This window comes from Falco cherrug, chromosome 3 (assembly GCF_023634085.1).
Source record: "Falco cherrug isolate bFalChe1 chromosome 3, bFalChe1.pri, whole genome shotgun sequence".
Taxonomy (NCBI): Eukaryota; Metazoa; Chordata; class Aves; order Falconiformes; family Falconidae; genus Falco; species Falco cherrug.
Window position 1 is genome coordinate 68,890,626 of NC_073699.1, and position 72,089 is coordinate 68,962,714.

General features: G+C 41.0%; 2 protein-coding genes across 2 annotated transcripts; one reads left to right on the top strand and one right to left on the bottom strand.

Moving 5' to 3' along the window:
• The first annotated feature begins 592 nt into the window (after positions 1-592).
• On the top strand, positions 593-16,714 carry C3H18orf63 (chromosome 3 C18orf63 homolog). The gene is made up of 13 exons (XM_027798197.2): positions 593-753; positions 1,393-1,471; positions 2,881-2,937; positions 4,346-4,457; positions 5,662-5,703; positions 6,650-6,726; positions 8,132-8,241; positions 8,890-8,986; positions 9,089-9,174; positions 9,739-9,916; positions 11,005-12,072; positions 13,006-13,122; positions 16,315-16,714. The coding sequence occupies exons 1-13, from the start codon at positions 620-622 to the stop codon at positions 16,369-16,371; spliced, it is 2,214 nt and encodes a 737-aa protein (XP_027653998.2). The 5' UTR covers positions 593-619; the 3' UTR covers positions 16,372-16,714.
• Positions 16,715-42,560: 25,846 nt separating this feature from the next.
• Positions 42,561-59,545, bottom strand: DIPK1C (divergent protein kinase domain 1C). The gene is made up of 4 exons (XM_005431988.3): positions 59,254-59,545; positions 53,259-53,936; positions 49,293-49,457; positions 42,561-48,557 (listed from the first exon to the last, which is right to left on the bottom strand). The coding sequence occupies exons 1-4, from the start codon at positions 59,434-59,436 to the stop codon at positions 48,342-48,344; spliced, it is 1,242 nt and encodes a 413-aa protein (XP_005432045.1). The 5' UTR covers positions 59,437-59,545; the 3' UTR covers positions 42,561-48,341.
• Between the last annotated feature and the right edge of the window lie 12,544 nt (positions 59,546-72,089).

Below are 72,089 nucleotides of genomic sequence, written 5' to 3' on the forward strand. Positions count from 1 at the left end.
ACTGTAAGACTCAGTTCTTCATAGGTTAGAATACAGTGTTCACCTGTGGCTTGAGAAGAGAGATGGATTTAAGCAGGGAGCACCCAAGTTCCCTGTGTCACTAGGAAGGGAGCCTGCTGTGGGGAAAAAGGAAAAGATTTCCAGTGTGCCTCCATGTTTCTGTGGTTTTCATTCTCTCTCACAAGCCAGCCACAGTTTTTTGTATGACTCTAGTGAGATCTCTGTTGAGCTCCTGGGCATTAAACTTTCTTGCCACACAGGAGGTGACTAACATCACAGTCTTGGATCCTAGATAGATTCCAGCCCCACCGTAGCCTGAGAAGAAGATGGAAAGAATGCTTTTGTCCCTGTCTTTACTCTGAATATTTTGACTCTTGTAAATAGTATTTTTTTCAAGTTTAATGCATTATCTATAGCAAAAGTATATTGAGCTGTCTGTTTCAGTTGACCAAGTTATGGTATATTGCCTACCTAATCTTAATCAGAAGGTAGTTGATTATTCATTTACTCGATACCATATACTTACAAAGTTCTGTAAACAAATATCTGCCTTATGAAAATGAAATATTTTTTTCATTTTAAGACCCAGGTGCCACTTTGGAGCAATCAACAATATATCATGAATGACACCAGGCACCAGTCTTTGTTCTTTGTCAGTCTGCCAGATCTACAAAATCTCTGTGCCTCTACAGTAACACTGAGTTCTCATATACCAGAAGCTGAGACAAGGAGTACACAGATAAAGATTTGCAGGTAAAGAATTTTGAGGGTTATTATTTTCAGAAGCTTTTGGTGGTTGTTATTGAAATATTTTATTAGCAGTAATAGAATTAAGCTTAATAAAATCAGCAAAATTCTGATCAGCAGCAAACAGTACAAAATTGTTCAAAATTGAAGGGTTATTTTGAGGGGGACTTGCTGGCTGCTGGGGAGAACCCCCACATTTCTATTATGTTTTAAATGTCATCAGCTGAAACTAACAAGGCTGCCTACTCCAAATCAATAAAAAGTTAAAATTAATTTGTGTTCACTTGCAAAGTTGAAATGCTTTCTGTGGGTTGAGACTGAGTGAAAAGAATATTCGGAAAGCGTATGTACACTCCTTAGTGCTCACCAAGTATTATGTCATTCCCTTTAATAGGAAAGGGGAGAAATGAGGAATTCTGCCAAAAGGAAAACTTTTGGAGAGTTCTGTCTGTGTGCCAAAGGCCTTTGTCTTTGTCTTAGACCACTGTGGGTGGGTTGAGAGCAAGTAACTTAAACTTGTCCAATATATTATACTGAACCACTGGGAACAAAGTGAAAGTGGAATGTATTATGTTTGCAGAAGCTGAGGAAAATAAATTTCAGCTGAGAAAATGAAGTACAAAAATAATTTATTTTTTTTTATAGACGGTTATTATTCCTGCATCAAGACATCCTTTCTGCACCTGTTATTGGGACACTAAATCAAATTTCAGTTGTAATGGCGGTCAGTATCGCTGTGTAAATAAGTATATGTAGTTACATACTGTTGCAGATGAGCATAGTGCACCTCACTCAAAAGACAGAAGTAGCAATATATTTTATTGAGGTAAAATATTACTTTGAGAGTGTTCAGTAAGTTTAATGGAATTTAACAAAGTTTTAACAGTGGTTTGAAAAGGTTTAATAAGTTTGATGGCAAGGTTCACCTATAAGGCATGGAAGAAGCATACAAGGGAAAATTAAATAAGAGTAACTCATATAGAGAGCAGAGGTGTAAAGAGTAAAGAGGATCCTTCTGCTGAGTCATGAGGTTCAGAATGGACGCCCTTTCTTTCTAAACTCCTTGTTGGAGCCTAGATGTGACTGGATCCAGTCTTAGTCTTGGACTTGGTCAATGGTTCATGTCTAATGGAATTATCCATATAAAGTTTGTAATATTTGTGTAGCTACATAGATTGGTAATGCTTCATAGTGTTAATTCAGCTGATTTCAGTCACCAAGGTTCTGTTATGGGTAAGGGACCTCTCCGCCTTGAGTAAGGAAGGCTCACTTAATCTCAGGTAAGGAATTTCTAACCTTGAGAAGTGTCCCTGCTCAAGGGGAGAGTCACCTGGTGTGCCGGCCAGCTGCCATTCAGGGAGAGCCCAAATTAAGCCTATCCCAAGTTTAATATTTACAGGGTGAAGTAGTTGGCTGCTACTCAGTAGTATAGACAAGACAGGTGTCTTCGGTTTAGCTCTGATGTCTTGTTCTGTACTTTGGTTATCTTGTAATTTTGGGTTCAAAACAACCTTTCAAAATATATTTCAGGACACCTTCACTCCCTTGCACATGAGCCAGGGGCTTTCCAGCTCACAAGTTCACCCCAAGGACATAAGGCCTGTTGCTTCTTGCTCAGCCTGAGCTAAAGTATGGCTAGGAGTCAAGTGTATCTGTCCCACATACATGCATGCTTCTTTGAGGATCAAGGATAGGTAAAATATCTCATTTAAAGCAAACTTCTACTTTTGTGCATTAGTAATATCAATTACAGCTTATGTCTTCTAATGTTTTGATGAAATGGCCTTTTCAGATAGTGAACCTTTGCGGAACAGAATGGACTCAATTGGTAAGATGCCATCCAATTTACAATGAGAGCAGCCAGGGCATAGTTCTCCAGTTTCGTTTTGGGCGATCTTTTGCTTGCTTGTTAATGTATCTTTCGCTGGAAGTAAGATTACACTATGACAAATCCCTGAACTAATTTTAGTTATCGTTCTCCTTTAAAATACAGGATATGTTGTTTGCTTTATCTATTCCTTAGCATGTTTTTCTTAGGCAAAGTCACTGATGGACCAGAATTTAATTTATCATTTGATAAAACACCCTTTAATTTCAGACACTTGAATTTTTATTTATTTTTTTTATTTTTAGATACCATTTTACAAATCAGGAATATGTCAAGCCTACATAGAGAAACAAGGAGCTACTGTAAGTGCTGAAGGATGTCACAGTTCTTAAGATTGTTATGCTTGTCTGCAGTTCCTGTTGCCAGAGATGAGTATTTTTCATAAGGCATACAATTTGCACTACAGAAGCCAAGTTCCAGGGTAAAAAAGTCTGTCCCATAGACAAAATGTCTCTTACAAATCTGGGTATAGTAAGTATACTTTCTCAGAGTCAAAAGTTTTAAGAAGTTCCTGAGCAATTTCACTAGTTTTCTTTGCTGCAGTGAGATCCTGGTGCTGCTCGGGGCACTGGGGTTTGACCTCAAGGCAATGACAGACTCAGCCTTTGGGCCAAAGACCTGCAGCTCTCTGCTGGTGTCACCCCCTCTGTGCGTGCACTGTAGATTCCACCAGTGGGGATGTTTAGACAGCTGAAATGTCTCCCCAGTCAAGTTCTAGGTTTATCCAGCCTGTACAGGACAATCTCAGAGAAACAAAACAAAAAGAAGAAATGGAACCCACAAACATAACAACCGATACATTTTTAGACCATTATGCCATGTGCTTTATTATCTTCTAGTATGAAAAGTCTGTGGGTTTTATGAATATATATGTGGACACACTGAAATTGCTGAGTCAAAAGGCTGTAATCCAAGCCAGTAGCTCTCGTGACTCATTTGCACAGCCTGTTGGGTGAATTTTTCTTTGTTCCAAGAAGTGTAAATGCGTGTCTGGATTAGTAAGACAAATACTGTTCAAATATGCTTACCTTACAAAACTGCTTTATGGTGATGTGTGTAACTGACCTGTCATGGTTAGATTTTCTAACATCAGCAGATGAGCAGTACAAAGTGTACTTAATCACCATGAGCTGAAGGCAGATCCTTGCAGGATCTCAATAGAAACATCCTCCTGGAGGTATATTAGTTAAGTCTTTTTAACCCACTGTAATTAGTTTCTGTTTCTTGACTAATGCTAACTGTCAACAGAAGGCTATGCAGGACAGGCAAGTAGTACTGCTGGGTGAATAAAGCTACTTTTATCTATTATTTTCTGATTGTAGGGAAATGTCTCTGGTCTTGAGCTTGACAGTAGAGTTAATACATGTAAATTTTGGATGTTGAGCCTATTGTCTGGAAAGAGATGCATATCGAGTGAAGTACTCGATACAGTTCAATTAATCTTTTCCCCAAGTCTATTATTAGCCCTGTGAAAACATTACATGACTTGTAGGGCAGCTTACTTTGATGATGCATGACATCTAAATGTCCACATCAAATATTACACTGACTTCCTCTTGTAACTCAGTAGATGAAAAGTAGAGATGTATAACAAGTACTAGGATTTGGCTCCAAGATCTTTGATTACCTTTGATTAAAATTTGACTGAAGCCTTTAAAAAATCTGTTAAATTATTAATAATGTATTTTTTTCCCTCACTGATGTTATTAGCTGGAAGCACCACAAACAGTTAGTCCAGCCATTCTCCAGACCTGTCTCTCCTACACACTTACAGCTAGACTTGCACCCAGATGGAACAAGGCTGGTCATCTCTTGGTGCAAGGTATTTGACTCACCAGGTTCAGGGAATCGAGCATTTAGATTCCAGCTCTTTATCGTTGCATTTATTTTCCATTATTTAATTCCCATTGTTATTTCAGTTGTTATATTAAATTATTTCATTCATTTATCCTATGATATTTTTTCTTTGATTGAGTTTTTATTGTTCCGTTATCTAAGTTCAATGATTCAAGTTAACAATCTGAATGGACATACCATTCACTTTTTCATCTTCCTCCTCAGCTTTGTCATAGATCAAATAATTATTTCAGCTGAATGCAGCATACCAGATTAAGAATTTCCAAACCAAGTATTGTTGGACAGTAAATGTCTTCTAAAAATTGGCCCTGTTTTTCAGATTCATGCTTTCATCAGTGGCATTTCTGCACATATTTTGCATGCTTTTCTAATACAGAAGTGGTTTTTCTGTCACACCATCTCCATCTACCAAGCTCCGTCTTTTTAGATGGTAGTTCCTTTGCCTGTCGTCTCTCTACCAACTCCTGTGTGGGATAAATGTGAATTACCAAAGTATGGAAAACCAGGTATGTTTCAGATACCGTGGTGTGCTCTTAAGTAGAGAAATTGTATAGGTCATACCAAATATACATTGAGAAAAGTGTATATGTTATTGTCTTACTTTCAGCCACAATATCAGTATCTTGTTTTCAGCATCTTCAAAACATATAGCTCTCTGAATAAAATCACCTTGTTCAGGAGTAGCAGGAAGCAGAGGGCTAGATGGTAGCTGATATAAAACTGATTTCAGTGAAAGACATTGACAAACAGCAATGTGGCGCTGGTACATGCAGCTTGTCTAATCACATATGTTGCTAAAGCTGTGCAAAACAGATGATATATGGTAAAATATGTAGTAATACTCTACAGATTTGCTTCTGAACCTAAGAATTTTATTAACTGTTAGTCAATTAAAAATAGTTCTATGTATAAATCCCTTACTGGGAGGAAAAGTTGATGTATAAATTGCTGTCCACTTCAATGCTTTCATAGATCTTTTGGTTTTGATGCAAGATGTTAATGAATCAATGAAAAGTTCATTGATAGAGGGGTTTGTCTCTCCTTAAAAGGAACAAACCTTTCAGCATTCATGACACATAAATGAAACTGTGTGATTTCTTCCTTTTGTTTGCATTATGACATTAGACACATGGTTTAGAAAATAATGTCTATCTATTTTATTTATTAAGGAAAAGATTTTTTGTCTCATTCAGGAAGGCAAAATGCTGTTGGTAAGTACAATGTTCTGTTAATGACAAACTTGTTAGAGTTTTCTTATGTGCTTTCATACTGCCCTGATCTTGCTATTACCAACAGTCTCTTCAGTTTTCGTTGTGAAATAACCTCTGCCAAAATACACTTGATGGCAGATGGTGCTCTGTATGCAATAGTTGCCAGTTCAACTGCACCTTTGATAAATTACCCACAAAAAAGGTAATTTTTCTGCTGTTAATCTACAGCCATAGATTGAAATTTGCATTTAAAAGTTACGATTATTACAATTAAATGCACTTGCCTCAAATTACGAGTCTTGCAACTGATATGAAAGTTCCATAATAATAGATAGGAAAATGAGCTAAAGCAGCTGTCCTGTATGTACTGTGTTTGCTGTTCACATAAGTTGTCACAAAGCTTGCTGCTTAACTATTGCAAAAGTCACAAAAGAATATTTTTATTCCAGTATGAAAGTTAAAGTTTACATTTGGAGATACTGGAGCCTAAATGTGTAACAGGGTCGTATGTTGGGGAACATAATGCACCCAGTTCCTGTGCTACAGCTTGCTTAGAGCTGGGTGAATGTTCTGGAGATGTGCCAATAGATGCTTGCCTTGCTCATACAGTCTTTCCTATTGACCACTTTGGGGTGCATAATACTGGGCTAGATGACTCAGTACAGCCAATGGTTATAAGAACTATGTCTGCTTTGAAAATAGGTGTTTGTGTATCAGGTATATCAGTATCAAGCATCCAGTTGCATGGGCAGCCATGAGTTCCTAGGGAGGTGTACTGTACGGATAGTAATTCATAACTTTTTCACAGTTGATTTTAATTTCCATGCTGAGAATGTCTCACAGCATTTTGACTAACAATTACTTTAAATAAGCATTTGGTTTAGCTTTCTATCTAACAGATAAACTGTAGTTCAAAATAGGGCTTGGTGCTTTGTTTTTATTTTAGTTATAGACCTCAGTGTATCAGAGAGACAGCTTTGCATCAGTGTGGAGCCTTGCTCAATTCGGTTGCCACCCCCTCAGGTATAAAACGGTTGTATTTTCTATGACTGTGTTTGTCTCATTAATCTTCATCTTCTTTTCTTTTAGGTGGCTTGTAATTAACAAGATGGGAATAGAAGTGCTTATTTCTAATTGCATTAAGACAGTAATCATATTCATTGCTATCTGCATCTGTTGCATGTGCACAACATCCATATTACATCTATATTGATGCATACTAGCAAGCATTGTAAAGTTGAGATCCTAGACTATTTAAGAGACCTTTCCAAAAATGCTGACAGAATGCAGTAAAGTGTCTTTATGACTCTAGGTTTCCTTCTAGCAGTGTTTTCTAGAAGGCATTCACTGTGTCACTGTAACACATTGACAGTTTTAAGTAGCATCTTAAAAGTGAAGCTATAGGTAAGTTGTCAATGCTATGTTTAAAGTCCCTGTATATAATTATTCTGGAATCTGCTTCTATTTTCAATGCAGCTTCCAAAATACTAGAGCAGCCTGTACTATGCTACTTGTAAGCATAATTAATAAATTGTTTAAGAAATCATGACTGAGGTTAAAAAACTACCATTCTTTGTGACAGCCATGACACCTTTGTTGAATGTGTCCATACATACAGGGGCATATTTGTCAGGCTTGCTGGTTTCTTCTAAAGTAAGTGTTTCTGTTCCAAACTCTTCTTTCTTAGAATAGAATAGGATTTCTTCTGTGACCTCGTTGGACAGCATAACATTAAAGCTATCTATAGGAATCCAGTTCCAAAGTGACACAAAGCAATGATGGAAGTGATCATGATGTGGCTTCATTGTCAGTTTGATCATTGTAATACATTTCTAAAACAGAAATAGCTAAATTTTCTTGTCAGTGAATAAACACAAACCCTGGTAGACCATAGAGAAACAAAATGTTTCTCTCATCTCAGTGTTTGATTGGCCCCTACTGTCAAATATTTTCACATTGTGAAAATGTGTGATGTTTTTTGACTTCTTACAGGGTGAAACTATATGTCCCATTAATTCTGTTGCTTGGATCTTTGCACTTGATTAGGCAAGGTGGCATATACCGTTAGTAGACTATCAAACATGGGTTTCTGATTTAACTTCTAAAAATGTGCATGGAAGTGAGACAGTTCTTAGTTTGAAAAATATCTTCTGTATTCTTCCTTACTAAAACACTGCAAATAAAGTTTAAATCTCACTGATTTAAATAATTTAAACCTTGTACATGCATAACTTCTGGAAGCATAGGCTCTAACATAAGATAGTGTGCAATTTTATAATGGAACTATCTTCTGAAATAATCAGTCTGTGAGAACTGATGAAAGGATATAATTTATAAGCTTCATTGTATTGTGATACATAATTATTTTTGAAAATTTTAATTTTGTGCTGCTGTAGAAATATTTGCAATTTTTTTTTTCTGTTTTAAGCTGGAAGATTTTGATATTTCAACAAACACCTTAAAGCTATTTGACAGCAATGAAAATATAGTTATTCACCAACATTCCATATTAAGTAACTGGTGCTATGTTTTGCCAAGGTAGGAGTCTGTTTACATTTCAACAGAAACAAATATTTCCTCAAATGTTTGCCCTACAAATGGTGAATTTCCTACTAGTGATAAGGATGCTTCTGTTTTATAGTCTTGTTTTACATCTAGGAATCTTTCTTTTTTACTTTTATGGTCTTGATGTTATAGAATATGAGAAAAATTAATCACCGAGTCATAAATTACACATTTAAATTTTTCAGTTGGAGTAATCTTTCTGCTACTTCTGTGATATCCAAAAGCATTAATTTTTCTCAAATACAATTTTAGCAGGAAGTGTCTATTTAAAGAAAAAAACAATTTCAACCTCTGTCACAAAATATCTCTATTTTCACCTATGCTTTTCATAAAAAAAAAATGAGAAGCAATGGTATATTTGCTTTTGTTCTACGTTCACTAGTAAGTGAATATTACAAGATGAGAAATTGGATTTGTAGGTGCCAAGCTCTTTTCCACACTTCAGGAAAGTTCTGGCATAAACTTATAAGCTAAAGGTGTTAGTCCTCAAAACATAAAAATAATCCATAAATACTTCCAATGACAAAAATAAGTTTTACATTTTTTCCCCAAAAGTCCATTATGTTTTCAGCTGAGCTTTATGACACCCTTTCCAAGCACCCTTTTTTTACCTATGCACAGCATGAAAATGGGTCAGATCATAAACATCAGCCACATAATTCCTCCAGAATCTCCTTTCCATTCATATAAAGAATTTCAGATGCATTGGAAGAATCTGGTAAGAAACAATATACACTGCTTTCATTTTTCCCTCCCTTTCTTGTACCTATTGAGTTTGTGTTTATAATACACTTCTGCGGTTTGGTTTTTTTTTTTCAAGTATGGATATATTCTTCCAGAGGATATTGAAAAGACCAAAATATACTTCAGTGTTTACTTCAGACCAATAGGGGAAAGGTTCTTTACGTATCCTTTCAGAATATTTTTGTTACATTTCCTCTACTACACTTCTAGCAAAGATCTAAATTTTCATTTTTGAATGTGCCACGTTTTCTTCTTCCATAATTTCACAGAAGTCAGTGGAGAATCGTTTCACTAGATAAATTGGAACAAAATATTGAGTCAAATCTCTTTGTCCTAGTATTGAATAATAGTAAGTTGAATAGAACAGTTTGCTTCACAGCTACTGTAAACATTATAATGCTGCTTTAAATGGAGATGTAAAAGGAAGAGTTAAATTCCTGTTAAAACACAGCCAACAAAGATTTGTGTTAAAGAGAATTTTCCTGCAAGGAAAGACTAGGCTAATGATTACTGACGTTGAGTAATCTTTACTGTGGTAGTTTAGTGTGATGTAATCATGTTGAAGTCCTGTAAATTTATAAACTTCAGTTCCTTAAGAAAGTAAGTGCTTTTGTTCACCTTTTTCAAAAAGCTTTAGGCATGTCCATGTTTTTTTTCTCAACAAAGATGATTCATGATTATGGAAATGTAAAGAAACTTGTTATATATCCCTGAATACTTACTCAGGTACCCTTTAAGTTGTATTCGAAGTCAGCCAGTGCAGTATTTCCCTAGAACGGATTCAGAAAGTGTGTTGAACTCTTTTCTTTCTGACATCAAGTGTAATCTTTCACATCTATGTGGATTTCCAGTAAAGATGACAAGTAAAGCACTTTATGCTACAGAGGGACTCTCCAGGGCTCTGGTGCGTGTAAGATTGTTTTATAAACATATTAACGACAGGTATTTTGTTCATGGTACGAATTTATCGTATTCACAAATAAAAGCATAAAATTATGCTTTTCACAATAAACAACAATCAATGATGTAACTTTTAATTAAATGTGTAACTAAATATTATATTGCTATTTGCCATTGTTATATTTTTGTTCACATCACAAATACATAAACAAATTGGACTTAGTGTTAATTAGTTGCTATCAATATTTGCAGTTCTATAGACCTTATTTTACAGTTGGATATCCAGAACTTTCTCACACCTCTTCCATAACAATAATAACAAAAATACCTATTATTATTATTCTTAATTTTATTTTTGAAAAGATAAACCAAGGAAAATATAAAGTTCTATGAACTTACACATTTAAAAACACTCAAGCTGTAAGATTTACTCCATGGCTGATGATTGAAAGGAGGCAAGCAATTAAAACTCCTGTAATTTGAGGTTGTGACAAAGACTGACTCAAATTTCTTTAGTAGTAGTGTGTGAAATAAGAAATGAAGTAATTAATTCTGAACAAAGAATAGTGACAGAAGTTGCAGAGACTCTAAAATACTATAATCCTCTTTCAGAAAGCAGTTGCTGTTTATGTCTCTTCAGTGATCAAAGCTAAAATGGCTCCTCTTCGTCATCTGCAGTTTTCCTAGACATCCAAACTGTCTTTTGCTCAGAATACAGATGCCCTTAGAAGTCTTAAGAGACCAGGAGCCCTGTCAATCAAACTCTCTGCAGACCCCCTCAAAAGGGGTAGGCATTACCCAGTTGGAAACACTAAAGCAAGATAATGACTGTAATTTAAGTCTTTCCTTCTGAGAAATATGATATTCCAGCATAGTTTATAGACATAGACCTGAGGGGAGAAGAAAACAAATCTTCATTTATAGTGACAACAAACTATTGTTTAGGAATATAGTTCATTCTAGTTTACAATAGGAAAATGTATGGTTATATATTGTGATTTATATTAGGTTGATATCATATAATGATGCATTAGGTGGCACTATCAGACTTTTAAATCCAGTTCATTCAATTTAGCAGCTCTTGTATTGCAGGAAATGAAATCGAAGCATATGAAATTGGCGGGTGAGATGGTTTGTGTGGTATCCCTAACGCAGTCTCCTCTAAGGAAAGAGACTTTGCCTGGAATTTCTTCACCTTGCAGTATGGAAAACAGCCACTGGATGGAGCGTTTGATCAAAGAGCCAGAAAGCCAGACTTCTTCGAGTAGCAGTAAGGGTACAGGAAAGATTAGCATTGAAGCAACAGAGAATTCAATGAGGAATCGGCAAATACCTGGAGTACCAGAGTTACCAGCTATGAAATCTTTAGGAATGCCTGTAAATTCAGCCTTTGAACTTCCCCCCAGAAATGTCAGCAGAGTTATACCAATTTTCAAAGGAAAGTTGATGCAAATGAATGGAAAGACTGCAAACCGAACAGATGGGAAGAAAAGAGGAAGTGCTGAAAGACATTCACCAGTAAAAATCATGAGTGTTTCATCTTCTATGCTGACTGTGCACAAGTCCAGCATAACTCAGGTTTGCAAACCTGTTCAAAATATGCCAGTCAAAAATTCTAATCATAGCAATGTACTTCAAGCTATGAACACGAAAAGATACACAAAACCTCTATTTCAATGGAAAACGAAGTCTGGTGGACAAATGACTAATTCTGATTTTTCTAGTAACCCAGCTTCAGGTGAGAATTCAAGTGAAGGCAATTACAAAATGGCAAATTCTCCTTCCTTTCTTAAGAATGTTGGGTTAGTGCTTCAGAAATCAAACATTTGTCTGAGTCTGGATACATCTACATCTCCTATTTCCAGTGCAAGAAGGGGAAAGAAGTTTGCAAGTCAAGATACCATGCAAGTTCTTGAAGAACAACAGCAGTCAAAGAAAGTACATTTGCAGATTTGTAAATTAGACAATGCAATGACAAATTCCAGTTTATCTCGGCAACAAACAAAGAGATCAAATGGAGGAACAGGGTTAAATATTCATGAATCTGTCTTAAATGATACAGCGCATATCGCCAAAAATGAAGAAAATAAAGCAGCATGCTATTCTAAGGACTATGTCACTAAGACAGCCAGTCATCTTTGCAAATCTAACTTTGAACAGGTATGGTAGATAACAGGGCTCATTCTTACTGGTTCTCACAAATTCACTATATTCTAAAACAATGTTAAGCAATAAAGAGCATGACTTTCATCATGTTCTACCATCATTCTCAGTATAGTTTTCTAAAATCTCTACCATATAAGTTGCTGTTTTCAGCCACTGCTGCCTTTTTTCTGAAAGGGAAGATGATTTACTATGTTGTCTGAGATACATACTATTTTTTTATTTGGGACTTTTAGAGTGGGATAATTAATTTTCCTTTCTTTAAGACAGTTTATCAAGATTTTTGTGAGATTAACATGTCTTCATATGGGACCATATTAATGAACAGCTCCTGGAAGGAATCCCAAACCTCATCAATTGTGTAGTGCTGACTGCCGTGTGTGTAGGGCATTGTACTGTTAGACAAACATGGAAGTTTTGCAAATACAAGTTTAATTACAGTTTCACTAAAAGCACAAGTTTCAACATGAAAAATTCCTACTGGGCATAAGGAAAAAAAATCTTCAGAGAGAGAGTGGTTAAGTACTGGCAGAAGTTGCACAGACAGGTTGTTATCCTTTCAGATTCTCAGAACTTGACTGGATGGGGCCTAAAGCAATGTGATCTAACTTTGAAGTTAGTTCTGTTATGAGTAGATGACCAGTAGAGGTACTTTACAACCAAATTTTTCTATGATTCTGCCTGTATTTCCATAAAATAAATGGCAGAGCTGATTTCAGTGCAATCTTTGTGAGGATGACATCCCTCAGATTTGGCACATGGATGAAATGTGCTTATCATGTTTTTCACCTATAGCATGTAATATGGTAGGTTATTTCAACTTTGTGTTAATGAGGGCACCTTTTGAAAAAGTAGGTCATTTTAACAAGTAGAAAAATACTGGGTGGGGTTTTTTTTGCTAATGAAGGTATAAACTTCTATACTTTTAAGATGATTACAGGGAACGAATATCTGACATGCGAAACACTGACCTCAAAACTAACTTCCTCTATCAAGGAGAACAACATGGAAGCATCTGTAAAGAAAGGTTGTGCAAGAAGAAGACAGGTAACAAGCCCCCCCCCCCCCCCCACACACACACACATATACACCCCTTAATCCAGTTTATACGGACCTGCATTAAGAGATAAAAAGGAAATTTCAATTTTTTTCATTTTATCATGTTCCAGTTAAGACAGGGAAACCAAGAAATCTTACTGAGCCTGCTCTGAATAAAATTAACCTTAACTAGGATAAAATTAACCTTAACCATTGGTTATGTTACTGTTACTTCAAGCATGCATTTAAAATGTTTGTCTCCTACAAAAAATGCTACTAAAATGAAAACCTTTATTGATGTTACTTAATGTAAATATGTTTCTGAAGCAGATTTTCTGATTCTACAGAAAACTTTTACCCTGCCCAATATAGCTATGGCATTCTCAATGGTAAATTCTCTGTAAAAAAAATCTCTGTAATTGTCTCATCTCAAGTGCTTGAATTCAGCAACATTCTGTAGAAATGCATACCAAAAGGTTAGTTGTAATTCATTCTCAGTTTCTTTATATTCTCTTAATTATTTAATGTATTTAAGTTATTATTATATTACTAGATGGGGTCAGCAGCAACAATTAGATAAGTTCCTAATATAATTTTTTAAAAAATACTTCTTCCTCTGGATGCTTCTGTAATTATAGTACTGTGTACTTTTAAATTCCTCGTCAAAATATTTTTTTATGATTCTTAAATACTGCTTTTACCTACTACTGGATTACACTTCTGTTTCTAAACATCAGTTCTTTAAAACTCAGCTGTATCTTCTACCTTCTTCTCTTGCAACCACATTCTCTATGTTTTTACTACACAGAAATTAGACCCATTAGCAGGAACAGGTCCCAGGTCTCCCGTGCTCAGTACAATTGTATTTTCTTATGTAGATATATATGTATTATTTCTATTAATAGCCAGCTGAAAATACTGTCCAATAACTCTTCAGAATAAGCCAGGAGGAAAAGTTGCATGCACTTAACTTCCTTTTCACCCAGGTTCCTGTCACAGTCCACTCAGTGGACTCATGATGGTTCGTTTACTATGATTTCAAAGTGCAAAAAAAAATATCAAGTGACCATGCCAAGGGGTTATGCTTTGATCAAACAGTGCAACTTTATTGTTTGCCTGTAAAGCAGCGTGCAATAGATAAAATGACAGGAAGGGAAGAAAAGGTAAAGTAAAAAAAAAAAAAAAAAGAGGATTATAGCTACCACCACGGGTCCGAGGCATCCCTATGGTCCAGGCAGTGTCCTGACAGTCCTTCCGATTGTCGTGATCCTTGGTGTGGAATATCTTCAAGGTTCAGTTGCTAAGGAGACATCTTTTATGCCAAGCAACGCACCTTGCTCCTCCTCTGGCCCATGGATTTTTGCGTTACCACACATATCTGAAGAGGAATGCCTGAGGTGTGGTTTGCCTTAGAGGCAGGTAGCTTCAGACCAGGAGGTGTCTTTTTGTATTATAGTGATATTATAATGAAGAAAGTTCACCTGAAGTTCAAGATTTTTGGTTTGTTGCTACGACAGTGGTTGTGATCCATCTTCTGGACAGTGGTTATGTGGCCTTTTCGTAGTTGTTCCTTTCAGTCCCAGGTTGCAGCATAGTACTCCTTGTACCATGTGGTTCTCCTTCCCAGGGTCTTTGCGTCTTGGTGTCCATGAGGATCACATTCCATCTCCAAGTCTCTGTTGGCAATGTTGAGACAATATCATTCTCTTTGGACTGACTCTTACAGTTCCCTTGCCTTTTATATTTAATTTCAAGCGTGTCCGTTTGAAGTCTTGTTACCCATGCTTGATCTGAAGTGGCTTTGCCTAGTCACATGTTGCAATATATAAACTTACCTTGTCAACATACTTACTAACTGTTGATTAAGAATTTAAAGAGTATGTATCCGTAATTCAGATTCCTCCATTTAATTTGCATTTCTTAACAAATTTTCTGTCATCTTTTTGTTTTGTTGTGCTTTTAAAGCCAAATACAAGACAATTCTGTAACTTTTAATGGTAGTTAAAAGAACAGAGTCTGTGCTATCCATGCAGTTCAGAAAGGCCCTGTAGAGCAGCCTCAGGGGCCTGCTGCAGGAACACACTCATACCTTGGAGCTCAGGCTGCAGCAGGGAAGAGTGAAGCTGGTGTGGGAAACACCAGCCCAGCTGCTCTGTGCTGGCCCCATCCAACTGCAGCTGGAAAAGGCCCTTCCACACTGTCTTACTAGCATTACTGGCCTAATATCGCAATGCTACAGCAGGAGAGTCAGGAGTCAGTTTCACAAAGAAAATAAAACCTGCAAAGAAAAATAACTGTGGTTATAAGAGTAACAACCCCAGGGGTCCAAGTACTGAAGGGAGACTTCCACCATAGTATGAATTACGTGCTGAAGTCCTTTGCCTGCCACTGGGAATAATTCAGCCACACTAGGGCTTGTGAGCATGGATCTAGCTCTACAGCTTGGGCTGACTGGGCAAGCAGAAAGCTTGTACCCGGTCTGGCAGCAGTGCTGGGATGGGGAAGGTACACTGTCCTATCCTAGTCATGACTCAGAAGTGCCCCGTGTCATTTCGTTCTCTCCAGGCAGGCTGTGAGTAACACAGGTACCAGCCTGAGCCCTGCAAGCTACTTTGGGGAAGTGGCAGGAGTCAGCAAGTTCTCGCTGCCTGCCGGCCACACTGCCAGTGCTGGAGCTGAGTGAGGGAGATGCACAGCTCTAGGGAAGCTTCAGCTGGAGTCTCAGGAATAGGAGAAGGACTTGTCTATTAACTGGGGTAGGGATGGTCTCTCCAATGTTCATTAGTCTGATTCCTCCTCTCTCCAGATTAAAATACAGTAGTGCTGACTAGGGACACTGTTAAACACTTCCCTGAAGAGTAAGCCTTTGTCATTATCTCAAGTTTGGACACCAAAAATTATCAGTTGATTTTGAAAATCTTGGCTGCTGGCATGTAAAAGGATACTTTCAAAATAGCTCTGGTTTTAGTTATTTACCCACTGTACATGTAAACATACTTTAAATTATATTTAGGTTGGAAAATAGAAACTTTTATTAATTCTCATATCATTCAACTAAGCATTTAACTCAGGAACAACTTTTTAGTTGAGCTGTTAGCTTAGTATTTCTGCTTTGTTTCCTTTACTGTTTTTTGCCTTCTTTTTGTTTGCTTTTTTTTGGTGTTTTTTTTTGTTTGGTTTGGTTTGTTTTTTTGTTAACAGAAAGAAGAAGGTTATTCCAAGTTAAAGAAAGCCAAAAGAAGTAAGCCTTCTATTTAGGATGTTCTGGAGTACTGAAAGAAAACTCTAGGTATGCACATTACAAATTTTAAATATTATTCTTTATCAAAATAATATCACTCGTTCTACACTTTTGGATCGTGACAATGATATCAGCTGTCTCCAAAGGAATCACTTTACTGAACAAATGGCTTCTACAGCAAAATAATGAGATAACAGAAGCTAATATTCATGGTTTTATTGGACACTAGCAAATAAAGCTTTGCTTTGTGTGTGTGTTTAGCAAGCAACGTTAAATACAAAGGTATCTTGTACTTAGTAAAACAGAATTTGTCTTAAATTTGTATTTTGATTGTCTCTTTTTCTTTCAGACTATTATAAATCTGGGTTTTTTGCTGCTGAGTTTGAATCTGAGCTGAAGTTAAAACCATAAAACATTAGAGTGAAGCTCTATGTATTATTTAATATCATGACATGAAATTGGGTGGCTAAATGCTTTTGTGGTGCTAAGATTAATTCAAAGACAAAATGGTCTGCCACACAAAATGAATAAATTTAGTTTTGTGACCAGATATTGCAACCCACATCATGTGTGGTTGTCGGTAATAGTCTTGCAGGATAGAACAAACTTTTCCTTTGAATATTCCTTTGAATATTAAGGATACGTATAGTATATGAAACCTTCCAGTTTTATTGTCCTAATACCTGTCACAAGTAATCAGTTGTAAAATATGCAGGAAAGAGTAATCTATACAGTTAACTTTTCCAGAGATAAATAGAAGGATATTTATGAAAAAGAAAATATTGATGCAAGCAATATGGTCACACAGACAAAATGGCACAAAAATGTGTGTTATACAAAACAAATAGAAAAACATAGCAATAGAGAAGCAAAATATACACTGTGCATCTTTTAAGCTGGCCTTTGGCTTCAACATAAATAATAGCAAGTAGCCAAATGTGCATTTTATCTCAGAGATGCGCTTTATGTCCTTCCTTTCTTTGCATGGATAAATTTCCTCCAGTGAACATATATTTCACTTGTTTGCTTTCCCTGAAAAAAAGTCTGTTGTATGGATGGAAGCTTTCTATATAGGGCCTTCATACTTCAGTGTTCAGCATATCCTGTTCCTGGGTCAAGCATTTCATTCCTCCTGCTTCAAGCCAGGCCGTTCAGGCATGGTCATTCTTCAGAGGTGATCTTTTTTAGTGATTCAGTATAGATATGTGTAGGTCCAAAGTCTGTGACTTTCACTAGGACCAATGGACAGAAATGGTGTCTCCGAGGATGGTCAGAACTTTACTTTTTTTACTTAAATTAAAAAAAAAAAAAAATCTATTTTTTTCTTATTTATTAGTTAAATGCCAAAGTATCCAGTTGCTCATGGTAGGCAGTGCTTAAACCCTGGGGAGGGAATAGTGTCTTCCACAAAGTGTTTAAAATATTATTTCGAAGAATCCCATTGGTATGGGTTCTTCATTGGTGTTGATTATTTAAAAAGAAAACGAGAGCTAAAATAATTTCTCCTATTGGATCTGTGCCTACAGTTTTGATTCTGGAAAGCTTTGCTCTTAGTTTCTTTATTACATATTGCTACAGATGCATTTAGAGTGCATGTTTTCATTTGAACACTTGAGAATTACTTGTAAGTTTTCAAATTTACTGTGTAGCAAGATTTATGAGTGAGAAGGTCTTACAATGGAATTCAATGATGTAGTCTACAGGAAGGACTTGGATCCATAATTCATGACAATAAAAACTTTTTTACAATTATCTTGCAAAAAGAGTCAGGTTTTATGACTGATGTGCCAAGTTGCACAGCCTCGTAACTTGTCCAGGAAATCACAGCATAATCCTAATTTTCTTCTGTGTTTTGCTGGTGAAAATAGTGGGTATATTAATAAAGCAACATGAGAGAAGTATTTAACATTTTAGAGAAGTTGAACATTTGATTCTACTACTAAATCATTCTCATTCATTCTGTTTTTACCGATATGTAGACAATCCCTCACTCTCTGGGGAAGGACTTCAGCTTTACTTTGGCATACAAAGAGTAGCTAGATATTAAGCGTGAGTTTAAGATACTCCCCTCCTGCCCCCATATTTAGGGGTCTGGACTACGCTGGATACATTGTTCTTTTTCAAGGCCAGGCAGATTGGGCCAGGGGAGCCTCCAAGGCTGCTGAGGTGCCCAGCCCACGGGGTATGGGCCGAATACCTGTTGCTGGGTGAGCTCTGTAGAACCTGTTGGGTATGTCTACTAGATTTCCATTGAATTTAATAGGAGGTTTGACATCTAACATACATAGACAACTAAATGTAGGTTGCATACATCTGAAGTTCAAAACCACCTCAAGAGTCAGACCTCAATAGTTGTTCAGTTTACATGAAAGTTTGGATGATTACAGAGTTTTCAGAAGAGATTTATAGATTCTTTTTAAGCTATTTTACATTTGTTTTCAAATTGAAAAGAAAATATCTCCATGCTTAGTCCTTTATTAATGAAAATCATCCTACCGTTTTTAAGGTTAAAAACTACCATGGAAGGGAAGTTTGGCTTCTAAGACCAACCAGAAAAGCAGAGCTTCTGAAGGAGAGTCCATATTAGTACAGAAAGATGTTTTGAAAGAAGGATTTGCATCATTACAAATGCTGGTGCTAGAAAAGATGTATAAAAAATAGCACCACTAAAGTTCTGAAGCCTTTTCCACTCATCTGTAAAACTCTTCCTTTTGCTCTGCTCCTGTGTTGTCATATGATACTGACCTTTGGTTTTAGTTGCTGAATTTCATTTAGCAAATGAGAAGCTACAAATTAATCACATATAGTAATAATAGTGTTATTTTACATGAAAGTAAATGCTGCCATTACTGTAAGGATATTGAATGAAGACAAGATGAAGGCAGGGGTTACACAAAAATGGAATGCAGTGAAAATTCTCAGCAGTTTTGTATGTAAGAGCTAGAGATCTATTGGACTATTTGTCCTAAAGGTGGATTATGCCAAGTCAACATTTATTAATTTCTTTTCTCATTAGAAGGAGATAGTACAGAAATTTCAACAAAGCCATCTTTCAAATGCTTTCTTGATGTGAAATATTAGTCTAAAATAATAACTTTTAAGATATCCTGTAAATATAATAGCTTGAGCTGGTTTTATGAAGAAACAGTTTTAACCTAAATTTGAAAATATTTGCATGGAAATTGTATGTAGTGAAAATATTTGGATTTTCATTGAAAAAAGATTCTGAAAATGTTTAGTCTTTCAATGAAAATGCAATTTCTTTTATGATGGGAGAAAATTAATTCCCTAATCAAATCTAGTAGCAGAAATACCCTTTGGACTTTGTACATTAGTAGGTTGTTGGCACCTAAATACTTGAGACATACTCAAAAACTAGGTGCTATCATAATAATATTGCTATTATTCTATCCATCTTTCATTGCTGCAGGATTTTTCCAGGTTAGTGGTAATCTAATTTACTGCATGGTTAACCATTTAAATATGCGAAATAATAGTTTCTGAAGATTCTCGCTCTTACTTTCTTGTAGAGTTAAGAACATGGTTTGGCTACCTGATCTCAGTTAAGAAGGTGTGAATAGACTTCTGCAATCAAAGTTCCTTCTTCCAGCACCACAACTGATTGTAATATTTTGAGGGCTTTAAATTTAAAACCCTAAGCCTAAGAGGAAGGATAAGCTGTGCATAGTACCATAGATTTATCAAAGAGAGAATTATTTCTTGTTCTGTATAAAAATGCAAATATTTAACTTGAATGTCCTAAATCTAAACTTTGCAAACAGGATGCAAATACAAATCTGGAAATACAGTACATTTTTTTTGCTTATTAACTGTATGATTTTAAGTTGTCTTTGGGTTTCTTCTGTGATCTAAACTTTTTCTGTTTTCCTCCATTCAGGTTCCCCAGAGGGCATTAACATACTTGAGGATCTCTGAGCTTTCTGAATTTATCTCTATTGCATTTATCTTCATTTATTTCCATTTTATGTCTATTTCACATCATTGGTACCTGTTTCTGGATGAAGAACTGAGGGTTAACTGCCTACAGTTAAGTGAATCAATGTATCAACAACTTCTCCAGATGGTTCAGGTTTATAAACCTCCAATGAATTTGAAAACTTAGCTAATGGGTTAGTTTTTGAATCACATCAAATCTGTCCTAGTACTTTCTTACACACTTAATCATTCTTTCAAGTTATTTTGAAGTTTCAAGTCTGTCTTTTTATTATATAATAACATTTAATTCTTTGCTACAATGTCTGGGCCTCTTTGTTTCATCAGTAAAACATTCCTAGATAACTATACCTTGTCATGTCAAATGGTTAGAAAATGAATTTCGGAAATAAAACTGCTCTGTCAAAGATTTTCTTGTCTAATTGATAATGCCATTCTTCAGCAGTTCATGCAGAATGTGTATAGTTGTCCTTTGAGTAATTTTATCAGCATAAATGTAACTTCAATGACTACTTGAAAGTGTAGTTGCAAAAATATACCTATATATGATTATGGCCCCACAATCACTGTTTTTAAGGGAATATTATTGTCTTACCTGGAAAACAAGAATCAAATGTTACTCTAGCTCATAAACTCAAACAGTATAGAACTGTAGTTTAACACTTGCTTTGGATATACATTTGCAAAATTTTTTCCTAAAGAAATTGGTATAATGGGTTTTTATGTGCTTTATGAAAACCTTTTTAGGTTTGTATTACCATAGCTGTATTTTTATTTACCTCATTTCTCAGAGCAGGATTTTGCCCTACTATGATGACAACTTTTGTTTTGTTTTGTTTTTGTCTTGAATGGTAACTGCTAACATAGTTCTAATTTGGTGGTGACAGTGTTTAAAAGGAAGTGGGCACTTCAACAACATGTAATTTTTCCCATACATAACACAAAAAATACAAAACAAGACAAATATTACAGAAATTAGAGCAATATGCTCAGCAAGAAATAAATTATATTTACATTCTGTCTGGAAATTGGTATACAAGGCTACTTGTCAAATGCTGTGGATTAGTTATTCTTTCATAGCTCTGACTATATATAATTGATCTTTTACTTGTTTTACAGTATGAAAATGCCTGTAGAGCAGTTGCATTTCTACTATGCTATATAAATTAGGGCTTCATCTGATCTGTTTCCAATTGTTGCTTTTTAAATGCTGCCAATTGCCAACGTTTTCCTTCTATTATAAAAGAAGTAATTTTTCATTATTCTTGCACTTTCAAATGTTTACATCATTTTGTGTTATCTATTATAATACTCAAAACAGAGAAAAAAATAATTATTGCATAATTTTTTTCCATTTAAAATAAAATGTTGAATTATTCATTCATGCTAAATTGCCAAATACTTCCTAGGCTATGCTGTACAGGAGGACCCTGATATTCTACCCCACCCACCCACTCCTTGTAAATATATAGGAAGGTGTTGACAGTGAGTGGAAACACACTGGTTGCAGGAGTGGTGATGGAAATGCCACTAATGGGGAGGAAGGATCAGTGCTGTGGTTGCCTTCAGAGGATTTGGCGATGCTGAAGGGACCTTCGTTGCTGCCTTACCCTTCGCTGTTTATATGGAGAGGTTGTAAGAGCCTGTCTCAGTTTCTCCTTTTAATCAGTTCTTTACTGACTGGGCAGAATAACCTCACTTCTGGCAGGCACATGAAGCTGTCAAAGCACAGGAGCCCTTGATGTCTAGGATTGCCTGGAGCCTCCATGTGTGATGTCTGCAGGCTTGATTTCTCAAGATTAAAGGAACAGACCCCTCAACCTGCCTCAAAATATAAAAATGTACATCAGGAACCAGTAGAAATGTAAAAGATTAATACAATTCCCAAGTGTGAGAAACTGGTAAGAGGTCAGCTGGAAGAAGGTATCACCTGCCCTTTGATGCCTATTGGCTTTTATACTGTTTATACCTTTTTCACCAGTTTTAAATCATCTGATTGGATCTCTAAGACGATCCAGATTTACACTTGTGAAAGCTTTCTTTGGCCATTGTATTAGCAGATTCAGAAAGTATTTGTTGAGTCGAGTTATTCATAATGAGTTCACATTTTTTAGTAAATATGCTCTTCCAGAAAGTGATCTTTTCTCACATATTTTCATAAATTGACAGCGTTCTTATCCTCCATTGTCTTCACAGATGTAAACTGGAGGGACTTTTTACATACTTTAAATTGGCATATGCTCAAGTTCTCTGTCAAATCTGAACTTAGAAGTTAAAAACTATTTTATAGGTGCTTACAACTGCAGGGAAGCTTGCTGTTTAGTTCCTTTGGTGTAAATAGTCAGATTAAGACTTCTGAAAGTACTATGTCACTACATCACAAAGTAATTTAGTAAATACAGCGATGTAAAGACTTTGGGCAACATGCTTATTTGCATCAACGTGTTCACCCTAGTTTCATGGAGAACAGTGTGTTGAAGAATTGTGGCATCTCTACTAGTTCAGGAAAACAATTTTGTCCCAGCTCTGGAGATGAGTGTTCTGTTTCTTCACAAAACTGTGTAGTTTTGCTGGCCCACAGTCAGCAAGGATGAGCAAGTATGTTTTCCCTGGGTTCTGTGCAGAACTTCATGCAACCTCTGAAGAGCTTAATCGCCCCAGAGTAGCATTAGAATCTGGGGCAAAGCAGTCTAACATTGCTGGAAAAGATGTGAAAATTGTTCCCAAAGAGTTTACAGTTCCACCAGGAACACACGTATCTTCTTGCAATGATTCTTTTATTGTTCAAAACAGTGACAACAAATTTCTTATTAAACCCAATACATAAAAAGGATTTAAGCTTGCTCCAGCAAAAGAAGTTCAAAAGTATTGAAAGATAATACCTCTGATCTTCCTGCGGGATGAAACTCCTTGTCTGGGATCAAATAATCACTTTTGGGAACAGACACAGTTTTGTTCCAGTGTGAGACCAGCCCAATATGTGTGTAAATACAGGCACACACACATATGTATGTGCGTTAGAGCACGTGTACATGTATACACATACACACACACACACGCACAGAGCTATCTTTCATTACAAATGTTTCATGCAGAGTATGTGTAATCTGAAAAATCTTCTAGTACAGGCAGTCCAGATCGGGCAGCAGTGTTTGGTAGTTCTTGTGCCAGGTACCAGGGGGTGATGTGCGAGAGAGAATTTTCATTTTGTCATTCCAGTTCCCTTGTCCACAACACAAAACTCCATTTACATCAACAGGCACAGGCTCCAAAGCTTAGCTGGTTTGGACTGTGCTGTCTATCGGTATAAGAGCTTAATTAAATACTATTAAACCATCAACTACCATTTAAATAAATCAACAGTTAGCCAAGTGTGCGGGTAGTTGCAGCTTGCACTGTGGCTATGGTATGAAATCTGTGGTGATGCCAACTTAGTAGTGAAAGTAAAACTTTCACTCTTTTCTACATGCCAGGACCTACTGGTTCCAACGCATCGGGGCTGCACGCTGTAGGCCTGCCTGGTAGCTGGCAGGGCCACCTGAGTAGATGATCCAAAGGTGAACCTTAACATAAATAAACATAAGGCATCTGGTTATGTGCTTTTTGGCTTCCGCAGTCCAGTAAAATGCTTTTCCCTTACTTATGCAAAATGTTGCAGCTCAGATTTTATGAAGAATAAATATTCATCTTACTAAGCAGCTGGCCACCTGTCTCAGTTCCACCAGTGACCAGTACCAGCAGCTAAGGCTGCTCAGTGCCGCAGTGCTTTCCAGAATAAAAATAAGAAGGGTTATTCCACTGGGAGACGCTAGCAAAAGATACCTATGCCTACATGTCCAAAATAAATGCAGATACCTATTTAACTTTTTATGCTAATTTTTTTATTATATTAAGAAGTAGAAATATTTTTATTGCAACTGGAGCTGCATGGCTCTGGGATATTTCAAAGCAGTTGAGGTAAATGAAGCAAAATTAAACTGCTGAGGAAGGAAGAAAGGGCGATAAGTCATAATTCAAAATGATAATGTGTAGTTTTCAGTCTTCAAAAGAAAAAATTGTCAGAAAGTTAACTTCATGTCTTCTTCTAGCATTCATATAATGGAAAATAATATGGAAAGAAAGAAAACGGACCCTCTGTAAAGCAGAACGCTATCTGTTTCACAGAGGGTCTGTTTTCCTTCTTTCCATATTATGGAAATGCTCCTTACTGTGCAACTTTTAACGTCTGTGACCAGCATTGTGAATAACCGAAGTCTGCATAAATTCAAACATTTGTTAGCCAGGATATTTCTGTAGTGCTCTTTCTAATGAAAGAGAGACTTAAGTAAGACTGTTCCATGAGGTTTTGTTTTCTGGGAGATCAGATGCTTTGAAGGCTGACGAAAGCATTTCATTTTGTATCGGATCTGACAGCTCCTTTAGGAATGCCCTTACTAAAATGCCACCCAGACCAAGTGAGCACTTTGTTCCATTCACCACACTTGGGTTATTATTCTTCAGTCTTAAAGTATTAATTGGACATTCTGCCTCTGCTGTTGTGGTGGTTTGGGTTTTTTTTTTGATTTAGAAAGAATAACAATAAAATCCAAATTCTACACACCAGTGAGAATAAACGCATTCCAGTAATGGAAAACGCATAGCTCCCAATACCTGGGCACCCAGCCAGCCCAGCTTGGTATTAAGCATACATCTTCATTAATTCTCATTTAGAGGTGAATCAATTGACATTAGCTGTGTAAGCTCAAGTCGTGTGAACTGCCATTCAGATGTAGAGGTAACACCAGTTTCAGGATTTCGTCTGTACTGGGAATTACTGGATGTGCATATATCCACTAGCTATCAGTGTGCATGCGTCTGCTGAGATCTGAGGCCCCAGCTGAACTGGGCTCCCTCCCATCCTGTGCTCCCTTGGCAGAGCCAAAGCTGCCGGCCCCTGGCTCAGGATGCCGGTTTTACCTACTTTCTCAGGCTTTCTCCGGGATGGAGGGAGCGACTGGTCGGGAGCGGGCAAGAAGTCGTGTTAAATCACAGACACACCTTTAGAAAGCTGGTTTACACGTTTGGCATACAACCACAGAGATTAATTACTTTTAAATGAGTCCAAATTAAAAGGCTAGAAACTACTTACTTTCTGAATTGTTAGTTGGTGATAATAAGCCAGTGGGAATTTATGATAACAGTAAATAACTGGGAGTTTCAATACTCTGAGGGCTGTATACCTTTGCATCTTTATGGAAGAAAGTTCTCATCTGCTTGAATCTTTTCAAATATTGCTAGAAAGTTTAAAATGTGCTGTAGAAGAAAGGGTTTTTTTCTGCTTCACAGCTTAAAATATTTATATTGTTCTCCAAAATTCAGTTAAAAAACCCACTCTATTCTTATGCTATCCTATGGGGGTTTTAGCCCAAGATGGAGATCTGAAGCACTGTTATTGGCAGCTGGAAAGGAGAACACAGAGTGGAAGATCTCACAGGAAGTCTCTGTAAATTAAGTAGAAAAATGAAGATACACAGAAGGAAAGCTTGTTGGTGAACTAAGCCCATTCCCCTACACGCCGAGGTCATACCCATCTAGCTGGAATCTCATCTGAACCTACTGAGTTGTGCATCAGTAATGAGCTAACATTGAAAGTATGCATCATTAATTTTTATGACAGCTACTGTTAGAAGAAAACTATCACACTTTGTGAAGAGTGTAATAGACCTGTCAGGGCTATGTTTTAACACCACAACATTTTTATTTTCATGTCTCCGAAGAGTCAGTACCTGTTTAAGTTACAGCAACACTCATTTATTGCGCAGTTTCAGACAGTACCCAGGGGAAATTTGATGCAAAGTTTAGCTCCTTCAAATCAACTGTACATGCCTACTACTGCATAATCAGGGTGATTATTTTCAGAATAGTTCAGAATAATAACACAGCAGCCTTTTAACATGTTCATTGCAAAAAAAGGATTAGCACAGAATGCACCATTTTTTATATTTTTGTGAACATAGGATAAAATATTTATGCAGCAACTCACTATTTCATTAAGATATATTGTCTTTTATTATCACTTTTTGATATAACAGTCACGTAAGCTCAGAAAGTCTGTGAAAATTTGGAAGTCCCACAGCATCACTGGATATGACACTTCTGATGAGCTCAAACAGACAAAAGAGACACATAGTCAGAGGCACAGGCTATGGATAGGAACAGAGAGCTGGTAAGCATCAAAATTTATAACTGATTCTGGGTCACCTGATTCCCACTGAGTTCTTTGCACATTTAATCATGCCTCCCTTTATGATTATGGTGGCACTTACGTTGCAGCTAATTAATCAATCCTACTGAATTCTGTGTTATTTTTGTCACTCCCCTCTCCCACAAGTATATACCTGCTCAGGCCAAAGGAGCAGCTCTCTGCCTGCATCTGAATGAGGGTCTCCCCACCTCTGCCTCATGAACTACAATGTACTTAGAACTTCAGTGTGAATAATGCACTTTTGGGAATGCTCTACAGAAACTAATTAATGGGGCTGGCTTTCATTCCTAGTGAGTCATATTGGGCCAGCAACAATTTTCATACGGTTTAGGTTGTTCACTCTTGCTTAATAGGATAAATGTGATTAAATTAATTCAGAATGTCAGAGCCAGGTGTCTTTTTAAAAGGGAATCTAATGAGAATTGAAATAAGCTTTATTTTTCCCATGTTGGTCAGTCTTTTGAGATTGAGGTATTTCATTCATAGCCATGCACTTTAGATTTCTTTTACCTTTCCCTTCTAACTTTTATTCTTAGGGGGAAAAATATTTTGACTTAAAATAAAACTGCGAGCATAGGTATTCTGCTGATATGCTTGCTCATGTCTTTATCCTTGTCCTTTCTGCATCAGTTTCTATTGTTTCCTGGTTGTGTTTGCAATGTGTTGTCTCACACAGCTACACACTCCCATTCATGATGATGTTTTCTGCTCTTTGCTGCTTACTGCTTTTCCGCCTGTTCTGTTCCTGAGTAGGTCACACACAGCCACGGACCCTTGGGGTGTCCGTGCCTCAGGGTGTCTCTGTCCCTGGCAGCGTCTCCCTGGCCAGGAGTGCCAGCACCAGCTTCGCCTGTGGGCAGGCATCCTCATGGTGGCAGGGCTCCCAGCAGGACGATATGGCTGCAACCTTGGTTGGACAGCAGGACCATCTCTCCTGTCCCTCTGCCTCCCCCCTACACTCAAACATAGCTCCCCATTCCTGTACCAGTGGCTGCACTGAACATGGATCTTCCCCATCAGCAGCAGCAGGAAAAGCTGGTGCAGGGCAATATGACTTGTGTGTGCCCCGTGCTCCTGTGCCTGCAGCCGCAGAAGGCACCTGTCACACTCCCATCCTCAGACTCAGCCTCGATGTTGTTTTTGAGCAAGCCAGTGCTTCCCACAGCCACTCTATACAGCATCGGAAAAGATCTCAACAGGGATGGTCCTTGTTTGAATGCAAACTATTTGCTCTAAGGAGCTGATTTGGCTTGGTACCCAGGCCCTGCCCAGCCAGCTGCCTCCCCTAATGCCTCCATTTCCCCATCCCAGGCTTGCAGTGTTTATCCAGGTTGGTTGATAGTGCTACATGAGTTGCATGACACCAATTCCCCCCTGGGCCAGGCACCAGCTAATTCTGTCTGTGAGTACATGCCAGAAATCTGTTTCCAAACAGCCTGGTGTGCCCCAGAAAGTCAGACAGCACCAGGCTCTCCCACAAGGCTCACTCTCTCCCACAGTCTTACCCCAGTCTGATGTTTTCGTAGTTTCCCAGCCAGAACTCTCTGTCATTAATCAGTGTTTTCTTAGCCCTGCCTTGGTTTCCACACTTGTATCGGCCCAAGCAAAGATCCAGGGAGGACCAAGAAGTTTGCCAGTTGTCTACTCTTCCAAGATTTGTTATGAAGAGACCTTTGAGAGTGGGACCTTGAGACTTGTCCTTTACAGCAATGGCTTTTCTGGGGTAAGAGGCTGAGGGAATTTGCTGCTGATTTCAGAGAGATGATGCTCTTCCCCTGACTGCACCACCACCTTTCTGCTGGCTCCTACATACATTTACGCCCAATGATCAGTGATTGCTGCCAAGAAGTATATTCTTCCAGTTGTGTAGATATCTGGAAAATGATCCTGTAGCATCCCAGGATGGGGCGACAGATATACCAGCAAAATGACACCATAGCTGCCAGAGCTAGTGTTGACACAAAAGCCATCTAAGAAGAAAGTTCATGGTGGCTGTGCCTACCGCACAGCTTGGTTCCCATTAGGCACCACTGGAACTACCCAGTGAGGAGATGTATAGAAAACATGACAGCTAAGAAAACACAGAGGAGGTGGATCTGTGACTGACACTAGCCGGTAGCCTGGCACAGCTCTACAAGCAGCTCGTTTCTGTGTTTTCAAGCTTTTAGTCCATTATTCCTTGCCTTCTTGTAGGGGCCATCCTTCAGACTTACCCTTAGTGGCAGCCCTGATCACAAAATGTCCTGCAGTGGGTTTCGTTGGGCTCAGTACGGTTTCGTTGGCTTTTTTAGAAAAGCAGATAGTCTTGTTTGTGCTTCTTCTGCCGTGGCAAGTCGTCTCACAGCCTTCGTGGCGGGCCTGGCTCCATGGTAGCTTCCAGGATATCCCACACTGGACTGAGATTTCACAGGGCACTGAGGCCATGAGAGTACACTTCTTTGTAGCCCTGTTGCTTAGGTCTGAGCAAAACATGGGAATGAGGAAAGCCAAAGTGTTTTTATTTGCGGCAATACCAATGGACTTTGACCTTTCCAATGGAATAAAATCTATGTCTGCGCAGGTGCTCAAGGAAAACCTAAGGGTGCACATGCTTCTTGCCCCATTCAACACCCGCTTCTGGCTGCTGGTGGCTAATGCAGGGAGCTCAGGACTGGGCTTCCCCACCTCCTTCCTTTTGTGTTAATGGTGGTGGTAAATAGTAATATAAGCCAAGCAGAGCCACCTATGGGTGGGCAAGTAATTAGGGCCCTGGATGCGTATCATGTAAACGAACTGGGGGAGAGCTGCGAGGGCTTGGAGGTAGACCCCATGCTCAGGGTCTGCCGGGGTGCCCTAAAGGGCTGTGGTATGGTTACAGGAGCGCTTCAGCCTCAGCTACCCCCTATAAAAGGGATAGAGGTGGCCTTAGAGGTGAATCCTGTAGTTCTTGACTCTGATAATTAAGTCGTGGGAGTTTTCCATATGTAAGATTTGGCCCAAAATTATTCTTGGTACTTGGGGAGTGCATTTTTTTTGCTTAGAGTTTGTGATTAAATGGGGAAGTAAGTTCCCATGCCCCTTCATCTCCCATTTATCAGCGTGGCTGCATTGAGACTAAAATAAATGACCTTAGAAAGGAGAACTTTATGTTACAAAAATATTCTTACAGTATGTATGGGAAGCATGTGAATATTCCTGAAATATGATCAAAACAAAGCCCAGATGACTCGAAGAGACTGAAGTAACATTATCTTTCCTTTATTCAACCCAAGCAGAATTTAAATCTGCTGCAGGCAGTCTCTAGAAATACTGCTTAATATAATGCCAGAGTATCCTGCAGAAAAGGTGCAGCACATTAACGTACACAGATTGTCTTTGATTTCCCTTAGCTGTGTGAAAAGGCATAATCGGATAACTGCACTAATGGTAATTGTGTAATTGATTCATTCACAACAATTAGTTAAGTGTGCAGTGTTGTCTTTCAATGGTGGAGAACAACAACAAGCTAGACCATTGTCTCAATTATTAAAATAAATCTTGGCTAGTTTGTCTTGTAGGGGTCTTTGAAACTCAAAAAGATGACAGTAACCTAGAGCAGTACTTTGCAGGTTGTTTGAGGCTTTTTTAAAGTATTTTTACTTTTCCTGCCCTTGCCCCTGGGCTCCCTGCTTCATTTTACATCTTTGTGGGCTTTGAGGTTTGTGGATTTACAAGGCATTATTGTCTCAGGTTTTCAGTATGACCTTATGGTGCCATCCTTCTGAACTCAGCCTGTAAACAGACAGCAGGTGGACCCACCTGAGCACAGTGACATTGACATAGGGAGTGACATTAACAGCTCTTGAATCTGAGGGGACTCTGTAGAAAAAATATTTCAGTCTAAGCAGTAAAGCATGCGTTAGCATTGAGAGCAAAACTTCCATAGATTTCAGTGGATGCAGACGCAGATTTTTTTTCTTCTCTCTGCTGTGTTTTCTGCATTTTTGAGTAATTCCTGTTTCTTCTGGGCATCTGAGGGCTCAGTTCCTCTGTCCATCATGATTTCAGGGTGGTAGAGTTGTCAGAGAAGAAACAGCTTTGGAATGAAAATACAGGTATTGAATGCCATGGTTGGTTCTTTAAGGTTTTCCCCCTATGAGTTTTGTTAGAGACAGGTGAAGCTTTGAGTTTTATTTCATCCTCTTCAGTCAGCCAGACCGTCAGCTGGTATTTCTTTTGAGTTTCCAGTGCTGTTCTGGCCTACTCCCTAGACAGTGGATTTCTCTAATTTCATAAACAGACACTCGAGGTAGATAAGAATGTAGATGTTTGATATACAAAGCAGGAGAATACATACATAGGGTTTTTTATTTTGCCAATTCTCAATAATACCTGCCTAGAGAAATATGAAAATAAAACCATATGCTCATCTAGTGCTCAATGCCTTTTAGAATGCTATATAAAACACTAATTCACTAATGTGGGGGTTTTATTTCAATTCATTTAAATAAATATATGAGGAGTTTATAATTAAAAATGCTAACAACCATTCTTGCAGAGCATTTTTCTTGAGTGGATGTAGCTTGCCAATGCCTGGCCCTGACTTACCCAAAGCTGTCTTACTTCATGGAGACACTGTACGAATAGATGGCTGAAAGCCAGCATCAGACAGATTTAATTGAGAAACAAGTGAGAGTGATTAGCCATTGGAACAAACCACAAAGAGAATTGGAGGGCTTTCCATGTCTGGATGTCTTCAAATCAACAATCAAATCTCACATGGAAGAAATGAGTAATCAAACAAACATTGTTGAGGCCTCAACAAAGGATAACTGTATAAAGGAAATGATCTACAGAATATTACAATGTTTAATGATTCCTTCTGGGCTTAAGTCTGAGTTCAGGGCAAATTAAAATACTGATAACGTGAGTGTGACTTTCTGAACCCTCATTCTCTTGCACACCTTTTTCTCCAAGTCTGCCAAACTCCAAATGTCCAACTATTGAGTGAGTATGGAAATAATTTTGAAAAAACATGGTTTTAAATAGTTGCCAAGAAAATCATGGGCCCACATGTTACGGTAGACATCTGTTGGTGAAACTTCTCACAGCAGAGAGAAGCTGTTTTTACCCCAAGGAGCCTGACTGAGACAGTCTGCCACCACTGGCAGGCACTCTTTGTCCCAGAAAATTCCTCAGCGACCCCAAGTGTCAGACTGAGATAATTCTTTGAGCTGGTAAGTTATTCTAGATGGACGTCAAATGTAAATGCTGCCAGGATTTGATTGTCTTCATGTTTGACAAGTCCAAGGACAGAAAAACAGATTGAGCAAACTGATTTGTAAGTCATCACCAGTTCTCCCAAAAAACATTTTCCATCTAACATTGACTCGTGATAAAACGTTTCATCATTTGATAAAACTGAGCTGTCTGGGGTTAAGGTACAAGAGTGGGCTATTACATGGGAAACAAATCATTACAAGCACTTACTGCATTAGATGTTTGTGGTGATAGAGTCTCCACTGCAAGGCCAGCAGACACCAGTTGGGACTGCTTGGGGTGCGCTGCAGCGAGCACTGGGAGCACGTGTAACCCACTGCAATCACCCCTCTATGACAATAACTTCAACAGTAAGCATAGAGTTCGTAGTCAGTATTTAAAATACCCACATGAACAGTGGCACATCTTCTGTTAGTACCTAACAAATGAATAATAACTAGAGGAGGGAGAATTCAGTAGCTTTCTCTTTGCAGTAAATTGTTGTTTGTGAGATATTAAAAGAGCTGCAGCTCTTTCGACCCATTTTCATAATGTTTCTTTTGCAAAATAAGCAGATAAGTGTTTTAATTTCAGGCTAACCAGTGGGGTTTTTTTGAAATTAGAGAGAAAAATTGTTTCCTTTGCTGAGTAGATTCCTATGATCTAAAGCTGCAGTGAGATATTTGCCCTGTTATCAGTATGCAGCTGCTTGCTTTAAATCGCTAACTTCTGAAGCACTTTTCCAAACATGCCTGAAATAGAATATTTCATGCGGGAATAAATGAGTTTGTGAAAGCCTTTTAATTATTTTACTTCAGTGAAAAGATTAAAATCTAAGTCTCTCTCGCTCCACATCCATGTTGTAACTTAAAAGAATATAAAAAAGATTAATCATTTTCACACCTAATACAGAACAAAGTCTGTTTTTCCTTTCCCCCGCACAATCTGAAAGCCATCAAATTCCCCCACCCACCCACTGTGCATATGACTTGAACATTGTCAAGTACAAATTAAGCATCTGATCCAGCAATTGCTTCTGACCGTAGTCTTACAGAGCTGTGCCGGCTGCGGCAAGGAATCATAGTCTTGTTTCAAAGCCTGCAGAATGCTTCCCTGGTACGCTGGGGATCAAGCATCTCAGAGAAATAAAAAGACTCTGAATCTGCAAATATGGCCCATATCTAATTGTAACTGTGAAAAAAAAAAAATGTTACTACCTCAGTTTTAGAAGAATCTAACATCATTTAAAAATAAAATGACCAGATGAGTTTTTGGAGGGGAGAGTGTGCTTGTCTTGAGGGGTTCTAGGGCATCGGGTTGGTGAGAAACTAGACCTCGGGATTTGAGTCTTCTTGAGTTCATACAGTCTTGCAGTGCCATTTGTGCCCAGTGAATGCACTAAGGCTCCTGCCCCGCTCCAGGGATGCCAGTCAATGGGAATAAATCAAGGAATGAGGACTGACATGTAGCCTACTGGCCCCTGGGCTACAGCGGGTGAATACCACACCACACACTGCAGAGCCATGAAAACCTTGATTGCAGTTCGGTTCACTGCAATTTGCACTTTGTATTTGTACCATGCATTTTAAATCAGGTGTGCATTAATGCATCAATTATTAAGAATGAGCAGCACAGTACCAAGCTTTTTGTAAAGACTTACTCAAGGCTAGCTGATTTTTAATGTGTGTGATTAGTTGCAACCAAAATTACAGTAATCAAAATAAAATTATAGACAAAACAGAATAGGAGACTTTTACATAAGAATGGGGCAAACGATACAACAAATGCCAAATTGATTTCTAATGCTGGTTCAAATAAAATGTTTAGAAGAATTACTTATGCTTTGATCACAGTGCTGAAAAATGTGAAATTTTGTTTATTAAAAAATACTTCAAAGCTATTAAACTCTCTGTTAATGGAGGGCATGCCCACAGCTGTAAGTGCTATAAAGAGTGATGCTAAAACTGAGTTTGTTTTATGCAGCATACTGAGCATCATTCACAGCAACAGAAGAATCTCAAATGTTACGGGGAGTTCTGTATCTCAAAGTCCCCTTTTGCTCAAAGTTTCCAAATGGTGAGTCTGTTCTCTGAAAATCATCATTTGAGTTGGGGCTTCTACAATGCTCGTTATGCAAAAGGGTTCTGGAAACTGCAGGTTATATGCTTTGAGGCAGCTCACAAATTAGGGCTGCTCCTAGGTATGAATATTTTGGCATCTGCAGGACCATTCCTTTTGCTGAGCAGCCACAGCATGACAGATCCCAGATGCTAAGCCTAGTAGGTAACCTGGCAAAAAAAAACCAAACCAAAAATACTTGTTCAGTGCCATTTTTGTGTTCCTGTGGATATTTCTCAAAGCAGATACTTTTTCTTTTTTTTTTCTTTTTTTTTTTTTTTCAAAAGATTAACTGTGATTAATTGCTATTTCTCATTCTTTAAAAACTTGCTAAAAAAATTCCCAAGCAGCTGGCTGTGGAGACTTTGAACAAGAAACATTTCAGTACCCTTGAATCCAGTCCTAAGAAGCACTGCACTTCTCTAGAGCAATTTATCCCCAGAATCTTCTGCAATGTCTGGTCAGTCGTTGCCTGTTTTCCCTGGCTCTGCTCCATGCCTTCGAGTAATTTCTTTCACAAGTTCTTTCAGTGGCTTCATGATGAACAGATCTGCTAAGTTTCAGATTTTTCCTGTGCTTCTCAGGTATTCTGGGTTTCTTAACGAATTGGTCTGGACCCTCTGGCTGTGATTTGACTGATAGAAGAAAGGGTTTCTGTTCTCTGGACTCCATATCTGATGTTTGTTCACCTGATTCTCCTTTCATGCTTGCTGCGTATATGTTTCAACACACTTCATCACCTGCTTTCCTCTGAAACACTGCCAAATGCCACCTCACCATTACAGCCTGCAACGGAAAGTACATGAACTTGCACCAAACTCGCTTTTGACCCCCGGGAGGCTGACTTTGGTGCCTGAGCTAACCTGTCTACCTTACCTCCAGTCTCGGCAGCTGCAGTGGAGTCATTGCTGTAACTCCTCTTTTCACTTCTGAGAGGACTGAAGGAGAGAAGCAAAGAGATCTCCACAGAAATCCCACCACCTGAAAAAAATCAGGAGGTCTGAAATACCTGGAAAACCTAATAGTAACAAAGCTCTGCTTTGTAGAGGTATCACTCAAGGATAAATGCATCAATGTTTGTGGGGTTCTTAGCCCCTGTGTCCTAGGGGCTGTAACAGTGATAGAGACAATTCAAGTATGGGAAAACACTGAAACATGGAGGAAAAAAGATATCCAAATCAATAGATTACCTTAATGTAATTTGGAGGTAAGATATTATTGCAACTTCTAGAAGCTGACTGTCAACTTGTTTGTCAAGATAGCCAAGCCTCTAACACAACTAACTCCTTGTACAGCTCTAGACTCAGTTGTGGTGGTAAAGGGGATGTAGATGATACAGAAATGACCCTGTGCTTAGTAAGAACTGAGCATGTAAAAACTCCCCTAGGCCATAGGAATGAGGTTTTGAATGACGGAGGCTTGATTAAAGGCTGAAATGTGTATTTTTTGTAGGCTACTTTTTTTATTTTTAAAGAAGGACAAACCCTCAAGAAGTTTGCTGTTAGATGTCACCTGCTTATTTCTCATTACTAAAAATAAATTTACTTCTCTGCCCTGAGGTAACAAGTAACAAATATGAGGTAGTGCATAACAAATGCATATGTCAGAGCACAACTTGGCTGTGTAATTTCACTTGCAATGCTAGACGAGATGTTAGTCTGTCACTAGAACGATGCCAGATTGCAGCCAGTGAGGATCTGACTGCTAATTTTCCTCTCCCAATGGTCTGCATTGTTTTGAAAATAAGTTTTCTTTAATGAAAATTCCATTGTTATTCTCTTTCACTACAGTTAGCTGAGAGGATTCCATTTACTTTATTAAAAAATCATTTTTTAAATAAACTTATTCTGACGTTTTCTTGTTCTGATAATGAGAAAACCTCTGAATAATGTGCGAGGAATAAAAATGTGCTGCCTTTTTATTTCCATAAGGAATATATTGTACAAGATACCAGCTACACCAGAACTGTTTTTGTGAGAGCATTTGTGGCTTTCCTGATAGCAGGGCTGTTAGACAACTATTTTGTCTGACTCACAGTGGCTCTCTGACATGTCCCATTTGATAACTGATGAGACTGCACAGCCAGCTTAAAATGTTCAATGCCAGATCCTCAGACTGTGTAAAAAGCCCCGGCTCCATTAACTTCACTGGGGATGTGTCTATTTACACCAGCTGGCATAGTGTGAAATGCAGCCATTGTCCATGGAGGGAAGAGGATATGAAATGCTGGAGAGGCAGCCACTGAAAAATAGATTATATTTGACAACAAAAGAGGAGCAGAATGAAATCTCCATTCCTTTTTTCAATACTGCTATTAGATGCTCTTCCACTAACTAGTGCCACAAATCTTTTTCCTCCTACAAGCAGCAGGCTTGTGTTAGCACAGACCACAATTTATAATGGGCTAACAATTTCTGAGGAGCCTTCTAAGGAAAGCCTGAAGGTAACTCTGAGATATTTGCAGGTTGCAACAAAATTAGACCAAAGATCCTCAAGTATTTATCCCAGATGTTAAAAAGTCAAAATGATGTCATCAATGGTAACAAAACAGCTCATAGTCAAGTCCCTGGGAAGCCTGCACACCTACTGAAGGGAGTTTGATAGGCTTCTTTGCTGTGGCAACAGCATATTCTGGTCCAAGACAATAAAGCCCTGGGGCACACCATAGATACAGCAATTCATGCCAGTGATTTCCAGCTGCTTACTGGGTGGATGATAATATCCCTAATTCTCAGCAACATGCCTTTTCTCTCTCTCTAAGCTCACCAATTCGGAGAAGCCAGTTTTGTTTTCTTTTTCGCAGATGCCATGCTGTTTCGTCTGCCATGCAGCAAAGAATACATTGTTGATTAGAAAATAAAAGTTTTTATTGCCTCCTCTCTGCAAATGCGATAAGGTATGACAAGGTATATGTTACCTTTATCCTTTCTGGCATTCTAATGAACTGACTGTGGTTTTTGGCAGTCTAAGCTGCCCCCTCACTGCAGTGGAAAAGGAAGGTAAGGCAGGAGAATCCATGGCTGCAATCAGCTGGGTGCCATTGCAGCTTCAAGCAGAGAAGGAATCCCAACCTGCCTGAGCTTGTTCCTCCCTCCTAGAGACCCACGGAATGCATTCAGCTCTCTTCTTCACCTGATATGGGTCAGATTTATGAAGAATTACTATTTTTTGCAGGATTGCAAGGGGTTAGTTTTAGGGTCTCCAGGGCTGTTTTAACAAACACTAAAATGATTGAAAACTGTGCTAATTAGGAGATCTGAATAGCCTTTGACAATCTTCAGAGCTGTTGTAGGTCATGTATGGGGGAATACGGTTTCATACAATTATAAATTAATGAGGAGGATGTTATTAGTGACAATGAACTCTTTGTGGTTTATGGTTTACTGGAGAATATTTTTTAAAAGAAGACTTTTTGCTCTAAGGGCAATTTATGTTGGAACAAGAGTGTCTATAAACTGCAGGTGTCTCATTAAATTCTGCTGGTGATTAGAAGAAGCAGCCATGTGCAGAGATGTTCATCAGGAGCTCCATGATTTGTGTTGTCATGCTCGGTTTTTCCCTAATAGCTACAGACTACTTAGTATTGATGCTCAGCTGCTGTGAGCAGAACTCTGCAAAAATAGTCGGTTTCCATTCAGAAGTAAATGGCATCGAGCCAGCTATTGATTTGGAGGCTGACACATACCCCTTTATAATGACCATGAGAACGTTTGCTACTTACCTGTTACCTTTCTTCAAAAGTGCATTAAAAATAATTTTCCACTTGATAAACAGAAGCACACAGCTTGATATTTTTACCAGTCATTTTCGTAGCGAGATCTGCAAAAGGCTGCTTTATACAATTGCACTGGAGAGAGAGAGAGAGGTTGGGAAAGTTTGTCAGTATTCCCAGTTCTGGTTAAATGGTTTGGCCTGAAGGCAAGATGGATACATGCCCATTTCTTTCTGGCATCGACATGTGTTTGAAAACAGCAACTTGGCATAATTCTTGAAAAAAACCCCAACATTAAAGACAAAACAACAACCCTTTTGTATCTGCCACATATACTACTTCTTTGGGGAGAAAAGGCAGTAACATTCAAGCTTCTAACAACAGTGATACATTATTTAGAATCTTGCTATGTCTTATTCATCTGAACACCTAAAAGACATTTATTTTTGTATTTCTGCAGAATTTATTTTGTAATTCTCTGCTAGTTACATGACAGCTTCTTTTTTAAATCTTTTTACCTCCGGTGCTTGGCTGGTCTTTTTTTGTCCTTATCCTTGCCGTTGTGCCTCAGAGAAAGGAGAAACAGTAGGGTTTTCTCAGCACTGAGGTTTTGTTTAGGAGGAATAATCTAAGTCATCCCAAAGGGCATCAAACTATTGGGCTTGATTCCAATTTTTTCTCATGTTGAGGTCTCACAGCAGACATAGATTATACTGACGTCCACTCTTGCCCCTGAAGGTCTCTTACAGAGCAGGCCAGAGGGGTCACAGTGTGAATGCAGGCTCAGGCATAGTTTATTACTCTGGTCCTGTCCAGCACCTGGCGTGGTGGGGCCCTTATCTACCCAGCCTAATAGAGACAACAAAGAGTTTAAAGGAGAGTCATATTATCCTAGAAGTTCAAATGGAGATTAAGTTTTGGGATTCAAGAATTTTGCTGAGAATTCATCCTGTTGGCAATGCAACTTTGTAGTTCCTTGGCATTCATGAAACTCTTCTTCTCCCCATTCCTCAGCTTCCTCAGAGCCTGTGTTGGCTTTGGCTCGGCCAGAGTGTGAAACCTGTGCTTCAACTTAGAGCAGAAGATGCCTACAAACAACTGGTTGGGGCACTTGTTAGATAGAGACCAAAAATGTGCTTTTGGGCTTTTGGCTCTTTCACATAAAGAATAGCCGCAGTTATAAAAAACACTTGGGTATTTTGAGTAATAATAGTTAAGAAAGACCAGTGTGTTTCTCTGATTTTTAAACCGTGCTTGGCATTTTTGAAAGGCTGCATGCTGGCACTGAGACATGGAGGTCACTTAGTCCAACCTCCTGCTCAAAGAAGGCTCAATTAGACCAGATTTCTCAGGGTCTTGTCCTGTCAAGCTTGAATATCTCCAAGGACAGAGACTCCATAACCTCACTGGGACCCTGTTGCACTGCTCTTCACAGTATACAACTTTTTCTTAATACTGAGTTGGAATTTCCCATGCTCCAGCTTGCACCTGTTCCCTCTTGTCCTGCCACCTTGCACCTCCAAGAAGAGTCTGGTGCCAGCTTCTTTACATGCTCCTGTTGGCTGTACACAGCAGCCACTTCTAAAGGCTAAACAAGTCCAGTTCTCTCAGCATTTTCTCATAAAAATCTTCCCTAGTCCTATGCAAAAGAGAGGTGATTTTTTTTGGTATGGCTTTCTTCTTCTGATGAAAAGACACCATTATCTTCTGATTTTAACAGTCCTTCACAGTACCAGAAGTGGCCACAGAGATACATACAAGCACCCTTTAAAAGCCCATACCTATTGATCTGGCATTGCTCCAGCTCTGCCCTGCACTCCAGCATCATTGCATCTTGAGAGCACGCACTCTGAGCAGCTAGTTTAAATATTTATAGCCAGGTAGTTGCATACCGCAGCTACCAGACTTTTATTCAAATGCCCTACCAGGTGTGTGTGACTGCACTGAAATCCTGGTTGCTTCCAGAGATGGCATCCGACCTGTCTGACAGCTCTGTGAACTCCTGGACTACAAATTAGACACAGCCTTGCTGTGCTTTGCTGTCTGTAATAAGAAAGGATGGAGCAAATTCTTTCTCTTCATGCTTTCCAGAAAAAATGCCTTATTTTGTAGTGATTATTCAGACAATTCTTATCTGTTTCCCACATGGAAAAGCAGACAGAATTAAATTCACCCCTACAATCTTTTTGCAGGGGGCTACGTTATGAGAGGAGGTTTTTCTCAGCAAAGTTTATGTGAGGTTGTCAAAATCCTGGAGCTGTGGGAACAGGGTGAAATCAATAGACGAAGAACTTCTATGGTGCCGCATTTGTTCTGTGTTCCTTCACTGCCCTTCTTGACATGAATGCGGCATTCCTCTGAGGCACCAGTCTTGGCATGGGAAAGGCTCTTTCAGCCTGTGCCAGAGGAGCAGGATGGCGAGAGGTGGGGTGAGCTCCCTAAGCAGCACCCCGCTGTTGTGCTGGGACTGGGAAGGGCCCCAGTTACGAGAAAGACTTTCCTGGAGGAGACACCTCAGCACTGGGAAGGGTGCTAGAGGCTCAGCCTCCAGCACCCCATGAAGATCCATTAAAGAAGCAGCTTTTATTTCCCAGTGAGCTCGCACTCAAGGACTGGGAGAGTGAACGCGTGTAACTTGTTGCCTAATGATCAGTGCTATCGGAGGAGCAGGGCTGAGCTACAGCCTTCAACCAGCAGATCAGCTTGACCTATCTACTCACCATTCAGGTGCAGGAGAGAAGAACCCAAGCCCCTGAGCTGCCTGCCCTGCCCTAGAGCTGAGAGGAGGTGCCCAAGGTGTGAGCAGAGCCGCAGGCTCGCCGCCAGTGTGCCAGGCACCATCACTGAGCCAGCGTGGGTGGAGTGGTAGCGATGACTGCGCCATGGTCCTCAGGAAGCATCCCTGGATCACTTCTGAGGTGGCACAGCTGTGCGTCGCCCTTTTCCAGAGATTTCAGCTAGGGAAAGAAAAGCAGCTCTGGGCTATAGTTAAACTTCGGTATTCTCACATTCATTAAATGAGCTTATTGCTCATATTACTCCCACCTCTGCCCATCCAAAATGCAAGGAGCTCCTTCTCTCCTGCTTGACATGATTCACGAGCACACACCAAAATGCCAGTGAGTTATGCTGGTGTAAATCCAACTTGATCCTTAAAGCATGCTAGTATCACATGTGAATTCATGTAAGTACATTTGCAAGGTAAAAAGAATGCAAAGGGAATGAGGTGGTACTGAAGATCTGTCCCTGCAGAGACCATTTGCAGGCATTTTAGTAGTGCTTATCATTGTCCTGCCTGATTCCTGGCTTCATTTCTTTGCTTTTGAGAGATATCTACTGAATCGGCAATGGAAATTCATGCAGTATATATTTGCATTATCTAATGCCTCTTCAGTGACATTGCTTTGGTTAATATAATACTGTTTATCTGATATTTTCTAATGATATGATTAAGACAGAAAGAATCACTAACAGAGGCTGAAACTAAAGCAATGATTAACTCAACCTATTGAATAAGCTCACTAAGATGCAGCAAGCTTTCTGAGACACCTGGGTTATAAGAATAGACAAGAGAAGTGGGATAACAGGGCATTGCGGTCAAAATCTTGTAACACAGAGAACTAATGAAGTTATATAAGATCAAGCAGTGCGCATGTTCCCCAAGAAAGTTCAGCTGAAGTTCACCAACTTATCATCCACCAAGGGTCTCAAAAGACCCCAAGAAAGACCCCCCAGGAGCGAAGTACATATATGCGAGTGCCTTATGAATATGTAAATCCTTTTGGGGAAGTAGTTATAATATATAGTAGATTTTGGGGAAATATGATGAATATGTATGTTTTGTTGTAATAAATCGAGGAATGCTGGTCAGGTAGGTGTGCATGATTTGAGATGCTAATCTCCATGTGCCCAGCACTGCAATAAAGAATGCCTGTCTTCTAAACTTACAAAATGAAGTCTAGAGGGTTTTCTTTTTGACAGTTTCTCAGTATCACTAAGAGTTGGAGACTAGAATCTAATCCAACAAATTTAACTCTTTAGTCACTTAAGAAAGCTGAGTGAAAACAATGGGTAAAAGATCAGAACTTGATTAAACATTCTGTTAAGTTTTCATTACTTTTGTACACTGTGTGATGCTCATTCATGCTGCTAATTACTCTTGCATTTTCCCAATTTATATAGACTATAACAAGAAAAATAAAAATACCGGGTATTTGTGGACTGCGCATTTGTTACATGAAGTTACAGTTCAACAAACAGATGCGTGAGTATCTGTGTGCGCGCACGCTGCCTTTACTCCACAAACCACTGAACATGATGAACATGATGAACATGACTGAACTAAAAGACAGACCATGGGTGTAAGTTTGTAAGGGTTAGCTTTTGTTCTTCTGTGCTCTGGGCCAGATACACAGTTTTGCCAAAAGTCAGTTGTAGTCTTAATCCATGTGACAGCATATCTGAACATAGGTTTGGCAAAGCACTTACTTGAACATATGTAGTCTAGAATCAGACAGGATAATACTGGTATCATTACATTAAAAGTGAAATTCTGTAATTACATGGATATTTACTTAGTTATTGTTAGACACTGAGCCCATTAATTGAGCCCTGGATCATGTAATAAATACTTAGCCACTGATAACTCTCTGCAAGATTAGAATGGTGCTTAATAAGACTTGAACAAGAGAAAAATTTAAAAACGTATTTTTCCAGACATTCACTTTCTTGGGATAATGGAAAATATCTATTTCCTAATGACAAAGATAACAATGCAAAATGTCTGACTTAGAAATGGGAAAGAATTAATTAACATACCTGTGAAATTTGGAGTAGTAAACGCCTGCTTTTTTTATTTTCTTTTGAATGGGAAAGAAGCAGAGGGCTTTAAATAATGCAAATACAGACAAATGTTAATTCACAAATGTACATGGGATATTGGTGGAAACATTGATTTTTTTCAGCTGCTTAAATTTAGCCAAAGAACCTCTTCTTTAGAAACAAAAATTAACCTCTGTTCTTTCCAGCAGCTTTGCATGTCGTAGCTTTAAGAGAATGAACCCATCCTGAACTCGATGCAGTTTGGTCTTTTCCTGCCATAGCATGAATCTTGGAGAGATTATAACCAATTTAAGCAGGATGGGAAATTCTGTTTCTAACTAGCTACAAGCAAACCGCTAAGGAACCAGCAAGGGAAAAGGAGAGGTATTCAGAATATTCTCCAGCTTGGATTACGTGTATCCTGAAAGCACTAGCAGCAGATGCTTGTGGAAGTGATTATGCACTGGATCATATGCACATCCTTCTGGCTGCCGTCACCACTTAGGCCCATTTGTAGTGTAGGAAAAAGCCCCTCCAGTCTGCAGAAAAAGGAGCTCAAAGTATATTGCAGAAGGCATCAATAATCACGGAGTTTAAAGGGGCTCAGCAATCACTCTGCTGCTGAGGGGCCCAAGCCTGCAGGACCAAAACTTTAAACAAACCACAGGATTATGGATCGTAGCCTTTCAGGGATTTCAACATTTTGCCATACTTTAATTTATAAACATAACATTTTTATGGAGAAAAGCACTCTTTTGTCCTTTTTTTGGTTGACATGGGCTGTTACTAATTAGGGCAGTTTTCTGCATTTATGTAAATAGGAGTTCTAAAAGCTTTTGCTAAATTCTGTTATTCTGTCTACCCTTTAGGCTGCAGATGCTGTTGCACAGCTCCACAGTCTACTTAACAGATCCTTAGGCACATAACACAAACGGCTTTGGAGATGCCTGCACTATATCCCCCGTGCTGCTGTTCTGTTTTTTGAGGGTTTTTTTATTTGAGAGAACTACAACAGAAGTGTTCAGGACTTTTTCCCCCAATCAATTTATTGACAGTCTCTGATTTTTCAGTACAGGGTTTCTTACTAGCTTCAGTTCTGAGTTCAGTTGTCCTGGATTTTCATTCTTCCAAGCAACTCATTCTTTCCCTGTCTGCATGTTGCTGCCTTTTCCTGCTACTGAAAGCCTAGCAGCCTTTCTCCTGTTTTCATCAAGGATCCAGGACCGTGGCAGTGACCGAGGCTCCTGCAGAGTGACTCTGCTTATTGCTTGGGCTCACTGCAGGTCAGCCCTGACAGAGGGATTTCCTCGTGCACCTGCACCAGGCTCCCAAGAGCATCTGCCGAGATGGCCAACCTGACGGTGTGCTTCCACGGATGCAGGCGTTTTTACATTGGTTGTCCAGTCGTGTAAGCTGATATTACAACCACAAGGCTCCAATGTTACAGGCTGGTACTAATTAAAAGCTGCAATTTATCACCTTCCTGCCCATTACATACAACAATATGCTCTGCTGAAAGACAGGCAACAAGGTATGTGGCTTCTTTAATTTTTAATTTTTTTAAAAACTTCATAAAAAATAAATAGGGCATCTTGGGTCTACACTTTTTAACAATGGAAAAAAAAAACCAAAAACCAGTGAGGAGTCCCTAGTTCCTTCAAGTTTGTGATCCCATTTTTCACCTGTAGGAAGTGTTTTGTTCAGTCAGCGTGTCTAATTAAAAGAAAGCAAACCCTCCTCTCTCTTCTCTCCCAGTCCCAAACACCTGTTGTTAGCCAGCCTCCAGCAATGAATCTGAATGCCCTCAGTGGAGGGGGTCCATGAATTTACACTAGGGAGTATTGCTCTCTCTATGAAAAACTGTGTCTATAGCAATGACCTGCTGTTCCAGGGTAGCCACCATTAAGCCAACCTCAAAACACAAGGGAGACCATGTCAATCCTCTGGGGCATGGAGTTTTGCTCTGTTTCACAATGACCCTAGTGCAGGACTGTTGCTTGCGGATGTTTTTGCAGAGTATAAAACGCCAACTGGAGAAAAAAATCTACATTTCAGAAGTAGTTGTTCTGTGGAAATCTTGAGGAAAGAGTTAAATTTATCTTTCCTAAAGATTATGAAGCAGACCTCCAACTGGACTCACCTCTTGTAAAATGTGGGAACAGACAGTGTATCTGGATTATTGCAGAGCTGAAGCATGTGCTGCTAACCAAGATGGAAAGAAGGAATAAACAATATCTTAGTGCCGTTCCTGTTTCACAGAGAGTCATAAATGTGGGAAGAAAGTTGCTGAGCAAGGCACTAATGCAGCAAGTGGTAGAATGAATCAAGAGATAGTGCCACTTTTATAAAAACGATTCAGGGACAGACTGACTGAGCAAACAGATGGGGCTGAGACCATTTGAATGGGAACAGATTCTTGGATTAACTGGCCATTCCCAGGGCAGCCAAATGCTATTAGTGAACCTGTATAAGAGGAGTCATCTTTTATATGGAGGGGATGAACAGTGTGAAGAATCTTATGTAGCCTGTGATTTTGCAGAGCTGCAGTGAACTAGATACCAAACAGGGATGCCAGTGGGCAGGTGCTTTGGAGATACCTCGAAGTGAGAGAAACCAAGCAGAAACCACTGCAGCCCAAGTTAACAGCACAACCAGCGTGCAGAAATTAAGTGGGAAGCAAAGGTGCCTTCTAAGACTGTATCTGGACCTCCTGTTTTCTGAATCTGACCACTGGGGCTAGATGAAAAAAACTCTGCAAAAGATTTTGAGTTTTCACAAAGTTTCATCTGAATCAGGATGAAAAGTAAACATCAGAAAATACTGAAGGTACTAACAATCTTCACTGCATAGACCAGACAGAACACTGGTTTTTAAATTGTGATTCATTTCAACCTTTCTCTTTTTGCTTTGCAAACCTCAATATGAATTAACTAAAATTAAGATAATAATTTGCAAATTTTTCCAGATAGGAACTGTCAAAACTGAGTAGGTTAGACATTTTCAAAAATGACTTCAGAGCTTCTTATATGGAGAGTTTTGGTGTTTACAAATAAAACAACCAAACAACTCTTGTAGTGCATGATATCATTTTGGACAACTTTTCATTTTCTGACCATAGCCCAGAAAATCTTCCCTGCAGAATTTGCCAGCTATCACTGCTGGCTGTTGTGGTGCAACAAGCAGTGCCAACAGCCCACGTTCAGCAGCACACAGGGTGCTCATTCAGTACCCGCCTGACCTGGCCGTGCCCCCTGCAGTATGTGCCAGCTGGGTATCTCTGTGGCAGGGCTATTTTTGGTGGCAGTACTGCCAAGGCAGTATGAAAAGGGCTTTGTTGGAAGGAGCACTAGGCCATGCGAGCCCGGTTCTCCTTGTCAAACACCTGTATAGGTATTTCCACCAAAAACAACTATAAGCATAATTTAATACAGGCTCAAATTATTGCAGTTTGCACTTGCCTCCTTAAGGTAAATGGCGACAAACCAATGTCTCCATTTTCTTTTCTTTCTGTCACAGGGAGATAAAGGCACAACTACTGTTTCATTCCTGTTCTGGTCATTGGTACCTGTGCTAAATAAATGAGAATATTTCACTTTTCTCTCCCATTTCCCATGTTTGAGTGATTTTACAAAGCACCTGGTGGGTAGTGAAGAATCAAGCCCTGTGTTCACACAGCCTGTCAGGTTCTCCTTGTCCTTTCACTCACCAGTGAAAGTGTACCAAGCTGGCTGCATCATTTATACTCAGCCTCACAGCCCAGCCAAGTACAAATAACCCATTTGTGTCACTCTTGAGAGGTTTGTGAGGATTGTTTTCTGTATCCTGAAAAGAAGTGAAACCTAATGACCTGGAAAAGTGTGTAGTGTGGGGAAGGAGGTCCCTGCCAGGTGGAGATGGCTGCAGCCAGGCCCTGAGGGGTTTGGAGAAACGTGTCAAAGGCAGCTTCCCTTCCTAAATCCTGCCAAGGAGAAGGACCTTCTGAGAAGAGTGACATTCCACCAGTGTTTGGCTCCAGTCTCTTCTTCCTCAGACTAAATGCCAGTTTATTCAGTCTTATACCATAAATCTCGTTTTCACAAAATGGGCCATACTTTTTTACTTCATTTTTCCTATTTCTCCTTCATCTCTTTTTCCTCTGATATTTTACCTGTCCCCAACACTTTATCATTACGTGATTCTACCCTTAATTATTTTTTCCTCTATAAATTTCACAACTTTGTGACAAGGCTAGCTCTAGAATTTGGCTCTCTTCTTATTCTGCTTTGCCTTCCTGCTTTTGCAAAGGGTGATCTTAAAGTATTGAAACATTGTCTGTCTCCCTGGTCAGAGAAGCATGGACTGAGCGCAGCTTTACCAGCCAGGAGCTCCTAAGCTGTAGCTCCATCTTGCCACCAGCTTGTCTTCAGTACAGCCCCAACCAAGGCAGCTGACCTTGGCCTTGCTATGAGCTTCTTGAGGGTTTGAGTTATTCTTAAAATTACAGTAGTTTATTGCAAGAAATACTAAAAAAACTTAGCCTAGTCTGAAAACCTGAGCTAGTTTTGGTTGTGTCAAGGTCTCCTAAGCAGCTCACATTTTTGTGGTCACAGGCAGTCTTTAACATCACTTTGAAGAACCACTCCAGAAATGGAAAGTTTGTGTATAATTAGTGCTCACAGGCTTCAGGGCTGTCATAAGGCTGAGGGCTATAAAGACGAAAAAGATTAGGTGTTGTTATGTGTTTCACACACACAAACCAGTATTGTCAGTCTTAATATTGAAGAGTCCTTCTGAGCTGAGGGCTGGCACACGCTGCTAGTTTTTCTGTTTGAGGGGGTTTTAATGTCTTCAGGATTGGGCCTGAACACATGTGATCTCTTCTGAACCCATGTGTTAGATTCTCCAGCCACAGCTACACACATTTGAAATGCAAAGTTAATGATTTTAACTTAATCTAGGGATCTTTATTTATGTAAGTGATTGCAAGATAATGAATCCTTATGAAAAATTTCCTTTTGTCCATTAAAAAAATATCGTGTAAAAAACCTCCAGTCTGGATATTGTTCTGTTTAGTGCAAAGAACAGATTGTTGGCATTCCTGGGTAATTCTGCTCTCTGGCAAAAGAGTGTTTCTTACGAAGTGCTCTGATGTACCAGTGCCTGAGGGCTTGTTCACATGGGAAAATTCAGTAGCACTATTCATACCTCTCCACTGCAGAATGTGAGTACCCTCATGGGAACTCAACAAGGGTACAATTATATTGTTCTAGAAAAGTCCTAAGTACCTTCACATCATTTGTCCCCAGAAAGTTAGCTACGGCACAGGTAATGCAACACACCAGAGAAAATGCATTTGGTGACATCAGACAGGACCGCTTTGTACAGCAGCTCTTCACTCATGTGGCGATACATTTACATATTTGAGACTGTTTTATCACACAGAGCATTCTGTCCCTGCTTTAAAAAAAACTCATTCTACAGAGACATTAAAACAAACTCCATGCACGTACTTATCCACACCGACTCACCCACTATTTTAATCATTGATGTTAGTTTTGCTGCACTTACACTTTTCTTCTGTAAATGCATCCTCACTCTGATCACTGCACTCAGACGGATGCTACCTGAGCAGTGACTACAGCTCTTGGTAAGCAAATGATGCGCTGAATGCTGATGGAGAGGGCTAGCGCTAGCTCAGGAAAATAAGCAAGAACAGCGTCCAGGTAATGTAAAACGATTTCACGCTTGAAAGGATATTAACAGTACCTGCTGCAGCTGCAGCTGTGAATTTCATTTGCATAGAAGAAAAACAATCTCTCTGCTGTAAGTGTAATACAATGGGTAAGAGGGATGGAAGAGCGAGAAAGAAAACACAGGCTGCCTCACATACAGCATCCCTTAGCAGTGGCTAGATATGGCCTTTGCAGTTCTGCCTTTTGCGCCTACTCTGTCGTTTGCAGTTCTCGCTGAGTGACCTGAAGCAGGTGGTATAACTCAGAGAGCGATTTCAGAGTCCTCTGGTGCCCGGCAGCGTCCATGTGCCCCGGCTCGGCACACTCCTGCACAGCCTTCTGCAGCTGCAGCTGCAGGGGGAGGGAAACCAACGGTCCTCTGAGATTTGGGGAAAACCAGCGCCGGAATATTTTGTCACAAATTACCTGAGGAAAGGAAAAAGAGCAGATTGTTGTCTTTCAGGAGGTACAGCTAAGGCCCTGCTGCTTCTCTAGGACTATCGAAATGTCATCGGAACCCAAAATGCCTCTAGCCATCCAAAGAGGACGGTATACAAAAGGAGCATCCACAGAAGCCACACTCTAGCTGAGAAATTCCCTTCTTCTCAGGCTGCTCTTGCGCTTCTGCACAAGTGATGAAGGTGAGGGGGTGGGAGAAGCAGGCAAAAGGCCATCAGGCTGTACTCCCCCAGCCTCTCTGCTGCACTAGTGCCTCCCGCCAGCACAAGCCGGGTGAGCTATAAGACACCGCATCCCAGGGACAAGAACCCCGGGGACTCCCCTTTCCACTACATCCGCGTACTATATCTGTAGAGTGGAGCACCGCAGCCACAGCCCCCCTTGCTGCTCACACGTGAACAGCCCTGACTTCACCATTAGTAGAGACAGTAATGCCGATCCCCTGCCCCTGCTTCCTTCACTCTCCTGTCTGAGGCATTGGGCTAACAGCTGCACAGAAACACGGCAAGGAAACACTAGTGAATATAAAGATCGATTTGCGTGCCCCAGGATGGGACTTCTGAACAGGAACTGGCACTGAAATGTGGCCACATTTAAAAACCTGTCTGTCTTCATCTCACAGACTCCTAGTACATACTATGCATTTTATAGTCAATGTGATTTTACAAGAAATGGATGCATAAGGCAGCTGTGTCTACTCACTTGCAAGTTGTTATTGGCTCTCTGTGCTCCACATTTTCTGATTTTCAGATTGCATTTTGAAAAGCAATCAAAAAAATTACAATCTTCATCTCCCGTGCAGTTCTGTTCGAGGATGTCCCTCATTTTGGGTTCAAAAAAGGCCATATCCACATCAATGGCCACCACCTGTGGATCAAAACAATCCATGAGATCTGGCACAGCACAGCCAGTGGGACAGGGCTGAGCAAGCGTTCTTTGCTGCTCGCTTTTGGAAATGCTGTGCTGAGAGCATCTGCCAGTGGGGAACTGGCATCACAATGAAAGGGCTTTATTTCACTTAACTGAGCTGCACTTGTCTTATAAACACCACTTTTTAAACAAAACCAGCCAATGCTTATTACACAAGGAAAGGGGATTATTTGTGGACAAGATGCGTCCCTGAGGTCAGCTGGAATGACTTGCCTTAAACCGGAACTATCCAGCTTGAGGATTGATTTACTTGCTGTTGCAGCGTATGCAGATGGCACCCCAACCTTTTAATTATATGATGGTGCAAAATTATCCACAAGCCAGATGGTATCATTTCACAATTTGCCATTCAGACTAAACCCCTAACTTCACCACTGTGGAGAGGCGCAGTGGGATGTGCAGAATTACCTGCGCCTGGTACAGCTCCTGCAAACCTGCCATCGCATTCAGAGGGTTTGAGCCTTTTCAGCTGTAGAAAGAGATCCCTGAGATTGTTGAGAGTTGGGACTGTCCTGTTTGCTATGGTTTGACTCATTTATTGTGCATAGTTCTTGTTCTGCCTGTCCAGAAATACGGTCCATAACAGAGTCCAGCCAGCAGCTGGTTTCAGCTGAAAAAGCAAGGACTGGAGGGATCAGTCAGTTTTCACCCTGACACAAGGCTTGCAAAACAGTGACCACGCAGCACAAAGAGGTCTGCAGAGCTGCTGCCCGTGCTGGGTTTGAGACCGCTCTGGGGGCTAAGGGCTGTAGTCTCAGTTTCTGCCAGTGTCACTCCACCCATGAATACTTCACTTAAAACAATCACAGCAATAAACAGGGAAAAAAAGGGAGCCAGCTACGAGATGGCAGCTGGTTGACATGAGACAGACTGTGGGTGACCACAGTGAACGAAGCCTGCTTTCAGCGTGATGGATGCAGCAATCAGTGTACATTCAGAGCTGCACTTAACGCTTGACAGCCAGGGTCAGAGATGCTCCCTTGAGGCTGACACACGTTTCCACAGAGGGAAACATCTGGGACCAGGGCAAAGCAGAGTTACTTGGGCTCAAACGATAGTCTCATTTTTAAGAGTTGACCTCCCAAATAACAGGGAAGCTGAACTGTGTGGCTGGAGCAGCAGCTGGATCAACCCCAGGAACTAAAGATGTCTGGTCTGGTAGAAGGCCAAATAAACCTTCCACAGTCAAAAGAAAGAACATGGTCTAATCTTCATTTTATTCTACTCCTTTTTCCCCAGGGAAAAATCTTTAAAAGATGAGGCATAGCTTAAAAACTCAAGTATTTTTAAGCTTCTTGGAGAGCTTGATGATGATGATGTAGCCTAAGGAATTTCACACGTTTGGACAGGCAAATTCTTTTTCTTTTCTTCTTTTTAAGCTTTCTGCAGTTTTCCTGTTTGCTTCTTTGCAGAAGAGACAGTAAAAGTGGTGCAGGGTTTCCCTGGTCCTAGGGTTGCTGCATCAGCTCCCGGGTAGGGTCTCTGCCAGCACTGAGCACCTTTGACAACCTGATCGATTGCTCCGCTAGGAAAAACAGCCCTGGTTCCCAAATGTGTGGCTGCCAAAGGGTTCAGTGGTTTCACTGAAGTTAATCTGTTATAAAAATGTGTGGGCATCCAGCCAGATCCTGTGATGATGGATCTGGGTGACACTCTACCTGTGAACAGCTACATTTTGGTGGGGTTTGTTATGATGGTAACAAAGGAGGGTACCTAAGGAAACACAGGAAGGACCCGACTTGGCTCCTGACCTGATTTAGAGTCATGTTTAAGGTGCTGTAATCTTTCTAGTTCTCTCTGAGGTGCTGGTAAAAGAGGAAGTTGTCCCAGAGCGCTGTATATTTACCCAGACATCCTTCCCACTCTGCACCTTATGTATCTCCATCACAGCTTAAAATTCCCGTGGATGATCTACCAGGCAGTGATCTCTCCCCTCTGTGCTGCAGGAACACCATGTGAAGGCTGGAGTGAGAGCTGGAGGCTTACCCCAACCATTTGAAAACAATCCTCAAAGTAAAACTGTTGTTCTCCAGCACATTTCTTTGGGCATTAGCAGTCTCGTTACTGGGCTGAGGAACAGTGGTACTATTATGGGTGCTTATATATATTATCCTATACAGAGCACAAAAAACAAGCAAGTGAAAAAATTGCTTAAAACAAACATAATGGACAAAAAAGAGGCTGCCTTGCTGTGCGCCGTTCTGGCACTGGTTCGTAAAACCACATAGAGTTTCTGCTTGTCACTCTCCTTCCTTCTTCACCGACCAGAAGCTCTCCCTGTCCCATCCCTGTCCCGGTCCACATCCTTGCCACCCTGCAGCTTTCTGACTGTGTGTACCTCCTGCCTCCCAGCCCAGTGCAGTGATAACAGGCGATACCAATGAGCTGTAAGTAATATACAACTAGGAAGTCCATGTGTAAGCAACAACTTCTTTTTCTTAATTAGTTCTCCTAGAAAATACTAAATTGCTTTCCTTTACTAGAAGGTGACTGTCGTCTCTTTGGACCCCAGAAGTCACAGGATCCCGGAGAGGTAAGCCTCACCAGGACTCATAAGGGAAGACGTAGCCAATATTCTTTCTCTTTTCCTAAATGAACACTCTTTTCCTGTAAGTAGGCTGTAAAACAGATGCTCTGGTGTGTGCTCAGCCCCACGCAGTCACAGCTCTGCATAACTGAAAAAGATGGGCAACGCCTCCAGGAATCCCTGCCATACCTCACTGCCTAAATACTGGTACGTTTGTTTTAGTTACTTGCTGTAGCTCCTCACCCATTCCCTGTTCAGCTGCTGTATTGCACCTGAATAAACAACGGGAGGGAAGGGAAGGGTGAAGGGGAAGCACTTTAATTGCTTTTAATGGCTAAATGTCTAGGCAATGTTTGCCTAGTACTCTGAAGATGTGAGTGTTACATTAACACTCAGTGAGTACTGGAAACCGCATTAAAGCCCCTGGAAATGCTTTACATCTACTCAGAGTGCAGAAACTCCACTGATGTCACTGCAAATTGTGAGCCTGGTTTAAACACTACTGCACAGTGTCTCCAGTCTGTACACACAATTCCCACCAAAACCAGTGGAATTTCTGCCCGCAGAATGAATGCAAGATACATGCAGCAATGTGGTGCTCGGCTACGTCACTACTTATAAAACATGCAGAGCTATTCAGGTCTGAGTTACAGCTGTACAATGAAAAGTCAGAGCGTAACACTACCAGGGAGTTTCATGTCACTGTCCTTGGATGGCTTCCAGACCAGATAAGCTGAACACTGCAGCATAAATGTGTGTGTTGGGATGTGGTGAGTTCCCCTTGTATCAGGCCAGACAATTCAGTTTTGAAATTCAAACAGGTTTTCCTTTCAGCATCACTACCAGAAATAGTTGCTGTGACTCAAATTGCAGCTTCACTTACAGCTTTTGAGATCTCCTTGCTTTCAGGAGGTATCCCTCACTACATCCAGGGGACCCTGTCGGTACTGATGCCTTTAAGGAGGTGAAATAAATCAGAACTAAGCAAGCAGTCCTCAAAACGAGCAGCAGGATTAGTGCTTTGAAATGTGGCTGCACATATTACAAAGGGGAAAAACAGTAGAGAATCTCCCAACGCTTGTAAATGCATCAGTTTTGCAAAAACTTAGCCAAAAGTTGTATGAGGAGGGAAGTGTCGTTTTTACACAGCCATTTTCAGACTAGAATTTGACCTCAAATTGCTGTAACGCCCCCCCAAAGACCCAACTTACTGTAAGATCGTGCCTGATAGCGAAGTTTTCTGGTTTGATGTCACACAGGTGAAGTCGGTGAGAGAAGTCATTGTCAAAATGCTGCACCATGTCCAGAAAGCTGAGTGCAATGTCAGTGATGGCTTTCACCCTGCTTCTGTGGCCAGCAAGGGAGAGACCAACCACATTTTCCAAGGGAAAAAGAGTTTTGTGCCAGGCATGTCCAGCTGTGAGATACTCCACAGCATAAAAGTGTCCACAAGAGCCAATAATTCGCAGCACGTGTTTGCTGAAGTCCTGCAGCAAACTGAAGTAGATATATTCTTCCTGCTGGAGCAAGGACCACATGCTGGCCACCTGTGCTTTCCAATGTGGTCCCTTCTTCCTCATCCAGAGGGGCCCCATGGTATTGTTAGATAGTTCCAGCCCCAGGACATTTTTGACCTCCAAGGCTACCATCAGCAGAAGCTCTGTTTCAGGAAAATCCTCTGTTTCCACCTCCTCCAGCATACTGAGATGCTGGTAGCTGGAGAAGATTTCCTTTTTGGATTTCAGGATGATGGGCTGGCCTCTCCAGTCAGCCTGGATAACCTTCTTACCTCTGTCATAGTAAAGGCAGTGTTTGTACACCAGCTTCTGTGCCACACACAGGTCTTCACAGAGGTCGCCAGTCAGGGCTCCGCTGCTGTAGTCAAGACACTGGAGTGAAAGAGTAGAAAATTCATAGCAGGACCATACACCCACAGACCACACAGAAGAAAGGCAAGCAATCAGCAACGGTCCTAAGCTCGAGAGGTCTGCAGTAGTCATGGTACTGCAAGCACACACCTTGTACAACTGATCAGATGTTTTTTTCAGAAGAAGTCTCTAGAGAACTTTCACTAGGCAGAGTCTTGCCTCAAAACTGGGATTCTTGGATGGTAAAGGACAGGCCTTTGGGGGGCAAGGAAATGGACCAGATGACCTGCTACTCTTAAATTCTTGACACATATGAATTCAGTGAGACAAGCTTTGAACACAGTTGGCTGTGCTATGTTAAGATTCTGGGCTGTAACACCCTAAGGCACAGGAGATAACTTGCAGTGTAATGCAGGATCTCTGGAAGGTTCAGGGCAGCATAACTTTGACATCCCCACTTAAGCTACAGGAAAACCCATGGGCAGATTGATTGCGGGGACCTTCCACAGGCCTGCAAGTTTCAGCCTTGCACTCCACATGCGCTGAATGGAGCTGTAAGAACCTACTTCTGCACTACCAGGAAACAGAGGTTGTGCTCAATGCCTCTTGGACCAAGAACTTTCAGAATTTTAAAATATGTAAATACTGTAAGACAAAATGACTTTTCAGTTCTTATATATAATTATCAAAAATGACATTTTAATATCAATTGCTTAAATATTTTTTTTAATTGGGGAAAAAAACAGCCTGTGGAAACATGGGAACTGCTGCTTCATAGTTAAGTGGTTACTACAAATTCGTATAAGAACTGCAAGGATTCCCCCATCAGTCCTTCCCTCAACCCATAATTGTTTCCATACCATCACTTCCAAAAGTGTAGGCAATCAATACATTCCTATGGGCATTCAGAAGTGCAGCTGCAGGGACTGCTTTGGGCGAATCAGTAGAGGGGATGATCAGAGGTCTCTGGTGAAAGGGGAATAGACTGTGCTGATGTTGAAAGCCAAACATCTGGGAGGAGGTCTCAGCCTTCTTCATTGCTTTCTGGCATTTGAACCTTCATTTAATCAAGTTGGCAGCTCCCCCTGCATGTGGAGTACTTGCAACGGCTGCCTGAGCCCCACCTCAGTTGTGACTTGCTGTTACACACACAAGAAACACGATCATAAAATGCAGGTGATATATTTTATTAGGACGGTGTCTAAGGTGTGCACCAGAGGAATATCTTCTGATGCCAGGCAACATTCAGAGTCCAAACTTAAACAGCACACTGGGGAATGGGTGGAGGATTAAGTCCAAAATCCAGGAACAGTGATAAACTGACTAAAATAGCCCACTGAGGGCAGTTCAGATGGGCATAAAATTTATTTATACTCTGATGTTCTCAGAGCCCGCGTGAGAACATTCAATGCCAGCAAGGAGAGCCAGGTGGGCAAACTCTAGCATGAGCGTTCTGACCCTGAGTCCAGGGTGATGTACACGTGTGAAACGCACACTGCAACCGCAGCCACATCAGGATGGCCAAGCAGACTCACCGGGCTGTCCACAGACTTTAGAGCATGCAGATCAATGCTTTTGAAAAGCTAATCCTATGAATGTAATACACATTTATTCTCCCTATCTAAGTAGGAAATTTAATTTTCTTAACAGAAGCATTTTAACAGTTCTTGGCATCTGGAACTCTAAGCGATTTTAGAAAGATGATTAAAAACAGAAGGAATTTTGGGGGGGTTCTTTGGAGCGTAAGCCTAGTCACATTTAAAATCATTGATCTCCTGTTGAGATGACCACAACCTAGCTCTTCTTCTGCTACAGTAAGAGAATATAGAACTTAGTCCTGTAATTGGGTCCACATGTGGACAATTCTACTGTGGTCCACCAAGTTTGCTCTTAGACAGTCTGTATACATGGACCTCCTGCATCTAGAAGAACACACACCCAGAAGACCTGTAGTCAAACATGGAGCTTATTTTCTTGTATTGCCATCACGTCATTCTTAATGGCATTATTGAGAAAAAGTAGTTGTGGAAAAAGCAGTCTCATTTACATTTCCTAGACATAGGAGGTGAGTCACTTTTTAACCTGGCCGCTGTTTAGGACTTGTCCGCTGTTCCAGTGGAACCCATAGAACTGTGATTATTAACCTGGTGTCTGACAAATGGTCTCTGAATTGGATTCTTCTTATGCTGAATTTGCGCAGTGATTTGCAAGCTGGGATCTGTGAAAGAGGACTTGACCAAGGAGTTCCCTGTCTCTCCGTAATGAAACACAGATCAGCCTTCCAGAAGTACCCTTCTCTACTGGTCACTAAAGCAAGCAAGAATTTCAAAACTGGTTCCTCAAGTAAGCAATCAAGAAGTTTGAACAATTTTCAAGGTGTCCCTCTCTCCTCACAGAAAGTAGTGAGTTGTGAGTCACTCCATGGCTTTAAAAATCTTCTCAGTTTCCTGTTCATTATGACCTAGAAGGTCAGCAAAGAGTGACTGCACCTTCACATACTCGCCACCCCCCCTCCATTATTCCAGCTTTTAGTGTTTTGCGTTTGCCATAAGCATAGTACACTAAGTAAAGCTTAGCTCCACAGCCCTCCCACTATAATCCTTATTTTTTCAGCCCACAGATGATATTTGTGTTTTTATTCCCTCTCTGTTTCTCCTCTCCATCTTCCCCTCCACCAGCCTTAGAAAGACAGACATCAGAACTGAATGCTGTTGTCCAGTGCTGCGAAGACAGCCAACAGCCCTTCTCTAACTCTAGGAGGGATCTAGATTTGGATCTAGATCCAAAAATCCTAATTTTTGGAGACATTCAGAGATAATATAGATCTTTTAGGTACAGTCTGCACTGGTAGTTCATGTTGAAGCAATTATCTGATCCCTACATACTTTCCAAAGTCATAGACTTTTACAAGACAGTCTTCCATCCTATTGGCATAGCTTGTACTCTTGTGCTCCCCAGTGTACTAGCTTGCATTTTACCATATTAAAACATATTTTGGTGGACTGAAAACATTTAACCAGGTGATTCAGATTACCCTGCCATGAAAAGATGGTCTGTTTATTATTTACCAACCAAGGAGTCTTTGCGCTAACTGCAAACTTCACCATACAAGATTTTGTATCATAGCAATGACTGCCAATAAAAAGAAGAAACAATTCCCCAAAGAAATCTGCCAGAAATGGTTCTCCACACCGCCATCCTTGTCTTAATGACTGCATTTTGAGATCTGTCGATGAGACAGTTTTAAATCTATCTAGTGAGTGCCCTTTGAATGGCACCAAGTGCCAGGCTTTTAAAAGTAAAATATGAAAGTGATACTAAGCCAAAAGCCTTGTAGAAAAGCAGCCATACAACACAAAAATGCAAACACAAGCATGATTTGGACTTGCTCATTTGTGTGTTTAAAACTAGCTACATAATTTTTTATATCCTTACTAGACTTTTAAGTTCAAAAAGCAGGATTTAAATTAATGTAAAAGTTTAAAGTCATGTAAACCACGCTAAGGATTTATATAAATTCAAATAACTTACTGTGTACCACCACCACTTTTGTGTAGATCAGGCCTGAGACTGAGTCCTGCCTTGTTATCAAGTAATTCTCCTGTGTAAATGCAATACTGCGCAAGGTTCTGGAAGGCATCAAAATTAATTGATTTATCCAGAGAAAACAGAAATTGATTGCTATGAGGTAGGTGTGTTCAGTGTAAATGAAGATGAGACCAGCATTAGGAAAGAGTTAGTGGTTTCTTTGAGAGTTGCACGCATCTGCACAGACGTATATTTCACTCGGAAGAAGGAAATCTTCAGAAATATCACTCGCAAGGGTATACAACCATGTAATTTTTACCCTCTTGCTTAAAATATCTCATATTATATCCTACTGAAAGCATGACAGATGATTAGTAAAATATTTTTTTATCAGAAATTGGATTTTGCTTAATAAAAGGCATGAGACTCAAACTATCAGATTATTTGTCTTGTAGATCAATTGCACTTTCCATAACTGCAAAACTCATGCCATTCTCAGAAGATGTATGGAGACTTATTTCAGGGCTGATGAAGATAAGCTTATTTTCTAATCGTTCCACTAAAAGGACAATCTTTTTCTAATGTCATCTGGGAAAACTGTCGCTTACAAACCTGAATGATACTATTGCAGACTCACCTACAGAAACAGATGGGCACAGCGATCTCAGCCACTCTTCCTCTGGAAGGAGGATCTGAAAGCTGAGCTACCACACAGTACCAGAGACAACTTTCCAAGCTTGTGTCTGAGACCTGATCCCGGCCTGGGCGTTCGTCATGCCCTATGCTCTCCAAACTGAAGAACAACAAGAAGTCTCCCTCCGTCTGTTTACTGGTAGAGTGTGATGGCAAAGGCCTGGATCTCCCTCGGCTTGGCAGCTCCTTGCACCTCCGCACCTCTGTGCTCCTGCCAGCCCCATACAGAGCAGGCAGGGCTTGTTACTCCAGCTGCAATCCTGAGCTCAGCTGTACTTCAAGCTGACTGCTGGGGTAAAGAAACTAGCTCTCATTGCCATTAAAAACAGGGTGTCAGGACCACTGCCCTATAGTTTCTCTTCCTTTATTATACAGAATTTAGGGAAAATCTACAGCAAGTTTTTGCTTGCTGCAGTAATAGATTATCGAATTTCCATTAGCACTCCTCCTTTCCCACCTGAACATTGGCACTACAAACACCTCAATGAAGAAACAAAATTAAACTTCAAGCATTAACCCACGCTGCTCCTCTTCTCGAAGTGTTTCCGACACAATTCTAAATCTGTTTCTTCTTCTTTTTTTTTTTAAGGGAGATTTTAATGAGTATTTGCAAATCCTTTCTTGAATTTTGAGTAACTGCATCCTAAATGCCAGCCCCTGCCAGCCGTAAAGGAGGCGTTACAAGCTGCGTGGCATTTCTGAAAGACGGCTTTTGTACAAACACCTTTTCGGCTAAATAAAAACAAAAACAAGAACGGAAAAATAAACAAACAAAAAAGACAAGCTGGAGGAAGGCTTCCCCCGGCTCCGGAGCGTGCGGGATGCCGAGCTGCCCCTTCCCAAACGCCGGGGAAGCGCCCCCGCCGCCACGCCGGGACCGCCCGCTGCCGGCACCTGCCCGAGCCCGGGGGGGGAGCGGGGCAGCGGCGGAGCGGGGCGGGCAGCTCCCGTCCCCCCGCCCGCCGGGGCGCTCCGGGACCGCGCCGGGGATGCGGCACCTCCGGCGGACGGGGCCGGGCCGGAGCTGCCCGGGGGACGGCAGCCCTGAGGGACTGCGGGCGCCTCGTCCTGCCGGGCAGCCCCCGAGGGATGCCCCGCGTCCCGCCGGGGCACGTACCAGCCTCGCCAGGATCCGGTGGCTTTTCTCGTCCGTGCAGCGCTCGGAGAAGACGCTCCTGTGGAGGAGGAAGAGCAGGGCGCTCACCACCACCCAGCAGGCAGCCCAGAGGAGGAGGAGCGCCACGGTGCATCGCCGCCAGATTTTGAGCCGCAGCCGCTTGAAGCCCGCGATGCCCCTCATCGTCGCGCCCGGGCTGGGCTGGCGCGGCCGCTTCAGCCGCTGCGGCCCCGAGCGAACGGCGGCGACCGGGGCCGCCGCGCTCCCCCCGCCGCACGCCTGTCCCGCTCCCCGCCGGCGCCCATCGCCACACGCCCGCCGCCTCCCCCCGCCCCGCCGCCGGGCTGCCCGCCGCCGCCGCACCGGCCCCCTCCCGCCCCCGCCCCCGCCGCCGCCCCCTCGCCGGGCCGGCGCTGCCCTGGCGGAGCCCCCAGCGCCCCTTTTGAATGGAAGCCACGTAGTTCCGCCGGCTTTTGTCCGCTCCCCCGGTGCCAAGCGGCCCCTGCCGCCACTTGGCGGCTTCTACCCGCGCCCCCCCCTCCTTCCCCCTGAGTTTCCCACCCGAGAGTAAAGGGGTGATGAAGGGCGATGGGGGCGGCCGCCGGACCCGTGTCCCCCCCCCGGGTGGCGGCCCGGCGCTCTGGGGGAGGCAGCTGCTGCTCCGGCGGGCGGCCCCGTCTGCTGAAACCTTCCCCTCCCGTAAATAAAACCCAGGAGCAACTTCTCCGGTTTTATCCGCCCAGGGGGTAAAGGAGGAAGAGAGAGAAGCGACTCGGTGCCCGTCCACTAACACGCCCCCAGGCCCCCCATGGTGGGTCACCCCTGGACCCCCCAGCAGCTCCCACAGCCCCCCCGCCCGGCCGCGGGGGTATGGGGTGGCTCCTGCACGGCACCCCCATGTCCCGGATCCCTCGGCAGCCAGTGGAGAAGCCAGCGGAGCCGCCACGTTGCGTACGCTGCCACAACAGGGCAGGTGTACTGGGTCCAGGGATGCTGGGGACCATAAATTGTCTCCCTGCCTGCTGGCAGCCGGAGTATATGCTGCGATGTCCCTCCGTGAGGAGGGAGGGGCCAGCTCCATGGGACACTTCTAATATGTTTGACCTCAGTGATGTTTCTCAGGGGTCAAAGACCCAGATGATTGTTCCTGTGCAGCAAGCAAGGTCCTGGCATCCTCTCCTCAGTCCAGGTGCAGATGTTCACTGTCACTGTCTAGCCCACTGCATTCACTTTTTCCTCCCTTGGCTCCCACTTGACAGCATCTCACCACCACAATTTTCAGTGGGAAAATTCATCTTTTAAAGTACAGCCCAATGTCACAAGGGTATCTGATTCAGGTTTTCTGTTGAATATGATGAAAAAGGACCAGATTAATTTTCTTTCCCCTGTATGGATGGTTACCTCAGGCTTCTGGCAATCCTATAGCAGGAAGATGAATTGCAGTTAATGAAACCACTCAGAAGGTAAATTATTTACCCAAATGAGTAAGGATAGCAGAATCTGGCCCATGGATGGAGAGCTGCAGAATAATTCAGTAGACTTACTTTAATGTGCACCTTGTGTAAGTTACGCTGGTGCACATTGTTAGTAAATTAATATTAAAAAGGGAAAGTTCACTGTTGGAGAGCTGGGTTCAGAGATATATGTTCTGTATCATCATGTCCAACTTCATGAAAAACCCCTCTCTGTATAAGTTGTTAAAAAGAAAGATGCGTCTATTGACATGATCGAATTTTACCTCTCAAAACAGCGAGGGGAAGAGCACAGGTGCAGCAAACTTGCTGCTATTCACACCTTTTGCATGGTCAGTACAGTTCTTCCCTACACAGCAGAGCAGGGCTTGAAATACAGCTGCTAAGTAGATGGCAGACTGTGGCAGAAAGGAAAATGGAAAGACAAAAATATTGCTGAAAGTACTAGAGCTTTCTAGAGATTGGAGTGGGGAGGGGGGTGCAAGAAAAGCAAAACCACTTTCATCTCCAAAGAGTCTCAGAAGCAGAATCATTATCACTAGCCACATCTATCGTTAGCGTGTTTTGCTCTCTCTGCCATCTCATTTCTTCACCTGCAGAGGCTGTCTTTGGCTATCCTTTCCATATTTGCTTTTTTCCCCCTGATCCTTTTACCAGTAGGAAGCTTCCTTTTGAGGCACTGGTGATAGAGTCTGTTTCCTGGGAATGTAGCAAGCAGGAAAGACCAACCGGGCAACCAGGAACTGAAAACTTGTAATCCTATTTCTCAGTCTGGCACAAAATACTTGCAGAAGCTGTTTCTGACCAGTTTTGAGTGTTCATCTGGAAATCCCTAAGACAGTAAGTGGGGAAGGGCAAGAAGGAGAGTTGCTTAGCCATTCCTCCGTAGGGAGTACCAGCCAGGCTTGGATACAGCCAACTGCCACCAGCTGCAGCTGCCACCTGGGTTGAAAAACTGCAGACCTGCCATACTGACTTCTGGAACAATCCTGAGATGGAGGCAGAAGTGTCCCACATGGAAGAGGAATGTGGGTGGTGGGGAAAACTCAAGCACCAGATTATCTCCCTACTGCTTGGTCCTCAACTGTTTAGGCACTACCAAAGTTATATATTATTTTACACTTTATTTTTTAAAGTGTGGATCTTGATTTGTCTGTGTGTCAGCATTCCCCAAAGGACATTAAGTATTATTATTTCATGCCCATTAAATCCTGTATGTGTTATCGTTTGCATTTTAACAATAGTTCTGAAAACAAATCTTAATTACTCCTGACTTTGAGCCAGGAGCAAAACACGGAGACTTCAGATCTGGTTAGGTGTCATGGCTGAGCTGTTCTAATTGCTACTGAAAGAAACAAGCATGTTCTCTCCTCCACCACCGCCACCACCTCCTTGTTTTCCTCTTGGTCTTGCCTGCCTCGTCCAGCCCTTTCCCCCAGTTAAAGATACGCCTTCCTGCCCAGTGAGTTTTCTCAACTCACTGACGGGGCAGAGAGCTGTACATTTCTTTGCTAAGATGACCTTCAGACAGGTTAGAAAGTCCTGAGGATGCCACCAGGCACACGGGCAGAGCTGTCACAGGGAGGCTCATTGCCAGATCAGGCACTCTGGGATGCTGGAGGCAGAACTGTCCTGCTGGCTCCACTCTATTAGATGTCTGCACCTTGAAGATGCAACACAGTGTTATGGATAAGGTGATCTAAATGGAAATTGGTGCTGAAAGGAACAGCCCTGTCCCCATTTTCATGCCAGCCACATGCTTCCACTGCTTCCTTGCCAGCAGCATCAGGGTAGTTAGCCCAGCAGGCAGCACCTGCAGGTTTCGGAGTGAGTGCACTTTTCATTTCCTCCCAAGATACCAGCTAAAATTCACTGGATTTGGGGTGTGTAAGGAGCCCACATCCTTCTCTTTGGTTTGGGAACAGCTGCTACACAGAGCAAGTACATAACGTACAGGTGTCTGCTGCTTTGAAAACATGGAATAAGAAGAAATAGACTAAGAAAATAATAATACTTTTTAATATCGTTTAATAACGTTTTTTAAACAATTTTAATAAAAAATAAAAGTACATGGTGAAAGGAGCCTAATGGAGGAAATGCAGGTTGCACGACACTTACACTAGACTGTTCGCCAGTTTCATTCTATGGCAAATACCACAGGAGGCATTTGCAGGGACTAAAGCCTTGTCTTCCCAAAAGATTTCAATATAGCATTCAGACAGGGGAAGGGGGTCGTGTCTAGATGTTCAGTCTCTGAATTTTCAGATTCCACACTGAATTTAGTGGAAGTGAAAAGCTGGACAAGTCTGGTGAATGCATGTGTGTGTGTACACATACCTTCATGTATGTACCTGTATACATACACACATATACACAGACATCCTCAGAACAGATAAAGAATTGACGCAGAAAGCCTGGATTCAGTTAAAGCTGAAAGCCTAGGTGCTTTAGGATCCAGGGGTTTAGCCTTTAATAACAATCTATTGCTAGCTGCAAAATTCAAAGGTAGTTTTAGATTTCCCTAAACTCCAAGGTTCTTCAGACTAACAGGGTTATTTCTAGTCCATCCTCTCTAAAATATGTATCTAAGTGTCTATCTGTCCCATAGCAATTTTTCTTTGAAAAAAACCTTTGCATCAGAGAAACTTTGCTTCCTGTTTATATTAAAATGCGACTATTTCATATCACATTCCTATATTCCTAAAGGAAGCTTTATTCCTATTCTCACTTCAACTGTGAATTCAGCTTTATGGAAATGATTTAGTGGAAGCTGAATTAAAGCAAGCAGCGCCAAGGGCAGTAAAATGATCCTGGACTACCTGCATTAGTTCCTACCCAATTAAAATGCCAAAACACTTGAATCACTGCTTAGGGCATGGTGACAGCAAGTTGGTCTCCCCTTCACCACTGTGTTGGGCACATCACAAAATTGCACGTCACTGATGGCAGTTCAGAGCTGGAATAACCACAGGCTTCAGTGGCCAGGAGTGAGATGGGTAGGCACAGCTAGGTGGAGGAGTCTGGCATGGTGTTCACCCATGCTGTCTACTGCGTGTGGGCTCAGCAGCTCTTCAAGCCAGGAACAGGAGCAGTCCTCAGCCGGAGGAGCTGCTGGGCCCACATGTTCCTCATTGCCTTCAGACACAAACTGCATTGCACAGGCTCAAGTTGTATTGGGCTGTTAGTCCTTATTTTCCTAATTACTTAATTCTTCATGAGAGGTTAAAAGAAAAACAAAAAAAAACCACCAACCCTCAGTCATTAAGTACTACCTTGGCAGTCCAGTTAATGAAATGTAAAACTGGTTCATTAGGTAATATTGTTCTGTTTGATTGATTTCATCACCTTCTGTCATTAGCACTAGGTTGTCTATGGAAATATGGTAGTTTCAGCTAATCTTTCACAGGGTGCACATGAATGTCCTATTTTCCTGCTAGAAGCTCAGGAAACTTTCAAGTGCTATTCAAATCTACCTTGAAAATATATTTTAACGTATTTCTTTCTGATTTCCTGTGGCAAAGCTGAGTTACTGAAAAACATCACAAGGTCTGACATAGGTTTGAACATGTCCTTTAGGCAGTGAAATTCCCCTGCAGAGCACTGAGTCTACCAGAGGAATCCAAATGTATTTTCTCATTTATGCCGTTAATCAAAAAGAGTATGCTGCAAACTACTCACAGAAGTTTTATTGCATCAGTGTGCAAGTTTATTGGGTCACACTGCAAAATAGAGGCAGAAAAATGGCACAATATAACGTACAGAGTATGGCTTTGTGGATAACCGAAAAGCCTAGAGTAATTCACTGATTTAAACAAGGGAAAGTGTTTAGACAGAAAAAGCCTTCCCATGTATATATAGAATAAAGAATTTGTAATATATTTTGTCCTGTTTGCTTTTTACTGTCAGCAGATATTTCCTAGGCATAGTTGCCCATGAAAGCCAAAGATATTTATTTTCTCCTTCCCTTTTACTACTTTCTAGATTCCACACCACAAATTTTAATTGTCCTGCTCTTCTCATATATACTCTTCCAATTAATCTTTTCATGAACCTCATGCCAACTTTTCCTTCGCATTTGGGAACAGTATCGCCTGAAGAAGCCGGTGACATACCTTGGCAATGACTCGGGCAGACTGCAGTTCACTTTTAATTCTTTGGATTAGATAGAACAATCAAGATGTAAAGATATGCTTGAATTTTTGTCCACATATAAAAAATGATGCCCAACATAGCATTGCCTATTGCTTCTCTGCTACATTATTTGTCTATTTGTGCTACCAGTCACTAACAGGAAAAAATTAGCCTAATTAGCTGTTAAGATGAAGCTTAATCAGTTTATAAATGGAATTTTCTTTGCCTGGGATTGGAGTAGGTGACCTGAGAACAACTTTTCTGGCCTAAGTGGATGCTCTCCAGTGGAATCTGCCACTGTTTGGCATGTTGTATGTCTATCCACACTGTGTGAAAGGGAGAACGAAGAAGGGAAAATCCTGCAATTCTTTTTGGGTCTTTCTATATGCAGTTTCTAGTCTTTGCACTGAGTTCAGGCCAAGTGATCTCATTATGCCAATACTGAATCTGGCTCTTTGTAGCCTCCCTTTATGAGTGTCTGAAGCAATTCCAGAAATATTTTGAAGTTGCACTAAGGTTATGTAGAAAGAAAAAAAAACACCATCTAATTAACTAATTCCCTGTGGCCTCCTGCATTGTGCTGTTATTTATTTGAGTGATCTAAAGTAATTTTTAAAGGCAGATTATTTTATACCATACACATATGGCATTCACAGGGCTGGGATCATTTAGATACGTGGTAGCTCAACAGAGTAGGAAAGTGCCATCTTTTCTAGTCCAATAACTAGACTATACATTCCAGTATATTAAGAATATGTTTCTATGGCTGATACTGTCACAGAAGTTACCATGTTGTCATATAGATTAAAATCGGTCCAGCTCTATGCCTGTAGATCTTCTGTAATGAGTTTTTGTTAGGAATTTACACCAGGCTGGTTTTAAATTTGTTTCACTGGCAAGAGTGATCCAGGATAGCCAAGGCTCACCCATTTGCATCTTGTCATGCCGTTGATTTTAAAATGCAGCCCAGCTGTTTCCAGAGGTCTGTGTGCTCTCTCTTACTAGAAGAGAAATGGAAAGAAAATAACTGATTCTTTAATACAGAAAAAAACATCTCCATTGTAGGCACAAGTGACCACCAAGTGGATACTGTCGATATTGCACGTGAAAGGTTTTGTAAACTATAAATTTACCTTCCAGAGAGAATCTGTGCTGCTTTTCTCCATTCACATAAGCAAATCTGAGTTTATAGCATTTTTCTGATTGTTTTGCTTTGTTCTTTTGGCTCAAGGGCTGTATACTATAACACTCCATGTTTAAAAATCAAATTAAATGTAGCCATGACATACGATAAATCACAGCTCTTTACAAGTGGATATGCCCATTTCTTGATTTCTCTTCTAAAAATCCAAATCTTAAATAGGGGGAAAAAAAAAAAAAGGAGGATTTAGCAAGATCGTGGATGACTTTCAGTATCAATTCTGTAAAACTTAATTACCTCAGCGATTTCCTTGAAGCTGTTCTTTGCAGTTTCTTTGCAAATGATGAATGGCAGGGCACGGAGCAAACTGCAAAATGATACATTATTGAAATTCAATTTTCTATCAGTCTTTACAAGTAATTAGCCTTTCTTTAGGTAATGTATTAGTTTGCATGCACCCATTGTTGTATGACATTTGTTTAGGGAAGAGCAGACAATTTAGTTGCTGTACTGCTCACAACAAATAGCTCATAATTATACCAAGGCTAAGTATCCATTAGCACAAGTGACTGCCCTATGTTATTCCTGAGCAAGAAATCTGTGTGTGGGATCCTGTTCAGCTGCCTGAGCAGCAGCAGTGTCACTGCTCTATGATGTTCCTTCTGTTACATAGAAGCATCCTCCAAGAACCTGAGTGGTTCTGGTGGCCAGACCTATCTCTGAGAGGGTCATTGCCACACAGGCATGAATAGCCAATGTAATACACTGGGACTGCCACAGCACTGCTTCCTGCTTTGAGCAGAGTTGTCTGTGGCTGAGAAGCTTCAGAAGCCGATTTCCATAGCTACTTCTGCAGGTACAATCTTTGTACCCTACTTGCAATGCATTCCCTCACACAAAAAGAACAGACAGAGAGGAGAATTTGCTTCTCATCAAAGCCAAGCTGGTGTGTACGGTTTACTCGGTAGATGGGTCTTTCAGGAGACGTAACATTCCTCTGTCTCTATGCTATTTTAAAATCTGGCATTGAGTCAGCTCTTCCTACATTGGTTTTTGTGAGCTGTCTTTTGATGAGAAACTAAATTGACTGAGAAATACTTTATAAGGCAATAACATAACTTTTGAACAAACTTAATTTGCTATGGGCTGGAGCCAATGGCCACTGCAGTCAGTGGGAGTCATCCCATGGTTTTCAGTTGGCTTTGGCAGTATAAATATCTTTCAGTGTTAAGGATGTGTGATTACAAAAAGCCCCACTTAAGTTAGCTACCCAGTCATCCCTGCCTACATTTGTGCAATGAGTAATCAAAAGTTTGTCCTTTCATTATGAAGCAGAACTTCATAAAGGCTTGGAAAATGCCTTTGTGTAATGAGGCTTTTGCCTTAGAATTTCTTATAATTAAATTGGCGTTACTTTTCTTCTTTTCTGAAGTGACCTGTTGTCTTCCTTTTCCTGCCTTCTGTTTTCTGCCATTTTTCTCCAGTACAATCCCATTTTTCTTCCCTACTTAGATTTTTTTCGTTTCTCCTTATCCTTCAATGATTTACAGTTTCTATCCCTATTAACCCTTAATTATCTATATAATACCAAAAGCATCTGTCAGTCATCTCTCTCCTCAGAAGACTTTGTGCATTGTTGAAGGAGTCCCTCTTCCACATCCTTAGCAAGAGGCTTCTGGAAAAAAAAAAAAAAAGCCTTAATTCTGACCCAGTATCAGTGGAATTACTTCTGATTTGCACTCAGGTACATAAAAGGAGGAATACACAGAGATGTCATTATTAGATAATATTTAATATTCCTGGTTTTGCGACTCCCTGTTTCCTGCAGATAACTAAATTGTTTTCAGCCCATGCTGTACAGATGCACACACGTAAGTTCTTACCAAAAGAACTCATAGCAAGATTCCCAAAGTGAAAAACAGGGATTGCATTTTTCTGGATCTGATACCTATCCTGGGAAGAGGGGAGATCCACCAAAGGATGCGGAAACAAACCATGGTGAAACCACAACAGACACTGAAGAGCAGTCCTGCAGAGCTGCAACCCTGGAGGAAAATTCCAGCTGGGGAAGCACTTAAGCTCAATTCATTGAGGAAAGCATGCAGTGCTGGCCAAGTCTTTTTCATATTTCTTTCACTTTGGCAAATCAACAACTTACAAAAGACTGAAATAAAGTCTCCCAACACTCAATAATATATTCAAGGAGAAACTGAAAATGACATCTACTGACACACACGGCATGTTCCATGCACTTTCAGGGTGGATAAACTGGGTATGGTGTTGGGGTGAAACACTGGGATGAAATGCAGGGTAGTTGAGATCAAGTTGCAAAAGGGTAAAGGTTTTGGCATTTGGACTCTGTGGTCATTCCAAAGAAAAGTGCTGGACCGAAGCAGTCTCCAAGGGCTGTGGTTCTCATTTGCAGTCAAACCACATCTAGCTGGGCTATTGACCCTTTGCTTGCCTGTCTGTTACACTTGCTTGTTGCACGACACACGTCCCACCATTCCCATCTGAGTTAAAGTAATGCGGAGTATCAGGACAAGCAGGCAGAAGCACAGAGTGCTTTAGTGACTCTTAGGCAGAGGAACAACCATTGAACGAAGGGTCATAGGTGCATTTTTTTACTCCTTTTAGACCACTTGCACAGCTGGACTAACACTTCAACAAACAAGGAATCATCTGGCATATCCAATCAATGACTTTACAAGATATGTTGGCTCTGCAGTTTGCGAGCCAGTCCTCCACACTGCTGGGGAAGAACAATTTACTAATAGCCTCACCCACTGTTATTTCATCTGTGCCTCAAAATCAGAAGAAGGAAGAATAAAAATAAAAAGCCCTCTATGAGCCTAAGATCCTCAAAATAAACTGTTCCTGGGCAATGTTAGGGCAGTGCAATGGGGGGTGTGCTGTCAAAAGCAACTTGATATTTGGGCAATGTGCACAGTAAATTTAGAAGAGGAGGCTTTTTTGTCTGGTCTCTGCCACTCTCTCCGAGACAGCTTCTCCAGCCCTCTAGACAGGTTAGCCAGTCTTTGGGTTTATTTTGTGTTCCTAACAATGATGTTTCTGACATGTCACTGCTGCATCATGACAAAAGGACATGGAAAACGCAGATTGTAGCATAGTGTACAAACTCAACAAAACAGCACTTACAGGGAGGGGCAAAACCACCTCGTATAAAGCCGGGGGGAAAGGAGCCAAGAGTTATCCAGCAGTGCACAGCAAGACTCTTGTATTCTACTCTGTGCTCTCATGGTTTGCAGATAAATCTAGTCTCCCTAGTGAGAGACTTCAAGATCTATGGTGTCCTGAAGTGGCTTAGTTAGGCAACTAGTGACTGCTGAAGGTTTAGAGTAATCAAGTTTTGGTGCTTTGTGAAGACACTGGAGGATGTGAAGTTGCAACAAGCTTGTGTGTATGGTTTTTAGCAGGAAAGTTACAACCACATTGATATAGGGGCTACCAGAGTTGCAGAAAGCTTTGGTGCATCAACCACTGAGCCAGGAGGCTGGGGACAGGAAGACATTTGTAGAAATCAGTGAGGAAGAAGAAGACTGAGCATCCTGGACATCCTGAGCATCCAAGCCACCATTGCAGGGCACAGAGCAGAGCTCCTCAAGCTTGTGCCAACCAAGCCAGTAAACCAACCTAGCACAGCACTGCAGACACACCCCGCTGTAGTGCTGTGTTCAGGCAGGCTTATATGTCTGCTGTACAGTGGCCTGACCCTGTGGAGTCTCATGGGGGATCAATGCAGATGTCTCTGTTCTGAGTTGGATTGGATGGAGCCACAGGGCAGTATGTGCCCTGGGAATATAAATCCTTCACTTGCCAGGGTCAGTATAGTGAGAAGACACTGGAGATGGCAAAAGGAGCAGACAATAAATGGTGGGACAGAGAAAAGGAAGGAGCAGGGAAAGGGAGAAGGTTCCTTTAGTATTTATTACTTGCACTGCTGAGCCACACAGGTGTCATTTTGTACTGGTGCACCATTATACAAGGGTGGGAAGAAGGATCACAGGACCAGGACTATAGACCTAGATTCTTTTCCCAATTGCAGCACTCCTCTGGGTCCGCATCTTTGTCCACAACAGCAAAAACTGGGTGCATAGTCCAATGTAGGGACTTGGTGCACTCCATGATTCTAACCAGGGATTCAGGCACATGGGCACACCACACTGTGCTCTCTCACAAAAATATCAACACTTTTCTACATAGGTTAAGTGTAATCTGCCCTGTACTTTGATTAATTACGTGTTTAAATAAAGAAAACAGTATTTCTTTTGCTGGAGGAAGCTTGTGAGGATCAAACTCACTAATTACTATATGGCACACATGCATATACTGAGTAGGAAGGCCACGAACGTACCTAAATATTCAGCACTCTACAATTACATACATCACATAAGCAGCCCTGCTTTTTTGGAGGCCAGAGCAAGGTTACTTCTGGAGCCATAGTACTGAGTAGAGAAGAGGGACAATAAATGATACTTTGATTTGGTTTAGTTTAGTGCTATTCCTCTAAATGCATTTGGGCTCTGAGGCTGCTTCTTCCTACCGCTTGGTTTTGAAAAGCCAGGGGTAACGGGTGAGGCTTACATTGCTGTAATGTCAATGGCAAGGCAATTTCCAGGTGTAAGCAGCTCTGTTCACCTTTAGTAACAAAGTCACACACAGCAGAAGTGGGTGTAATTCCGTCATTGGATTTGGCCCATCAACTTTACCTCCTTCTGTTGGGTCCAACAAAAATAGTAGCCTGCTCTGTTCCCAGGGAAGATTTCATATTTGACCAAAAATAGATGTTGTGATCAGAAGGCAGAGAGAGAAGTCACCCAAAAAGCATAGCCATATTTCACTGACAAAAGGCTAGCAGAGCAAGAATCAAGCTTAGTTTCACACGTCTCTATCCACAACAAGGTTCTGCTTGGAAAAGTAAACTGCTTCCACATGTTTTATTTCAGAACTGTGGCCATCATGAGTGGAGCATCTCTTTAAAATAATGGGGAAGAAAAGTGAAGCCTTAATACAAAGAAGGATGTTCCGTAACAAACCTATCATTAAAACTGAGAGAGGAAAAATCTGACAAAGGAAAACTACCATCTTGCAAACTCCTGGGAAGAGTTTCATCTAAGGTCTGGTAACATGAGGAGTTTTTCTTGAAGCTCCTAAATGCCAGAACTGTGTTTCACATCTCCTCCCCCTTGTCTCAGACAGCTTCTAGTGCTAATGGCTGCAAAACAGTTAGAAAAGGTGAACGGATCCACTGCCACTGATCTCAGAAGACATCTAGGCAGAGACTGAAAGGTAGAAAAATATGATGCAAAGGGACCTCAAGAGCTCATTTAATGCATGCCCACACCCAAGACAGGCTTAATCAAATCTATTTTACTCTCTTGTCTAATATTGTCTAATTTACAATACTTCCAACACTGGAAAACCCACAATTTCCCCAGGCAATCTATTTCAACGTGCGGTGGGTTGACTCTGGCTAGCACCTAAGCCTCCACCCAGTTACTCCACCCCTCCACTGCAGCAGGATGGGCAAGAGAATCATAAGAGTAAAAATGAGAAAAAAAGTCTTGTGAGTCAACATAAAGGCAGTTTAATAAGTGAAGATAAAAAAACCACAACCCCAAACAAGTGATGCAAAGGCAATCTTTCACTGCCTCCCACCAGCAGACTGATATCCAGCCATTTTCAGAGCAACAGTTACTTTGGAAGAACTCCCCACCAGTCTTATTGCTGAGCATGACATTATATGGTATAGGATATCCCTTTGGTCAGCTGTCCTGGCTGTGTTCCCTCACAGCCTCTTGCCCACCCCCAGCCTACTGGGGGTGGCAGAGTAGGAAACAGAGAAAGCCCTGACGCTGCAGCACTGGTCAGCAATAGCTAAAACACTGGTGTGTTAACAACATTGTTTTGGTCACCGGTCTAAAACACAGCAGTGCTATGAAGAACATTAAATCCATCCCAGCCAGACCTAGTACACAATACTTTGTAATCCTTAATGTTAGAAAATGTTTCTGGATTCCCAGCTTTCAAGTTTTTTGGTGTGATGTAAGCTTGCTCTTGTTCCGTTCATT

Excerpts from the sequence above, each read along its gene's own strand:
- C3H18orf63 (XM_027798197.2), top strand. The coding sequence starts at position 620 with ATGAATGACACCAGGCACCAGTCTTTGTTCTTTGTCAGTCTGCCAGAT. Across the intron at positions 1,472-2,880 it reads AAATTTCAGTTGTAATGGCG|ATACCATTTTACAAATCAGG; the intron begins GTCAGTATCGCT and ends TTTTATTTTTAG. Across the intron at positions 6,727-8,131 it reads TTCGGTTGCCACCCCCTCAG|CTGGAAGATTTTGATATTTC; the intron begins GTATAAAACGGT and ends TTCTGTTTTAAG.
- DIPK1C (XM_005431988.3), bottom strand. The coding sequence starts at position 59,436 with ATGAGGGGCATCGCGGGCTTCAAGCGGCTGCGGCTCAAAATCTGGCGG. Across the intron at positions 53,937-59,253 it reads ACCGGATCCTGGCGAGGCTG|TGTCTTGACTACAGCAGCGG; the intron begins GTACGTGCCCCG and ends CTTTCACTCCAG. Across the intron at positions 49,458-53,258 it reads CTATCAGGCACGATCTTACA|GTGGTGGCCATTGATGTGGA; the intron begins GTAAGTTGGGTC and ends TTTGATCCACAG.